Source organism: Oryza brachyantha, chromosome 5 (assembly GCF_000231095.2).
Source record: "Oryza brachyantha chromosome 5, ObraRS2, whole genome shotgun sequence".
Taxonomy (NCBI): Eukaryota; Viridiplantae; Streptophyta; class Magnoliopsida; order Poales; family Poaceae; genus Oryza; species Oryza brachyantha.
In genome coordinates this window covers 8,369,943-8,440,800 of record NC_023167.2, presented here as the reverse complement: position 1 = coordinate 8,440,800, position 70,858 = coordinate 8,369,943, and the positions used below count along the sequence as shown (strand labels likewise).

Sequence of the window (70,858 nt, the reverse complement as noted above, 5' to 3'; positions counted from 1 at the left end):
AACAAAATATAACATAGCAATATTATGCAAAAGTTCATTTTAGACTCATCCAGTAATCGAACTGGACTACGCTTTAATTGACAAGCAAATGCTATCTGCCATTTCATAATAATTTTGTTGGACAATAAAGCTTTCATTAACAACTACTAGCTTCTGAGAAGAATTATATACTGAAGAACTATATATTTACTAACCTTCAGTTTTCGCCTTTCATCTCTTTTAGGTGCTTTTTAGTCTCGCATTCAGTCCGAGTGGATGGTCTTACGTCTTGCGCTGCACTCATGGTTGTTAAGTCACACGATTAATCGCGATTAGTCGGCGATTAATCGTAAAATCGTTCAACCCACACGACCAAAAGCCTACGACTCGAACAAATCAGAAGTCATGCGACTTCTTCGACTTGCCATCGACTTTCAACGAATAATCACGCTCAGATCGATTAAGTCGGGCGACTTTGGCAGTGATGGGCTATTAGCCCATACATTGGGTGGGCACTGGGCCATATATTGGCTGGCCCATTAAGAAAGGGGATACTATAGCAAAGAGAGGAGGAAACCCTAGCCCCATTCCCACAGCCAGCCACCAGGCATTGAGCAGAAAGAGCAGGGGCGCGAGAAAGAATGGATCTGCGCCTCCGGTGGTCCAGCGAACCTCTTCCTTCCCTCTTGCTCTCATCTTCTTCCATTTCATTGGCTTCCTCTTCTCCCAAATCACTTGTTGACTTGTTGTCTTGCTTGGTGCATTAGAAGACATAGTATATACTATATAAAATACTAAAAACAGTATAATAGTAGTACAGATTATATAGTCTATCCCTGATTTTTGGCATAACAAGTCGCAGACTAGTCGTGGACAAGTTGACGACTAGTCGCCGATTAGTCGACCAAGTCGACAAGTCGTTCGAGGCATATCTCGACTCGACTTTACGACTTGACAACCATGGCTGCACTATATGCTACCAGGGTGGGCAAGTTCAGTGGCTGCCAGGGTGGTGCTTTTTGGTTGCTAACATATCATATTGTTTATGAAGGTGATAAGGTAGGCGTAGTTGAGTTTATTAGTTATCCCTAGGATTTCAGCCCCTTTTTTAGTTCATCCATTGTCTGATGATCTTCCTTTTGAAGGATTTTGTTGTTGAAGCACTCAATTGTAGAATTGATGATATATGGAGATTACCATGATCCAACATACTTCGGCTAGGTATAAAATGGGATGGTATCTTAGAGAAATATACCAGTTGATTTATTTTTCTAATTGTTATCTCTTTCAGGTTTTTCATGGAGAAACAAACCATGGCTGAGTTTGCTCGTATTTTGAGAATATCTAAGCTGTCAAGAGTGTCTCTACAGTTACTACAGACAATGAGTATCATGATCCACAATTTGAGGAATCAACATTCGGTTTGTAAGTTACTCAATATGCAATACTGTCGTATGAATCTATACTGTTGCTACACTATTTCATTTTTTAAAGGTTCTAATCTGCAAATGATCATGTTTTCTGCAGACTATTTTCAGCAATGAGCACATCAACTTCTTGATAACTTTTCCATTTGATTTTCAAATTTACGAGATGCTATCATATTACATATCCTTTGTACGATTTGTAAACCTGTCTAAACACCACTGTCATCATTTTTTTTTGGTTATCTATGGCTTACTTGATTTTTTTATTTCATGAAGGGCAATAAGTGGAAAATTGAACAAGAATACAATTTCTTTGGTTGTGAAGACAAAAAATGTACTGACCCAAACTCTTTTAGTGCACTTTTGGGCAGATATAGTGTTTATTTGTTTTCCTTGCTTCCTTTGTTTGCACCTTGGATTGTTCTGCTTTGCATCAGAGGTCAGTGTAAAAACAGGTCGTTCTTTATTGCTATCCTGAAAGACAACTATCGATAGGGTACTTATTGCTGGATGGTCATCATCTTTAATGGCCAGAAGGCTAGGAGAGGGGAGGTGGGGGGTTCGAAGGGGGAGGACAAGCCCGATGCCGGCACCGGCGCCACCGAGGATTGGTGCTACCAGTTCGGGAACAAGGTTTTTTTTTGTGTTTTTTTGCTTCTCCTCTTGATTTTGGGTGGGGTTTTCCAATTTCTTCCAGGGTTCACACTTCAGTTCCATCCTTCCACCTTCACTTTAAGACCACATCCTTTGAGGCTTTTATCTTTGTTGCTTCAATTTGTGTCAGCATTCGCTGCCGCCTTGGTTAAAGTTCATCGTTTTCTTCTCCTTGCGAGAAAAAAATAGCATTTTAAAAATTGCAGTTCTTGGTGACTGCCGCGTGAAGGGAGTAAAGGGCGGCAATAAACTCCTCTGGTTGTTTTAATGCAGGACGTTCTTGATTTGTCGGCCATCTGATCTATAAATTTTAATTTTTTTTTACATCTTCCGTTTCTGTCTCTTATACAGGAACAGTACCGGTTTGTATCTAAACCGTTCTTCACGGCACGTGATTTTCTTCTCTTTGCACTCAAGTTTGCCGATTGCGTTTCTATTGGTGGACATGTTTGGATTTTGTATCTGTTATTTCCCTTCTAATTTGTAGACACATTTTTGGTTTTCTGTGATATCTGCGAATGTAATTTACCATCCATGCCCGCCTGATGTGCAATTATTGTTTTTTTTATCTTTTTTCCCATTGGTCAACTATTTCCTATTTCACTTGTCAATTAATTCGTCCATTTCTTTCATTCCACTAAAGCTTTAGCGATGAGTGGGGATAAATCTAGGGTACAGTTTTGAGTAATACTATTAAGAAAAGGATCACTTTCATTCCACTAAAGCTTTAGCGATGATTGGTAGTTTGGTGCTGCACAGTACACAGAAAAAAGGGAGTTTTTTCATTCTTTGGCTTGCGATCCATTATTGATTTAACAAATATGATGTTCGATGTGTATATGGGCCATTTTCATTCCCTCTTTTCATGGTAACACTTGGGTAGTTCAGTTCATGAAGGACCAGCTAGCTTTCAAAATCTAATTCTTTATGTTTGTTTATCTATGAGGTCCAAAATTGATGCTTCTGAGGTTATATGTAATATGCTTCAATTATAATTATATAAGTCGCCGCACTCTTCAGCCCTTGCTTATATTTTACTTATGTTTTCTTACATATTTTGTTTGCTTGTCCTGTTCGTTTCATCGTGCACAAACAGTGAGAGGACCTTGAGTGCTCTGTGGGTAAAGCTGGCGGTTGACATGTCTATGCACTACCGGGATGTCATACTGGAGGAGCTAAATTGTTCGAACGAGATTATTGATTGAAAGGTTCACTTCAATTACTGATTTGAGACTATCGCTTCCTGATGGGTTCGCTATGTGCTTTGTATAATGTTTTTTCTATGTTCTGACAGAATTTGTCATGATCACTAAATCAACTCCAGAATACGATATGGCTGATGCATTGGACTATTCTTATCTTCTTTAACCATAAAAAGGGCAGGAATGGGATTACTGATCTATTCTTCCAGGACAGGTTTGTTTATTAAATTTCCAACATTATTGTCTTCGCCTGTCTTATGCTGTTACGGTCAATGGAAGTTTGCCTTAATAAAATTTTACGTTAAATGACTTCCTGTTACTGCTAAGTTCGTAAGGTATTAATAAATTATGTCATGGCTTTTCCAGGATAGAAACCACACCGAACCTATCAATCAAAAGAACCTATATATTTTTCATGCATTGGGTTATTACTGTAAAACATGTCTGCTGGTCGACGCAGTACTGTAAGATACATAAATTTGTCAGCTTTTATTTTCTGTGTTAGATAAATTGTAACACAATGGAAAGAACAACAGAGTTACATGGTACATTACAGACCTTTTGTGGCCTGTAAAGCATTTGCATGACTATTTTTCTGTACTATATTCCTTTTGTCTTCCCAGGTATTTCAATGCTATCTAGACAAATGCACCCCGTCTTCTAAGATACTTTGGTACGGCACGTGTTGGCAGCATAAGGAGAAAAGGAACATGTTTAAAGAGTTGATTAAAGTCCTTCAGCATGATCAGCACAGCTGTAAGGATCCTATTACTCGAATCCTGTAATGCTCGTATATTAATTACGATTTTCATGTTGCACAACATAAATTTATACAGTGTGACCAGGTATATTACCATGTGTAAAGTCCATCTCCATTATTACTTTCTTTGTTAACTTAATGCATTATTATTGAAAGACAATTCTTCTTTCTTTGTTGCCAGTAGATCCTTTTATGAATGTTCACCTGCTATATTTCTGTCATATGACGTCTGACGGAAATATAGCTATATGAATGTTCACCTGTTGTATCACTGTGATACGACGTTTCACGGATTTATGATCGGATAGTTAAGGTTTACCTCTCACTCACATTCTTATATATATCTAACATGCACGTGGTCCTGGTCTGTGTGGGTTTCTGGAGTTAAATACTCACTCTTGTTACTATATTCTCTGTTTTTCCCTTAGATAACAATTTCTTCTCTGGCCATACCAGTCATTTCACAGCATCGAATATTGTTCGCCTATTTATATATATATGTGATTGTTTTTTCAATGCTGATTATACTGTTACATAACAGTGTTTTCTTTGTTCTAATTCAGTTATTCTTTCCTTGGAAAGCACATTGAGGAAGGGAATTTCATCGCTGCTCCTTTCAGAGATGAGTTTCTTTAGAATGGTCGTCTGTTCATTCTCGAAGCGTACTGTCCTATTCATCGGTGTATTGATATTGGGTGGGTGTTTCTGTTTGAGCAGTGACTGTTTTTTACATGTCAAACTTGACATACATGAATGACGGGGGATAGTAGTTACAAATTTTTATTTTATTACAGCAGTATGATTGTCTGCTTTTGCTGTTTTCCATTTGTTTTCATCGATCATCTGCTTTTCATGTTTCCTCTTTATGTTTATCAATATAAAAATGTAATTATTACTTTAGGACAATTATTGTTTCATTGTTCTGTTTTGTTATCTCTGTTAATAATAGTTGTATGGTTTACCGTGCCTTCCATATTTAATAATTGAATTATGTACGAATGCAGTCTCTTCTAAATTTAAAATGTTCTTCCAATGCTCTACAGTGAGTCCACCCTTGGAGTTGTATGCTTATGCCATATGCTGTCGATTTTATATTTGTTTCGTTGTTTTTCTAAGTTGGTTAAATAGTGTTCTAACTTTCTGTTGCCTGTGCAGCCAAACAGTTCATCTGCATTCGTACAATGTATTATTCAAATCAGTTCAGTTCTATTGCTTTACAGTTGTACTTTTCTATGTTTGTATGGCCTGAACGCGTTTCGCCGGTTTTCTATGCATATTTTTAATACATAATATTTATAGATACAGCTTTCTAAGATGATATTTTTAAAGTATATCTTTTACTAGATACTTTATCTGTAAATTTTTTGTCTATGTATTAATTTTCTATAGAGTGAATAATATTGGCGGTACGTAGACTTGTCAGGTGGATGTATTTTAGTATGCAAACTCATAAAATGATCATTATGGTGCATCTTAATTTAACTGCTACTTACATGCTGCACTTAACACAAATCGATCACCACGCATAGCCAGGCCGTGCGCTCACGCGCGCCCCAACCTCTAGTTTGTATATATTAAAGGTGGTGGGCTGGGCGGATGGAGGGATGGGCCACGTCACCTCATTTTCTCGGTCATCGGATCCGCCGTGGATGGGTGGGAGGCGCTGCCCGTCGGCACGTGTTGGGTCACTGGCCGCTATGCGCCGTGCCGCGCGCCTCTCTCAACCGGTGCCTCGTTGCCTCCACATCCATCGCCCCCCAAAACCCTTGCTCGCTCCGTCCACTTCCTCAATGGCCTCTGGCGGCGGCTCTCCTGTGGGTATGCAACGCTCCTAACGGCGGCGGGCGGTGTGGTCATCGACAGGCGCGCTAGGCCCCCGCCTGGCATGCCGCCAGGAGCGGCAGCGTCCCGCCCCAATCGAGGCGGATGGTGCAGCCGACGGCGATGGCCCTGTCGACAGCGCCTGCCGGCTGTTGCGGCAGCCGGCGGTCGGTCCGACCGCTTGGGGCAACCAAAGGTGGCCGTGGCTCATAGAGGCGGCAATCGTTCGCTCGGTCGGATCCGCGCCGTCCCTGGCCAGATCCCTTGTTGCTTCGGTCGGATCTGTTCAGCCGAGATGGTGATAGTCGTCGAACATCGTGGTGGGGCCCTACGCCAGGGACTCACGGGTGAAGGAGGCAGACTTCGTCAACAGCAGCGCGCGCGAGGGACTGCCCCAAGGACGACCACCTCGAGTTCGCGGTGCTGGGGTGCTCCAACATCGGCAAGTCCTCGCTCATCTCCAAGAAGAAAAGTATATATTTCACATCCAAGAACCCTGGTGATCTTTATGAATGCCTTTAAGTTTCCTTCAGCTCCTGCATATTTACTTTGTGGTTATGTGGTAGTGAGCTTCTTAGGTTGAAGATGCAATTTCTTGCGTATGGTATATATTTCACATGTTAAATAACCTTTTTGCCTACAACAAAATACTCGGTGGTTGTCGTTACGATGGTTCATCTTGTGTGAAGCGCTGAGTATGTGCTGCCATTTCCTATAGTATTTCGACTGAGGTTTCTGTTATCGCTCCCAGTTAACGGGTCTGAAGTTATGGCCAGTTGAACTCATGCTTAAGTGCTTATTATTTTTTTTGGGTTCTATATGTTTCAACATGAAGTTCATGATTGATTTCCTTGTGATTTTGGCCTTTTTTCACTTACAGTATGAACCAGTGGACAACAAGGGTTGGAGATGGCATCTATCTCGTGGTACGAGTTCGGAAAGAAGGTATTACTTATGGCTGCTTGCTCACTAACATATGTTAGAGGATGATAGACCAAGTAGACGAGGTCTTTTGCATCCAGATTACTGCGTCCTATGCTATCAGCAGGATGAAACACTAAACCACCTCATCATCGGTTGCCTGAAGACTGAAGTCGCACCAATTGTAGGGTCTCATGGGATCCAGAACTTTAGCATTAAATCATCACGTATTTGTGAAAGCAACCCTCTAAACATCTCTTCCGGTTTATTAGATTTTCTTTCAATGGGAAAGTAAGCCACTTGCCCTGTTATGGTTGATGGCGCTATTAGTAAAGCTTAGCTATTTTGATTCAACAGATAGAACAAAATGCAACTTGATTTTCTGAATATATGGATTCCTTACAGAAGTTGAGTAATTTTGTTCATTGCTATATGATTATTGAAACACTGTTCTATCCTTGTGATTATATTCAGGTCATTACATTTGCTGTCTCTTAATGATACTAAGATGCAGCCATCATTTGCCAAAATAATTGTTCATACTCTTCTTGAAACTTCAAGTGCTATACAAACTCTTGAGATATCATAAAACAATGTGGGTTCACAGGAAAACACTCTTTTTTTGTGCCTTTATTGGATTGTATTATGGAAACAATTCATGTCTTGTACATTGCAGGCTGGCTAAAGACAGTGGATAAAAGATATGCATGCTTTTCATCACCAGTGGAATCAACTATTTCTTTGCACTCCTTGACCCTTCTTAACCTCAGGTATTTCTTTATTATTTTGCACCGCCTTATTTTGGAATTTATTGTTCCTTACTGGTCTGATATTCTGATGGTCTGATTGAGTAATTGATCATTAATATTTACCATACCAGGGGTACCAATTTGAACAAGAGTGATATCGAAGATCTATGCAAAATCTTAGTTAAGATGCCTAGCTTAGGAGAGTTAGATATAGGTGACAATCCTATTTCCTGTCTAAATTTTTGGAAGATGCATATATCATAAGCTTAAGCAATGTACATTGTTAGATATGGATGAAGGAATCAGGTATCCAAACAGTGAACCCAGTCCAGGTGTCATCATAAGCTTAAGCAATGTACATTGTAGAAAGCCGAATTATTCTTACTATTTCCTGTCTAAGTTTTTGGAGAGATGCATATATCATGAATTCGTACTATATATTTTACATCTATGATTGAACAAAATTGGTTTTGGAAGAGCCTTGCACATTGACTAAGCATGTTAAAAAAAATGCAGATTCCTTATTTGTTTTATTTCAGAGACTCTTCGGAAGGCAAAATCACTTTCGAGGTTAAGAGCAGAGAGCTGTGACTTGACCAATATTGGTGTAACTGAACTTCTTGAATGCCTTCCATCTGTGAGTGAACCACTTAATCTGCTGTCTATAGCGGATAATCATCTTGGGAGGTGAGTCACTTTTTTCTAATATTTGTATTGGTCACTATTTTTCTGTTAACCTAAGTGATACTACTCATTTTACCAATTGAGAATGCCTTCCATCTGTGAGTATTGGTCACTATTGGTCACTTCTTGAATGCCTTCCATCTGTGAGTGAACCACTTAATCTGCTGTCTATAGCGGATAATCATCTTGGGAGGTGAGTCACTTTTTTCTAATATTTGTATTGGTCACTATTTTTCTGTTAACCTAAGTGATACTACTCATTTTACCAATTGAGAATCTGACTTTGCGTGATTATTCCTACTGTTTGTACGCTGCTGTCCAAGTCTTTACTGTTCCTTCTGCTGCTCTTGGAGGTCTGCATGCTTCCCTGGATGGAAACTCAGATGAGGTAACCAACATTGCCCAATTTTTCCTTTCGATTTTCCTATTCACCATGCAGTTTATTAAAGAGTTATTCATACGACCACCTCTACAAGTACCAAACAAAGTGTACGTACTATATAATTTGTTTTGTTACCAATGCTAAATCAAATCGCTTTCCATATACAAATAATTTGGCTTCGACTAAAAACAAAATTGTGCACCGTTTCTTTCTTTCCCCTATCTTACTCTGTTTATATTATTACAGTTTATTAAAGAGTTATTCATATATGATGAACAGCAAGTATTGGAATTCCCTGACATGCTACTCAGTGCTTTAAGTGTTAAATGAGATTTACGTTCCGTTTTCCTAATCATAGAAGCCTTTAAGTTGATGAAGTTTACCTTTAACGTTTTTAAGTATATTTTCGACTTACTACGAGATTTATTTGTGCTTTACGAACAGAAGGATGTCTGCCTTTCGACACCGTCTATACAACAATTATGGTCTTCGTGTTTAGGCTATCCTAAAGCTATGGAACGATGTATTCTCTACTGTGCGACGGGACTCTCTTATCTAGGTGAGTTATGCACAATTCCATTGGCCAAGTATGGTTGGTTTCTGATAACTCTATGTAACACCCTTGATTCAGTTAGTATAATATTTCATTACTCTTCTGTTCCTGCTATACGATTGTAAGTGACTCTTACCTTACGAACTTAACGCATTCTTTCCGAAGCAGTACAACAAAGGGTTCATTCTTCTCCCAATGAATATTATACAAAAAGTATACTTTGTTTAACACAGTAGGGTCGATATAATAGTTGTCACCAATTTCTTTGTCGATGTCGAAATGTTCAATAGACACTAATAAAAACTTCTCTCAATGACTTGTTCTCCACATTTGAATTTTTTTGATAAATATTATTCTTTTTATGGAAAATTGCAAAACTATAGGCCGTTGTAGCGAAATCGCCAAAATAGCATCCTGTCGACTTCCGTAGGACGATAGGTGGCATATCGAACGTCTAGAGTTCGACTAGATAGGCGATCGAACGGCGATGACACCTGTCGAATAGGGGAGGTTCGATAGGTGCCCTGTCGTTCTTTCAGAGGTCGATAGGTTGGGCACATCAACATATCGAACTCAACAATAAGCTGCTGGGACGGCCCAATCGACCTTGTGACGTTTGACAGGCGCGGTGGTGGTGGCCTATCAGTCTTCTGCAGTTCGACGGGGCTCTCCGAGCCACATATCGACTACCCGATGTTCGACAGGATGCTATTTTGGCGATTTCTCTGGGACGGCCTACAATTTTGTGATTTTCCATAAAAAGAATAATATTTATCAAAAAAAATCCTCCACATTTTATCTAGGAATGAATAGTATCTTCATGTCACGCTTGACATTGACGGAGTACTTCCGATTAGTTTATTTGTAGTTCTGAAAATGTTCATCTTTTTAATCATTCATAATATCGGCTTTGTGTTTCCGTTGTCGTTCTCCACCAAATTTACAAGTGGTTACAAATCGGTCAATGTCCAACATTCTTACCCTTCAGGAGGCGTGCTCAGGCGCGTCCCAATTGCTATTAGTACTCTCCAAACCTGGCGGGCTAGGCCGCCCCTCGCCCTGGTCACATTGCCTGGATTTTGTGGGCCGTCCGATTGGCCGTGGGTAGATGGATGCGGTCGTAGCCTCTGCCCGGCACCACGCGTAGGGTCGCTCTGCGGTGTGCGCCGCGCGCCTCCCTCGACCGCTGATTTGCTTGCTCCGCCTCCCTCGCCGCTTCTGTTGCTCCGCTTTTGTTCGTCTCCTCCAAAACCCTAGTCTGTTCCTTTCACTTCCTCGACGGCCTCTGCCGGCGGTTGTATTGTCGGTGGGCGATGCTCCTAACGGCGGCGGCTGCGGCGTCCCTTCGCCTACTCGACGTCCTTCGCTGGCGCCTATGTTGTCAGTAGGTGAGAGGTACGGAGGGGGAGAGTGAAAGCTTCCTATCATATGATCTGTTGGCTTCGTGCTACTGTTTCGCCGCGGACTCGATTGGTTCATGCCGAGCCATATAAGGGGGACATCCGGGTACATGATTGGATCTCGGGTTTGAGGGATGATCCAATCTGGGAGGTGTGTACATGTTAGGTCTTGCGTGTCATGTGCATGGGATTTTGGTGACCACCGCTTGCATACCTGAACTAATTTTTTTGGAGATGTAAATGTGAGATGAGGGACTGACGCTTCTAACTTTTGTGTGATGCTTCTGCTCACTATAGCTGGATGTTTCAGTTTAAGTTAGGATTAGGGTTTGTGGTGGATTGCAGTGCGTGCCATGCTCTTTTGGGTCATTTCATCTTTCAGGGTTTGCATACTTTTTGTGCAGACCTTGTTTGATACAATGGGTCGTGCATAACTTGTTAACTCACCGTCGCTTGTTAGGAAGTAAAGTTCATATATGTATGAAATATACATACACACACACACACACACACACACACACACACACACATAGATGTATGTATGTGTGTGCGTGCGTGTGTGCGCACGCGCATAGTATGTATCTATATTTTAAAATGCAAACATTGCTTTACCGTGTCATCCTTACCCGAATCAACCAGACTGCTTCAGCTGTTATGTATTCTTTTTGTGTGTTTCCACAGTTTTTTTGCTTGCTCACAAGTTCTCCTGCAATTTCATTTTAAAGTTGTGGGCTTATGTTTTATACTTTGGTATGCTCACGTGTGCACTTTTGCTGTATATTGGTGATTCAAATTTTTACGCGCGTCAGCGCATTCATTATAAAAGAGATCAACATCTTGGCCTGTGTGAGGTAGTTCACATCTGTTGTGTTATTCCATATCGGTTTCTGCCTACTAAAATTGTTGTTAATATCTTCTTCACTGTCTCCTGCTTAACATAGTCACCATCGTTTGGTTTTTTTCAGAAGTGTTACTATTGACCCAACATTGCAAAATGACTTTGTTTTTTCCCCTGTGCGTATGGCGTAATCTTCAACTGCTATATAATATTTTATATTGCTATCTGTTCAACATATACTTATTATATTCACCAACTATTGTAGCTATTTGTGACAACCTGAACACTAGATTTTGCACAAACTTATTTTAGTTTTACTTTCTCACAGGTCATTGACATATCCGAGGCCATCTTAAGAATTAACCAAGAGATTGACGCAGCCCTTCATGAAGAACATCAGATATGGGGTCGCATGAGCCAAATGTGAGTTCTTCTCTATTCCCACTGTCGTTGTAGTTTACCTGCTGAGTGTTACTATTGAGCCAGCATTGCAAAACGAGTTTATATTTATTTCCCTGTTCGCATGGCCTAATCTTCAACTGGCATATAATGTTTATATTGCTCTGTGTTCGAGAAATACTTATTATATTGAGTAAGTATTGTAGCTATTTGAAACAACCTCAATGCTAAATTTTACACATAATGATTTTAATTTTGCTTTCTCACAGATCATTGACATACCCGAGGCCATCCTAAGAATTAAACAACACATTGACACAGACCTTTATGGTGAAAATCAGATCTGGGGTCGCAATGAGCCCAATGTGATCTCTTCTTTATTCCCACTGTCGTTGTAATTCACTTGGTTTTCTTTCTATGTTACTCCAATGTTACTGAGTCCTGCCAATTGGTCTGGTTGAATTATGCAATTCTGTTTCAAATGGTAATCTTTTCTTCTTCAGGTGCAAGTGTAGCCACGGACTTCAATTCCAGCGCACGATCGGTATGGTGAAATAGGTAACCGTGCTTGCCATTCAAAATTGCATTGCTGATCCCTTTAGTTTCTCCTTTTTCAAAATTCACTGCCTTCCATTGGTTTTCTCCTTCATACACATGCATGCATACTTCCCTATTGTGGTCAATGGAAAGCATTACTTTCTCCTTTTTCAAAATTCACTGCCTTCCATTGGTTTTCTCCTTCATACACATGCACACTTACTTCCCTATTGTGGTCAATGGAAAGCATTACTTTTACTTGTGGTGAAAAATAGCATTTCTTTCAAGTTTCCTATCAGCAAGAGCTATTGCCACCGTTTGTATTTTTTAGATCAGTTATGAACCAGCAAACAGTAAAGTCAGAATCAGAGGTGTGAACAAGGTTGTTTCATGTCTACCTATCGAAAGTTCCTGTTACACTGTTTATTGCCCGTCATCCTTGCAGTATATTCATGTTATCAATAAGCCAAAATGGACGATATATCCGCCTGCGATGAATACGTTAGGACTCTCCTGCTGTTGGATTTGATCCTGCTGTATGGTTTCGATCAGTGAGCGATTGGCCTTTCTTCTGGTTCGTTTTGCTGGTAGATTGTTGGTTGCTTTGTGAGTTCAGGTGCTCTTATAAATGTGTTAATGAAGATAAAGATCGATATTATCCATAAAGTTTCAGATGCTATTGTTGTCTTTTAGTCTGTGTTAGTCATTTACAAACTGTTAAAACCATACAGTTTTTTTCTGCTTTTGTGTGTTCAGTACACTTCCCAATTGTTTACCACAAAATGAGCATTACTGAATTGAATTGTCAGCTGATGTAATCTGCTAATTCTAATCATATTTGTATTTGCTGAACTTAGCATCTATATTATTGTCTTCGAAGTTGAAACTTATCATATATAGTGCGTTCTACTGTGTTTTGACTTAAGTTATTCTTCTTTGTACGTTCCTGTTGCCAGGGGTACACTTGGACGCCCTTTCTTCTGGTTCGTTTTGCCGGTAGATTGTCGGCTGCTTTGTGGGCTCGCGGTGGCCTTCTAAATGTGGTAATCAACGTAAAGATCCATATTATCCATGAAGTTTCAGATGTTATTGTTGTATTTTGGTTTCTGTTGGTCATGTACAGACTGTCAAAAGGTTCAAAGCTTTTGTCTGCTTTTCTTTGCTGAGTAGACTTCCCAATTGTTTACCACAAAATAACCATTACTGACTTGGGCTATCACCTGATATAATCCTGCTAATTCTGATTATATTTGTATTTGTTCAAGTTTCTATCTGTCCATGTTCCCCTTTTGTCCTGTGAAAAACAGCAGCCGACGCTCTCTCTACCAGCATCCGTATATATGCATAGACACCCAGGCTACCTCTGAAAACCACTAAATAAATGGGCCTCTGTTTCAGCAGGCCCAGTTACTCTAATAACCATCGTAATGTACCTGATGTTTACATCGCACAATTACCGAACATAAATCATCACGCATGGCCAGGAGGCGCGCACAGGCGCCCCCACTCTCTAGTATACCGTATAAAGCTGCCTGGCCCACCCCTTATTGGAGAAGGGAAGCCTGAAAATCAAAATCGTGCTATGATATTCACCTGTGGAGAAGCTCTACAAACAATTCATATGAACCAGGTAACAAATTGACATTCTTCTCTCTTTTTTCTTTCTGATAAAGACTTTGTGCTCATAAAAGATTTTATCATGCTATTAGGACAACTATCTGGAAGAAGCTTACAATATGAGAAACGTCCTTCAAGAATTCATTAGGCATCCTAGGGGCTCACTGGAAGGTTTGTAATTTTCAACATATTTTTCAAACTTGTTCTATCTTTATATTTGAACCGTATTTTCTGTGTTTGTGTAGTGTTTCTTCACTTGCAGGATTCATGTCATATCAAGAAACAAGCTTTGTTACAATCGGACAAAGATTTCTTGCTGACCCCCTTAGGTGAAAATATCCTCTTTGTTCTCGATCGAAATAGTTTTTGTAGTGATGGCACAAACTATCTTTTTATATTTGAGTTTCTGATTTGTCATATAGTTTATGTTACATGTGTTAGTGAGTTAGATATTTAGTTCCTTCTACATGAGAAGTATTCATACTTCAATAGAACTTCTATATAAGAGGCCTTTTTATCCTTTTTTCAACAATTAGCCAGAACCTCTAGCATTCAATAAAGCAGAGCACCCAAGATGGTCCTAGGATGTGGACACTGGAAATGTGGCTGCATCCGCGGCAGCGGTGGCGGGCGACGCTGCTACAAGCAAGATTCGTCTTCTACTCTTCTTCGGTGACTTGACAAGCAGAGAACATCCATCAGAAAATCAGGTAAAGATTGCTTCCCCATGAGCTAGATTTGGTGCACATTACTTAGTTTTCTGAACATTGAACTGAACTCTATTAGTAGATCAATGGAGTAGTATTCAGTAAATTTGGTGGTCTTTTGATTTGGGTAGCGGCAACTTCTGTCTTTCTGAAACTGTTGTGTCAGACACCTAAGCATTCTGGAATGTATGTGACTAATCTCTCTTGTTCTCTTATTAACTACATTTTTCTATTCATCTAGCAATTCATGAGCAACTTAATTAGTTTTGGAGATGGCTGTAGAAGAAAACAAAGGTACTGGAGAAGTTCAGGAATCTGTCAGGGTTGTCATTGTGTGTTCTGAAGTAGCAGATACAGCCAAGCGGCAACAGGACAAGGTGGAGGAGGGAGATCAGGAAAAGGAGGGAGAGCAGGAGAAGGAAACTAAGAAAAGAAAAGCATACTCATCAAGATCAGATGTTTGGGAGAGCTATGTGAAAATTAAAATTGGAGATGAGTTGAAGAAAGCCAGATGCAAGTTCTGTAAGCGTGAGCTCTTATGTGATACAAAAAGAAATGGCACATCTTCCTTGCTCAGTCATCTGAAAGTTTGCAAGAAAAATCCTAATAGGAATACAGACTCTAGTCAAAGTACTCTACAAGTACAACCAATTAAGAGGGATGACAGTCGTGGTATAATTTCCACTTGGAAGTTTGATCTTGAAGACCTTAAGCATACATTTGCAGAAATGATAATAGAGGATGAGCTTCCTTTTGCCTTTTGTGAGTATCCAGGATTTAGAAGCTTTATGGCCAAAGCTTGCCCACGTTTCATTGTGTCCTCAAGAAGAAGAAGAACTAGGATTGTTGCTGCTCGTTGTGAGGTGCAAAAAGAGAAGTTGAAAGAATTTTTTAAGAACTATGAAAGAGTCAGCCTCACAACTGATACTTGGACCTCCAATACACAGCAAAGCTATATGTGTGTCACGGCACATTTTATTGATGATGATTGGAAGCTGCATAATTAGATCATTGGTTTTTTCCTGGTGAAGGGCCATAAAGGGGAGGACATTGGGAAATCTTTGGAGCAATGCTTACTTCAATGGGGTCTAGATAAAGTTTTCACAATAACAGTTGATAATGCTAGTGCTAATGATGATGCTGTTAATTACATGAGGAAGGTCTTGAATAGCTCAGAGTGTAGCATTGCTGAAGGTAAGCATCTTCATATGAGATGTGCTGCTCATATATAAACTCAATAGTAACTGATGGTTTGAAAGAAGTTGATGTTTCCATTACTCATATTCGTGCTGCTGTTAAGTACATCAAGAATTCCACTTCTAGGCTGGACAAGTTCAAGAAATGTGCAGAACTAGCAAAGGTGGACAGCGAAGCTTTCTTGAGATTAGACGAGTGCACTAGATGGAACTCAAGTTACCTTATGCGACATTCTGCAATAGTTTATGAAGAGGCTTTCCCTAATCCCTAGGTATGACGAGGAGTATCCATACTATGCACTTGAATTAGGTGGTGAGAAAGGTCCTGGAGTTGTTGAACCAAAAGATGGGGTTAGTGCAAAGAAGATGGCTGAGTTCCTAAAACATTTTTATGACATGACACTCCATGTTTCAGCCACACAACATGCTACATCCAACATATTTTTTCATGAGATTGCAGAACTTTTGCTCAATATCCGTGAATGGTGCAGTAGTGATGATAAAATCAAGAAGGATATGGGTAGTAGAATGCTCAAAAAGTACTGCAAGTATTGGGGGAAACCTGAAAACATGACAGCATGTTACATCGAACATATTTTTTCATGAGATTGCAGAACTTTTGCTCAATATCCGTGAATGGTGCAGTAGTGATGATAAAATCAAGAAGGATATGGGTAGTAGAATGCTCAAAAAGTACTGCAAGTGTTGGAGGAAACCTGAAAACATGAACATGCTTATTTTTATTGGTGTTGCTCTTGATCCAAGGTATAAGTTGTCTAACCATGTAAAGGTGGGCATTTTAGTGATGTTTGGTGAAAAATCAGGAAATGAACTTTGGGATTCAGTGCGTACATGCTTTCATGGTCTGTTCCATGACTACAAAAAACGGTATGGTCCCAATGACAAGGCGCCTCAATCAGTTGTTTCTGAACAGCCTAGAGAAAGGGGCAGTTTGTTGATGAAAGCTGTAATTGCTGAGAATATGAAGAGTGCTAATGGTGCAATTGGCACTTCCAAGACTGAAGCTGAAAAGTATCTTGCAGAAGAGAACGAAGAAGATCACATGGGATTTGATATTCTTTAGTGGTGGAAGATCAATTCTGCTAGGTTTTCAATATTTATCTCGCTTAGCCCGTGATGTGTTAGCAATTCCTATATCAACGGTCGCCTTTGCCTTCAGCACTGGTGCTCACGTCGGTGATGACTTCATGAGTTCACTCACACCTTCTATGGTTGAACCCCTAGTTTGCACACAAGATTGGTTGCGAAGTTCGCCTCCTACCAGCATAGAAGAGGATCCTGAAAAGTTGGCCCAAATTGAAGAAGGTAACAAAATAAAGATAAATGTTTTTACTTCTTTCTTAATTTATTGCTGCTCATTGACTAACTATTCTGCTTTCTTTTCTTTGGATGATGCTTCAGAACTTTTTGCAAAAAAAGATGACTGTACTTCCAAGTCCAAGGCTTCTGTGCCCAAGCCTAATCACCCCAAGCCCTAAAGGTCATGTATGTCTTAGGAGATATTGTTTTACTAGGACTAGGAGCTGGAACATGGTCTTTGCTAATCTTGATTAACTTCTATGTTTTTCATATTTGGATGTTAGCTGTGGGCTTTGCCATGCTGAATTTAGTGGGTAGCTGATTGCAATCAACTAATGAAGTCCTTTTTCTGTCCAAGTACTTAATTCAGTTTCATGTAATGTTGCTTACTTGCTGGTCTGCTGCATTTGTATTGCTGTATGATCTATTAATATATTATTTCAGAACTTCAGTATTTCAATATATTATTATCTAGTACGGTAAAGGTCTGTTGGAGTTCGATCTGGGATCAATTATCTAGTTATATAAGCTTTCTGTGCAATTGGTTGTCCATTTTAATTTTTAGCACTTCTTACAGCTTGCTTACTAGTGCATGTATCTAACAAGTGGTCACACCGCCACACCATGTTCGGTTGACCGAAAACTGAATTTACTGAACTGATTTAGTTCGGTTTGATTAGATCTGTTTGCTAATTTATGTAAACATGTTCAGTTGTCATTTTTCAGAAACCGTTTATTTTCAAAACTGAAAAAACCGAGCCTAAAAAACTGTAAACCGAACGCCCACCCCTAGCTACAACAGATGATTTATCCTACTTGAGGTGGCATACTCGTAATGATGCATCATTAAAGTGCTTACTGGGAAATTCTTAACCTGCAAAATACCTCTATTACAATCTTGTTCCGCTTTAGTTGAACCTTTCCTATTTTTCACTTTCACATTGCTGAGCATTTTTTTGGTCAAAAGTTTGTTTCCATTATGGAACTAAGATTGTAATCATTAGATGGATACTGCAAAGAAAAAGGGAGTTTTGCGTACAAGAGATACTAGCAAAATACTGAAGAATGTGTAATTTTATAGGTTGATTTCATGCCTTTGAAAAGGCTCATATGATGGATCCACGTTCTACAGGGAGGGTTGTTTGTCAATTTAAAACTGCACTTCTTCGTAGACTTGAACAGGTACATATACTATGCAGATAAGCCACATGCTTACAGTATAATTCCATCCATTAAGGTCTGTGTGATGCATTTAAGCTTCATTTCGTGTGCAGTTATAATGGTATACAATAACTTAGAGAGTTTCTCTAGTTTTGCAACACAAGTTCACCTTTTTTTGGGTCTCATATATGCATATCTTGTCATTAATCAGTACCATTGTTGATTAAGAATATTCCTCATGTTGGATTTTCTTTTCATACAGGATGAGAAAAGCACATTTACCAAGAGAATGGCAAAAAGTGATTCTCAAGAGATCAGATTATTTTGCAAGAAGTAAGATTCTTCCTCAGGTCATACAAGTCAGAATTGTGTGTAGACTAGTTTCTGCAATATTATCAACTCCTGAACCCAAACCAAAATGTATTGCGCTTCTTGCTGCTGTATATTTTACAGGAAAATACAAGCTAATGAGCTTAATGAACTCATGCCCATCTTGGGAGAAGTTCTAGAAGCTGTTCAGATCGGAACTGGCATTGAGGTAGTGATATATTTAACAAAACAAAATTTAAATATGTACAAAATGCTCAATGTTTAATGCTTTCGTTAAATTGCAGAAACGCATTGCTACAGAAACTTTTGCAGATAAGTCAGCCTTATGCCGATATAATATTCTTCCGTTGTTTACTGGATCGAATAAACAAGCAATTATGCTTCTCCTTGAGGTTTGCCATATTTTTTCCAACTGAAAAATATCAATAAGTGTTTCAGATTTTACTATATGCTAAAGAATAATTCTCATATGACATGCTTATAATGCCAAGTTTGTCTTCATGTTTTGTATGGTTAAAAAAGGCTTTGAAACTTTTCATGACACTGCGATCTGTACTGAGTTGTCTATATGGCATTTGGAAGAAAAATGATCAGACCTCCTTCCAACAGGATATATTTACTCAAATAATAATAGTGGCTAAGTAGCAACATAAAGATCATTTTTCAATAAAATAATGGTTTATGTAATAATGCTTTCTCATAACAAAAGACCATGTGCATTGGAGTATTCCAGTAAATTTATTGTCAGAATGAGGTCCTTTTAACCTGTTTGTTAGAGCGATTGCACCCTGTCTTTCAATTCAAAATGCATGAATTTAACTTGTGTGAAGTTAATTATAATCTATACTCCTACAAAAAGGTAGTGAATCTGCCATTTCACTACTCAACCCTGCAGTATGTTGAAGTTTTTTGCAATTACATAATATCCTACCACATTGTTATATTCTTATTTAGCCTTCTGATATGTGAATTTAACATGGAAATGTTCGAAGATAACTGGAAATGTTTAATATATATATATAGGCAATCTAATTTTATAACAAGAGTATACAATTTTGTAAACCTTGTCAGGATTCACTGTAACAAAAACCTGAACTGTGTGTTCATTGAATCTTTCATTTGTTTAGAAAAATATTAGGACATGTGTAATTCATTTTTATCTACAGAAAATGAATAATGGGAATTTATCCAGTATACTCTTTTACAGATCAAAGTTGCAGTTTCTGCGGTGTTTAATGTTCGCAGTCTTCCTTCTTCTAACACTAAGGATCATAAAAATCAGACAAATATTTTTCTATGGATCAAAAGTTGGTTTGGATTCCAGGTAGACTTGTTATTTTTCTTGGTTTAATTCTCAAATTAGTACCATGTATTGTTCTCTTGCAAGCTTTTTTTTCTTTTGACTATTATATTAAATGGTGGTCAAGATTTTACAATTCATTAATTTGGTTTTGTTTTTTTTTTCCTTCTGGGGGTTAGAAAGGAAATGTTACTAATCAAAGGGAGCATCTCATTCTTTTGCTTGCAAGTATGCATGCATGCCTGAGCCCGAAGTCGTCCTCTGAAGAAATGGTATCCATACTTGAATATTTTGCTTTGCCTATCTTATTTCCTCCGTATAGAATAATATTCTGATATGTCCCTTTTAGCTTGATGACATGGCGGTAGATGAATTATTGGCGAAAACATTTGAAAACCATCTGACTTGGTGCAAATTTTTGGGGAGAAAAAGCAACATATGGTAGACCTGCATAACATTTCATTTCTCAAAATACTTGCAAAATAACTAAAAGTCAGCTGAGGTGGATGTTTAGGAAGTATTCTATTAACAATGCTATGCGTCTTTGTACTGCATCCGCATGTTACCCTCTGTGAAACAGTAGATCCAGCAACATAAACTCCTGTTCATAGCTCTTTATCTTGTTATATGGGGAGAACCGGAGAAGCATCAAATTTACGACTTATGCCAGAATGTTTATGCTACATATTTCATCATGTAAGTCTTTTCCCTTCATATTTTTGTTCCTCTATGTACTAGTGATTCCAAACCATGGTTTGTATTGGTATTTTCTTCCAATCATTTATGTACAACAGGTCTATACTTAAGTTGCCAAGCAAATTTTTAGCTACTAGTTTGAGGTGCTCTCTCTCTCATGTGCGCGCATGCATGCTCGTCAAACTAACTTAGATAAACGACCTCTGACCATTTTATTTTATAATTAAACCTCCAGCCCCCTGACCATTGTTTTCAGAAATTTACTGCTTATTTTATAATTACACAACCTCATGACCATTGTTTATCCAGATTAAGCCTCATGTGGAGCCCACAAGAGAAATTATGAAGGTCAATGTGAATAAGTATGAGTGGCATGAATTCTTTCCTCAATGTGCTTCCTATGCTCTTCATCCATTTGCCCTTAATTCAGTATGTTATTTGTAGCCCAAGCAATCATTCCTCTTTTCTTTTTTGCACCAGTCAAAAGCAACGCTGGAGCTATTCTTGCTGTATGGGCCCCTATAATTCTTGTGGGATTTTTTTAAGGTACCCTTCCGTAACTGTGAGCCGTCCATTACTTTAGATCCAACGGATCTGATTTTCTTATACTACGCTGGTAGTAGTGTAGTAAAAAATTTATACGGGTACAATTAGAACTAAAATATATAACATCACAATAAATTTGTGCATAATATTTCATATGAAAACAAATAAATTGCTAAGTATATCTTATCAAAGTTTCAAATAAAACATTTAATATACTTATGAAAATATATAGTTAGATTTAAATTTTACTACACTACTATGCTTCCTACTTAATGTACTGTAACATTGCCCTTCTTGTGAGGACTCTGTGAACCTGTATAAAATTTGTGTATGGATCAGAAATTATTTAATTGTCTTTATAGTTCCGGTTTTTTTTTGGACACACTAATGTGTATTCTGTATTTTGTACCATCTTTGGTGGTATCCCTATGTGTGGTATTATTCATCATCTTGCTGAGGTGAGATCAGGTGACATAAAAACTGAAATTTATTTCTGGCGTTTATACATTCTTATTTGTAATAGTCATCTAGATTCGTACAATGGAAATGGTGAGAAGTCGATTTTGTATCTTACCAGAAGCATAGAATACCTATCTTGTTCCGCATTCAACGATGACAATGAAAAAGGGAATGTTGCCTAGTTTCTTGAAAAATAAAATATTTACCCTCTTTATTTATTATGTTACATTTCTTCCTTATTGCTCTTTTCTCAGATGATGCTCAATTTCAGAATTTAGGTAAAGCTGAAAGACATGATCTGACAAAGTTTGCTCTTGTTTGGAACCGGATAATAAATAGCTTCCGCTCAGAGGATCTAATAAGTAATAGGTAAGGCCTGATCTACAACTTAAACCTCATACTCTTTGTTAATTGTTTTTGTTGATTCTGCAGAGAGATGGACTTGATGACAACACCCATGTCACTAGAGGATAAGTCTGGTTCTATTCGTTGGCCCATGTTTTTACTCGCAAAAAGGTATGCTAGCATCTGGCATGTTCTATTCGTTGGCCCATGTTCTATTTGTTGTACTAGCAATATACTCACCTTTTTTGAGATGCCACATAAGTTTGTCTTGTTCCAATAAACTATGGGCATGTCACAGAAGTTTTGTGTATTTGATAGTGAATCATAAAAGACATACATCTTCAAATATAATGTAGTTTCGCACACAAGTTGCCAAGACTTTTTTATCCTATATTTTTTGTGTAAATACTTGAAAATTGTATTTCAGCTTAGCAAAAAAACTTAAGGATAATGCAAATATTGGAGTTATTTTATAGTTAGTCACAAGCACTAGCTACTTATTATTTATCACTAATGAGTTAGCACTAGCCACTAATGTATTGTCTCATCAATCACAACCATGTTGGACATAATTATTTTATCATTAGCTTTTATTCAGAAACTATTCAAAGTATTTACTAATTTCTCCCTAGCATATATGTCTTGGACTATTTATTGTAATATGTCTGTGTATCAAATCTACTAAAAGAACATATCATCTTATGCTTGTTTCCAATGGTAGTTTTCAGAAACAGTGGATATGGTAGCCAATTTTACTAGAAAAAGTGTGCAACTCTTTAGGAAAATTAAGAAGGATAATTACATGCTTTGTGCGATCAACGATTTGTATGAATTGACAAAAGGTATTTTGGAATTTTTGGTTATCAGTGAGGTAGAGAAGAGGTAATCATTTTACTTCATCATTGCATGCACTATTACATTTTTCTTGTTTCAAAGTTTTTGCAGTGCATGTCCCTGTGAATGTTATTACGATGTTCTACAGATTTATTCAAATACTAAAATCAAGAAGAGTATTCAGAATGCAAGTCTGTTGGATGATTTTAGGATGGATCGTTTGCCTTCACTGGTTGACAAGTTTGACCGATTGGCATAGCTTCTGGTAACCACTTCACTAGTATTATTTTGATACTTCTCTCCGTTCCTTTTAGCTTGATGACATAGCAGTAGATGAATTATTGGCGAAACAATTTGAAAACTATCTGACATGGTGCAAATTTTTGGGGAGAAAAAGCAACATATGGTAGACCTGCATAATATTTCATTTCTCAAAATACTTGCAAAATAACTAAAAATCAGCTAAGGTGGATGTTTAGGAAGTATTGTATTAACAATGCTATGCCTCTTTGTACTGCATCCGCATGTTACCCTCTGTGAAACAGGAGATCCAGCAACATAAACTTCTATACATAGCTCTTTATCTTCTTATATGGGGAGAAGCATCAAATTTACGACTTATGCCAAAATGTTTATGCTTCATATTTCATCATGTAAGTCTTTGCCCTTCATATTTTTGTTGTGCTCCATGTACTAGTGATTCCAAACCATGGTTTATATTGGTATTTTCTTCCAATCATTTATGTACAACAGATCTATGCTTAAGTTGCCTTTTCTATCCAGCTAACTTGCATTGGTTGGCAATAAATCTACCATGTAATGTAGTTTTTTTTTTTAGTTCTATGTTGTTTTTTGTAGTACTACTTAGCATTGGTGGGCAATAAGAATTTCCTTTAGCAAACTCTTAGCATCTGGTTAGTGCTTTATATGTTTCTAACTAGGGAAACAAAACTACTTCACTTACCTTTGGTTATAAGTAATTTCTGTTTCTAAGTAGTATACCTGGGTTCTCGAGTAAACATGTTTAGCCCAAAAGGTGTTCTCACTCTAAGAGATAAAACTACTTCACTCTGATGATAGAGTTCCTCAGCGCGGGGATGTAGTAGACTCTGGTGAGCAGCCTGTGCTCGCCAGACTTGGTGGTGAAGATGACGGTGCCGGTGCCCTTGATATCCACGCCAGAGGCATCCCCAAACTTGACGAAGCCTCGGACGCTGGGATCAAGCTCAGTGAACTCCCGTCGGTCGGTCATGTGATGGGTGGCCCCGGTGTCGAGGACCCACCCATCAGTCTTGTCGTTGTTGGAGCCGTCGCCAAGAAGGGCGTGTGCCTTTGGCTCTTCTAGGTGGAGGAAAGCCGATGCGGCCGGTGCCGCTGGAGATAGCTCGATGCTTGCGTGTGCCAGGAGCAGGGCCGGTTCTACCTCCACTTGTGCGGCGTTGGCCTAGCCTTGTCGTGGTTGTCGGCAGTCCTTGGCCCAGTGGCCAGACTTGCCACAGTTGCGGCAGGCGTCGTCTAGCGTCGGCCTGCGGTTGCCGGTGGTGCCGCCGTAGACGCCTCCGCGGGCTCCACCCCGGATGCGTCCTCGCAGCCTGACCTGGACGCCTCCGCACCCTTACGTAGATTGCTGCGCTTGCGGCCGCCTACCGAGGAGGACTCCCTCTTTTTCACATCACCCTGGCAGGCCTCGCACTGCTCCCGAGTGAGATGGAGCTTCCCGCCAATGGTGATGGGCCCGGAGAGGGGCTGTGGCTCATCGCCGTCAACGACCTTGAGGCAACCAATCACCTCCTCAATCGTCATCATGGAGGTCCAATAGAGACTCGATGGTGCGGGCGATCTGCTTGTACTTCTCTGGGATGCAGCGGAAGAGCTTCTCGATAGCTCTCTCCTCGTTGCAGGTGTCATCGCCGTACTGCACCATCTTCTGCAACAGTGTTGAGATGGAGGGCAAAACCATCGATGTCCTCACCTGGCTTGAAGGCCAGGTTCTCCCACTCCTTGCGGAGTGCTTGCAGCGTGGCCTTGCGGGCGCGGTCGCTGCCGATGCGTGCCACTGCGATGGCGTCCCAGGCCTCCTTGGCAGTCCGCTTTTGCGAAAGCGAGAACTGCATCTCGAACGGAACTGCAGCGATGAGGGCATCCAGCGCCCGTTGGTCTTCATCGTAGTCGATGTCGCCATACCGAACTGCCTCCCACATGTGCCGCACCAGGAGCCTCACCCTCATCACCGCAGCCCACTCGATGTAGTTGGTCTTGGTGAGGGTAGGCCACCCACCACCGGGACCAAAGTCTCTGACCATCGCTTGGATGCCGTGGTAGCCATGGCGCCGGTCAGGGGAGGGAGAGTCGCGCTGCCTGTGGGGGCCGCGCTCTCCGTAGATCCGGCCGCCACCACCGGGAGGGTAGCCACCGCCGCGTGTGTGCTCTGGGCTGCCGTCGGCACGCCTGGGCCCGTCTGGGCTACCGTTGCTGCGCGCGCCCCCGCCTGGGACGCCGTCGGCGGGTGCGTGGTCCCCTGGACCGCCGCCGCCATGGGGGTGCGTTGCTGCCCATCGTGCTGTCCGCTCCCGCGCCCTTCCTCTTGCCAGCTCCTCAAGGTCCCTGTCGGCGGTGATGTCGCCGACGATGGAGCCGTTGATGCTGCTGCGCAAGGTCTCAACCTCAGCCTCCGCCGCACGTGCTACATCTTCCGCCTCCTCTGCTTCTGCCTCTGCCCTGATCGCCACCAACTCCGCTGCCGCCAGCCTTGCTGCCCTTGCTGCTGCTGCTGTGGTCTGTGCCGCTGCTCGCCTGCGCTCTTGCGCTGCAGCGAGCTCGGCGTCCTGCTGACGCCGTGTGCTCGAGGCGCCTGAACGCCGAGACTGTCCGTCGGACATAGCGCGCCTCCAAGGGGCTGCTGCGTGGAGAAGGGAAAGGGAAAGGGGCAGGAGCAGCCGGTGCTGCTGCTGCTGGTGGTGGTGGCTGAGTGCTCACTCGAGCTTGGGAAGGGGGAGCAAGAGATGTTCAACCTACAGGAAAGTGTGGCTCTGATACCAGATGTTAGTATCTCAATTGTTACTCTCATTGGTGCGAGGATGACACTCAAACTTGGAGCAATTTTCTGTTTACTTATCACCAAATGTCATGCCTTTCGGGGAGGGTTGGATACATATTTATAGCTGCCTACTAGTCTAAAAGATGATGTCCTAGAGCATCTCAACAACCTGTCCTAGAGCACGCTAACCACCTGTCCTAGAACATCCTAACAACCTGTTCTAGATGATGTCCTAGTAACTGAAAGCTGAAAAAACAAGGGTAGGACACCGCAAGACCAAGACCAAACAGCCCAAGACTTATTCCTTCACCCTAGACCGCCCTCGATCTCACCCCCCCCCCCCCCCGCCTCTGGTGCCGCTCGCCAGTGTCGATCTCGTCCGCCGCCCCCAGGGCCCTTGCCTGAGATCCTCTCCGACGGCGCGCCCTGACGGGGCCATTCGCCGCCATGAGGCCGTGCCGTTGTTCGACGTCGGCGAGGTGGTTGAGGTGGGCAGTGGGCGCCCCTCGACCTCCTCCACTGCCCCCCAGGGCCCGCACTTGAGATCCTCTCCGGCGGCGGCTAATGGATCGAGCTCGGCCGGCGAGGGCGACATTGGCGGGCGACGAGCGACTTGCGGCAGCAGCTCCTCGCCCCCTCTCCCGCTACGTCCGACCTCTTCTCCCTTGCGGCGGTGGCTCCGCGTGCCTCTCCAATCTCCGTCGTCTCCCTCCCTGGCGGCGGCAGATCCAACAATAACTTCGACGGATCCAGCGCCTACCTCGGCGGATCCGGCGTGCGCAGCGGCGACGACACATGGAGCACACGCGGTGGCAGCGGGGCAGCCTCGGCGGCGGCGCTGGCTGACCTTGACTTCTAATTTTTGTTTTGTCAATGCTTCTTCTTGTTGTCGAGCTGTCCACAATTATCATGTTATTTCGTACCTTGTGGTATTGTGCATTTTCTCCCGGCCATTCCTTTAATAACAGTTTGAACACTAACTGTTTTTGTAGGCAGATCATCGAATCTCCACAAATATCCAGAGAAGAATATATGGTTACTCCAGTTAGGTTGAGATTCGGCCTTTCAACGAGGACAAAGCATTCCAGGCTGCTTCTGATCTTATTGGGGAGCTCTTTGTTTTCTCCGTATTTACAATCTTTCTTTTAAATTTTTCTTTGTGCAGTTGCTGTAATTTTGGGTTGTCAGCTTTGCTAAAATCCTTCCTGAATTTTCAGGTGAAGATTCTCCCTGTCTCACAAACCTTGAACTTTTATGTCAATAATATGTCATATCCATCTACCAGAATACTTGGTTGTAAAATAAAATATAAATATTCATGTTCTACAGAAACAAAGAAAAGTTTTAATGACCTGCACTATTTAATTTGAGTTTCTGGTCAATGCCTTGGAGTTCACATAACAAAGAAACAAGAGTCTGCATTTCTATTGTAGAGGTGAACAGAACTATAATTTTAATCATTCTGGATTACGACATTGTTCTTTCATTGATAATGGATAAACGATCCAGAGATGAAAGCTTCATCCTTTTGTTTGCCACTGTATAGCTGTACTCATGATCTACATTTACTTCCTTGCATCTCACCTGATCGAAAGCTTCTGATGATTCGTATCTATCATTTGTTTACTTTATACTGATCCAAGCTAACTCAGATGAATTTGAATGGCTGTCCAGTCACTGCTGCTTCTTGGGAAGCCAGCCATATGAGGTCTTGCAACTTTTGTTAGTACTGTATTGCGAAACTACATGTCGTTGTAGTGTTAACCTCTTTTAAACCACCTGGTTGCATCAGGAAAACACCATAAAAAGCATCACTTCCTTTTGTAGGATTGGCTTCTTTGGTGGTGTTCAATTTAAGTCGATTTGGCATATATGTTGAAGGTTGTGAAAACTTTAAAGGTAACTGTAATGTCAATTGCTGACAGGCTGGGATAATTTGGTTTCCAATTTGTAATATATGCAACCATGCATGTTTAACTGACTTCAGGTCAGTAGTAATTATGGGCCATTGAAATGTCAGTAGTAATTATGGGCCATTGAAATCAACCAGGACATACTTTGCATAAAAGGTGGAATAATTGTCCATGGAACTTTATGCCCTCATTATACACTAAGAGATGTAATAACTGATGTCATAAAAACTTCTCTATGGTGTGGAATCTGTCTTCTGGTCGTTGTGTTTCACCATTACTAGGACACAACTGTTCTGTGTGGTCATTTGCTTACAGGTAATCACTGTCTGTTGCTGTGGTAGTAAATAATAGCTTATGTATTGAATACAACACAAGATGAAAAGAGTAAGGTTCATGCGACCTATAAGCAGTTGATTTATTTAGAGAGTAAACATTGTCAAAATTTTCATGTTGTTTTCATTTTTTTTGTTGGTTATTGGTTAGTGCTCCATTACTCTTGGTTGTAACAATAGCTACCATTGCTATCCTGTATTCCAGTTAGACCTTCTGACAATCACAGTTTTTCATAAGAAATCAATTGAAACCAACAATACTATTGCTGTATTATAGGTATATACTCATGAGTTTATTATACTGTTCACCCAATTCAGTTCATCGGTCCGCAAATTAGGGCGGCACATGGCGTCTGGACATGAAGATGGAATCATCATCCTGTCGGATCTGTCATCCAGTCGTTGTGTTTCAGCACTGCTGGGACACAACTGTTCTGTGTGGTAATGTGCTTACAGGTAATCACCGTCTGTTGCTGTGGTAGTAAATGATAGCTTTTGTATTGAATACAGCAAAACATGAGAAGAGTAAGGTTCATGGTAGGCATAAGCAGTTGATTTATTTTAAGAGTACACATTTTCAAAATTTTCATGTTGTTTTCAGTTTCTTTGTTGGTTATTGGTTAATGCTCCATTACTCATGGTTGTAAAAATAGGTAGCGTTGATATCCTGTATTCCAGTTAGACCTTTTGACAGTCACAGTGTTTCATAAGAAATCAATTGAAACCAACAATACTATTTCTATATTTAGTTTACATTAAATACACCGACGGAACTCATGTGGGGGACAAAAAAAGATACTGAGCCAGATCTTTTATAAGAAAAAGAAACAAAACGATAATTTTTACCATCATCAGGATTCTGTTAAGGTTTCTACCATTGTATGTTACAGGAATAGGCATATATATCTGTCAATATCCTGATCTGATCATCTACTACATCAAAATTGGGATCAATTATGGGTACGATTCAATCTAATTATATCCACCTTTTATTTTTCTGGTATATACCATTTTCATTTACGTAAGAACCTCACGTTCAGCTTATTTTCTTTTATTTTTTCACTAATCATGACAGCTTTGGTGCAACTATTTCCTTATATTTATTAGAGATAGAAATAGTTTTTCGTCATTTGCTTCTATTTTTTAAGGATGGTGTATTATTTCCTGTTTGATTTGCCATAATGAACTTTTTTGGATGGATGAGCACATTTATTTATCAATGATGATATAGAAAAAAAATCTTATATGATACTTTATTGGGTTTTACCTATAAATTTATTTTAAGCATGAGGATGAACTGTTGCAATGTAGTGGGATGTGCAGTTATTATAACCCTCAGAGTGTGCTTAGGAACAAACTTTCATTATCCTGAACTATCACGTAAAGTAGTGTTATTTTGTTTATCAGTTATCGCTGACGGGGCAATTTTTCATGTAGGAGGATGTAACCCTTCCTAATTATTTGGTCGATGTAATGGTTGTTTTACCCGACCGTCTAATTGTTGTCTGCTTCCTTGTGATTGTAAATTGATAAATATAGCGTGTTTTAGTGTTGAGAAGCTGTTGGCTCACACCAATTTATGCATGTTGGCTGGTGCATGTTTGTATTTGGGTCAATGATCTGGTCATCGTGTAATCTTCTTTTAGGTTCAGCGAGACATGTGAACTGTGTTATGGGAGTTCGAACATTTTGAAGGTTCACTTATTCTATTGTATTTTTTGTGGCCATTCTTATTGAAATAAGGTTCTGATTTCATGGTATCATATGTTATTGCAGTTATGGAGTTACCAGAACTGCAGCAAAATGGTTTTGCCTGGTGGACTTATCCCCTTATGCAGCCAGGTTATGGATGACTCAATATTTATTGTTATTACAATCCCTATAGGGGGTATGGGATTATTGAATGTCAAGGACCAGTCTAGCCTTTGCTTATTATTTGGCCTTACGCTACCTTCATTTTCATTAGCACTGGAAGAGGGCGGAGCTGGGGTTCAAGGTGTTGGAGCTGGAGGCGGTGGTCGAGAAGGAGAAGCGCCTTACCAGGATCCTCCACCGCTCGCTCTAGGGCCATGTCATCTGCCATTGCTGCCACTCCACGCTCTTTCCCACCAAGGTATCTCTTGATTTTATTAACCTCTCTTCATCTGAATTTTCTGCACATTTATCATGCCGTGTTTCGTCAGTTCTTTACAGTGTCAACTGCTATGCTTGAAAAGTGCTCTTTCGCAGCTTTCGGTGAAATTTTGAGCGGTTTCTGTTTTTGCTTTTTTTTTTTGTCTTTTCCATTGAGAGATTTTACTGTACTTGAGGAGGTATCGGTAAAACAGTGAAAACATGTCATATTTTTCAACGACAATAAAATCACTCTTTCATGTTTTAAGAACTTTGCAGTCCATCTCATTACTGGGACTGTTGAGTCTGAAGAAGTCCAATCCGCACCGGAGAAAACATGATTACAAGTGAAACATTCCACTACAGTCCAAGGAGGACATAAGATTTGGCACCTGATACTGATACTGTCCAGTTCATAAGATTTTGCAGTCCACCAGCATTGACAAAATAACAGCTAAATAGGATGATATCCACTAGCATTTTTTACGTTGGTTATTTCATGCATGTGCAAGTCCTGATATGTTTTTGTGGGGTAATATTAGAACTATTGTTGCTTAGTGAGTAAAGCTAGTCATCTCCCAATATGTTTTCATAGGGCTTGTTTGGGGGAGCTTTAAGATTCTGAGAAGCAGCTGGTGAGAAGTCAGCTTCTCAGAATCTGTAAAAGCTGGGTTTCCCAGCTTCTGAGTTCTAGTTCATTTTTTGAATTCTAACAACTTCAAGTTCTTGGAAGCCGAGTGTTGTTTAGGAGAGCTTCTGACTTTTAGAGATTTTGAAAGAAGCTGCAACTACCATAAGCTCCCCCAAATAGGCCCATAATCTCAAATGCAGAATTTGACTATGGATTTTTAATCATGATATACAATAAAAAAAATAATATGCCATATATGATGGAATACATGAAAAAGTAATTATATAATATTTTTTCTTCATGTATAAAATTGATTGTTTACTTTATTGTATGGTGCACTGCATATTCTAGAGAGAGAGAGAGAGGAGCATTTTTTTATGCAGAATTGATATTAACTCTGCAAGTTCTCAAGCTTACACTATCATAAATTTCCGCGTAGAAATATCTTATCATGAAATGGAAGGTTTTTTCATGTGCATTCACATCTCACATATTCATAGATTGAAGTGTATTTACATGAATATAATACTATGAATGTTCACTAGCTTTTGCTTAATCTTTCTTGGTATTGCATATAGCGTGCTCCAAGTGACACATCTCAACGGAAGTGGCTAGGAAAGACATTTTGTTGAGGTCAGATCATTTTGGCATATCTTTAGAAGCTTTGATAGGATGTGGACACTCCTTGTGCTTGGGCTTCAGCTCTGGTTCTTACATTAATAGTTATGGAGTGGGTTCTTTCATAATTAATCTTATTCTTCTTATTCTGATGGAACTTTTGGGCACATTTTTCTTGTTTGTTTTATTTCAGGTTCTTGGTGTGGCATGGATTAGAAAGTTCTGTTCAGTTAATTGATCCAATAATTTTCAGGAAGTGCTAAGTATTTTCATAACCAATGCAGTACTTCGAGTTATTCAGGGTTAACTTGGCTTTTGTTGTTTCTTATATACTGATCTACTTAGTCCCATAATATAAGGGATTATGTCAAAAATTGAGGAAGTAGCAAACGTACAAGTCATGTCACAGAAGTTGGGGGAATACAAAAGTTGGTAGGTGAGAAATAAAGTAGTACAAAAGTTGTAGGTGGGGAATAAATTAGTAAAAAATTGATAAATTACGAAGAAAGTACTGCCTCGGTATCACAAAATCTCTTATATTTTGGGACGGTGGGAGTAGCTATATTCATTTATTTCTTGTGCTCTATCTTCTCTTAGTAATATACTTATTTTGTGCAGTTGTTCTTGGTATTGCTTTCTCATGGAGAACCAAGCGAACGATGAGATTTAGTTAGAAGTTAAGATTTGTTGTAAAACGTTCAATTGTTGTGGTTCCAATGTTCTTCCCATTTTTTTACGCTAGTTCCCAAAATTACATATCTTGTTCAACTAGATGACCTAAAACTTTTCTAGGGATGTTCTGCTTGTCAAAATATGTGGTAGTTGTTGCATTGTACCTTACAAGCAATGTGATTGGGATGGCATTGTTTCTTGTTCCTGCTGTAAGCAGCTTTTTAGAGACATCTACTTGGAGAATTTGCAATATGTTAAGCCTGGTGGTGCCAGGTATGTCTAGCCCTTCTCAAAGTTGAAATGTGGAACATATGCTTATCGTGTCTTTCATTTGATATTAATTAAGTGGAATACACTGTGATTCATGTCAAGAAACCAGTTCAGTAGAATACATTGCCATGATATTTTACTTTCTAACACACTATCAGTTACTGAAAGTTCAAAAAAGAAACCTTATCCTTTTGCGAGCTTCTAGGTAGTTGTGTGCAATATATCAGTTGCCTTTCAATCTTTCATATATTGTGCATGGTGATATAGCAAAATGAAGTAACAATAATGATATGTGCAGCCTGAGTTATATGTTGGATGAGGAATGCAAGAAGACCAAGTACCTTTACTAAAGTAAAATATGTGTATTATCTTTCCTATACTTCATTTCAATATCTGATAAATGAGTTAAAAATATTCTTTCTATGCCTTACAGATATACAATATTTTGGACAATTCTCTTGTCAAGCAAAACTATAGCTACTACTTTGAGGTGCTCTCTCTCTCTCTCTCATGTGCGCGCATGCATGCCCGTCAAACTAAGTCAGATAGATGACCTCTAACCATTTTGTTTTATAATTAAACCTCCACCCGCTGACCATTGTTTTTGGAAATTTACTTCTTATTTTATAATTATACCACCTCATGACCATTGTTTATCCAGATTAAGCCTCTTGTGGAGCCCACAAGAGAAATTATGAAGGTCAATGTGAATAAATATGAGTGGCATGAATTATTTCCTCAAGGTGCATCCTATTCTCTTCATCCATTTGCCCTTAATTCAGTATGTTATTTGCAGCCCCAGCAATCATTCCTCTTTTTTTTTGCACCAGTCAAAAGCAACGCTGGAGCTATTCTTGCTGTATGGGCCCCTATAATTCTTATGAGGACTCTGTGAACCTGTATAAAATTTGCGTATGGATCAGAAATTATTTAATTATCTTTACAATTCCAACAGGTCTATTTTTATGGACACACAGATGTGGTGTTCTGTACCATCTTTGGTGGTATGTGTGGTATTATTCATCATCTTGGTGAGGTGAGATCAGGTGACATAAAAACTAGAATTTATTTTAGGAGTTTATACATTCTTCATTGTAATACTCATCTAGATTCTTGCAATGGGAATGGTGAGAAGTCGATTTTGTATCTTACCAGAAGTATTCAATACCTAACTTGTTCCGCATTCAACGATGACAAGGAAAAAAGGAATGTTGCCTAGTTTCTTGAAAAATAAAATATTTAAGGTGACAGTTGTCCATACCTTCTTTATTTGTTATGTTACATTTCTTCCTTATTGCTCTTTTCTCAAATGATGCTCAATTTCAAAATTTAGGTAAAGTTGAAAGACATGATCCGACAAATTTTGCTCTTGTTTGGAACCAGATAATAAATAGCTTCCACTCAGAGGATCTAATAAGTAATAGGTAAGGCCTGATCTTTATACTGCAACTTAAACCTCATACTCTTTGTTAATTGTTTTTGTTGATTCTGAGAGAGATGGACTTGATGACAACGCCCATGTCACTAGAGGATAAGTCTGGTTCTATTCGTTGGCCCATGTTTTTACTCGCCAAAAAGGTATGCTGGCATCTAGCATATTCTATTCGTTGGCCCATATTCTATTTGTTGCACTAGCAATATACTCACCTTTTTTGAGATGCCACATAAGTTTGTCTTGTTCCAATACACTATGGGCATGTGGCAGAAGTTTTGTGTATTTGATAGTGAATCATAAAAGACATACATCTTCAAATATAATGTAGTTTCGCACACAAGCTGCTAAGACTTTTTTATCCTATATTTTTTTTGTGTAAATACTTGAAAATTGTATTTCAGCTTAGCAAAAAAACTTAAGGATAATGCAAATATTGGATTTATTTTATAGTTAGTCACAAGCACTAGCTACTTATTATTTATCACTAATGAGTTAGCACTAGCCACTAATGTATTGTATCATCAATCACAACCATGTTGGACATAATTATTTTATCATTAGCTTTTATTCAGAAACTATTCAAAGTATTTACTAATTTCTCCCTAGCATATATGTCCTGGACTATTTATTGTTATATGTCTGTGTATCAAATCTACTAAAAGAACATATCATCTTATGCTTGTTTCCAATGGCAGTTTTAAGAAGCGGTGGATATGGTAACCAATTTTACTAGAAAATGTGTGCAACTCTTTAGGAAAATTAAGAAGGATAATTACATGCTTTGTGCAATAAATGATTTCTATGAATTGACAAAAAGTATTTTGAATTTTTTGGTTATTTGTGAGGTAGAGAAGAGGTAATCATTTTACTTCGTCATCGCATGCACTATTACATTTTTCTTGTTTCAATGTTTTTGCAGTGCATGTCTCGATGAATGTTATTACGATGTTCTACAGATTTATTCAATAAATAGCTACCATCTATACTTAAATCGAGAAGAGTATTCAGAATGCAAGTCTATTGGTTGACAAATTTGACCGATTGGCACAGCTTCTGGTAACCACTTCACTAGTATTATTGTCATACTTCTCTCTTTTCCTTTTTGTAGTTTCGATCACTGTTTAATTACAGTGACCTGTTGATATTCTTATCTATTTTCTGGTTTTCCAAATTTAGAGTATTTTACCATTGCATCTTGTCAAACCTTTAGCTAGGGGTAGGGTTTCAATAGGCACAAACAACAATAAAACCAGACGAGTTCTAGGCTTTTGTCAGTCAGGTCAATCTTCTATAGATTTTCTTGTCGTATCAAAATTTTGGAAACTTATACTTTACAAGTTGAGTTTTGGATGTGAATTAGATGCAAGTTGTTACAACCCATACTGTCTTGGCCCATATTTATGGCTATATATACTACACAGTCTAATGACTGATTACTTCCCTAATCCCAAGGTTAGTAATGTGGTATCAGAGCAGATTTATGGTAAGGGTTAATCCAACCCCTAATCCCGCCTCATTTCTTTCCTCTTTTTTGGCCTACCATCTTCAAGCCAATCTTTGGTCATGACGGCGACCGATCAAGCCTCCATCATAGCCACGATCCAGGCTGCTGTCGCGGCCACGATCCAGGCTACGTCGCAGCGCCGACCACGATCTAGGCCGCGGTTGCAGCCCTTGTTTTGGCCATCTGCAGCTGCTGCCATCGGAGATCCATCTCGTGTTCTCTGTCTTTTGCCCAAGAGCACGTTCCTGTCTTCCTGCACCTGCTGAATTCTGTTGTAGCTGATACACGGTGGTATGTGCTAAATTCTGTTGTAGCTAATACACTGGTATTTTTCCTGTCCTATTCTTGGTCCTGTTGTTACTGATAATTCTTGTTCCTTGCAATTGCAACATGTCACAGTCTAATGCGATTCTAGTCAGTGTCATTCTTGATGGTCAGAACTATAGAGAATGGGCCTTCTGTTTAGAAACTGCATTGAGATGTTATGGTCTTGCTTTTCATCGGACTGATGGTCCACTACGCCCACTGCAAACAAAGTAATTCTGTTGATATTAAAATCAATGATGGGAATGTGATGGCTGCCATTGTCAATAACAACAAGCAATCCATGATTATGAGTCTTTCTTCCCATAAGACAGCTAAAGCCATGTGGTCCTGTTTAAGTGAGCGCTATGTTCAGGACAATGGTTCTCTTCTTCATACTCATGTAGAAAATACACTCAAAAAACAATCCATGATATGACCATTGATGACTGACGAGTATTATTTTGCCTTTGAACGTTTGATAGGACTTTTGCTCTCTATGGTGCCTCAACATACAACAAATGAGTCTCTTATATGGCCTCAAGCAAGCTCACCAAGCATGGTTCGAGCGCTTTGTTTCTATCATCAAGGCTGCTGGTTTTTCACCCACTGATCATGATCCTGCCTTGTTTATTCATGTGTTCTTCACGTGGCCAGTCGTACTTTGCTCCTCTTATATGTTGATGGCATGCTGATTATAGGAGATGATGAAGAGCATATTTCTCTTGTGAAAGAACTTGGTGACCAATTCCAAATGTCAGACTTAGGCCCTCTTAGTTATTTCTTGGGCATTGAGGTTACACATTTGGCAAAGGGTTATTTCTTCTAGTATCATTGATAATCAGAAAGTTGTGATGGATCTCTCTCGATATTACCATATTGTAGGAACTCTTGTCTATCTCACTATCATAAGGCCGGACCTTGCTCATGTCGTTCATATTTTAAGTCATTTTGTCATTGGTCATTAGTTCGTTATGGTCATCTCCTTATGCTGAGGTATTTAAGGGCTGCTGAGGTATTTAAGGGGTATACCTTCTGGAGCCTTGTTTTATGCTCGAAGCAATTCCCTTAAGCTCCATGGTTACTCAGATGTCACTTGGGCAAGTGATCCTACAGAACGGGGCTTTTTTTTTGACTGGAAGTACTACCAAGACTTTGCCTAGTAGTGTATTTTTATTTATTTATATATTGACAAAGTGACAAATTACGGCAAGTTCCTCTCCCTTGTATATGGAAGGCCAAAGAAGCAAATTGCTATATCAAGAACTACTACAAGGGCCGAACTTCGAGCACTTCTCTCTCTGCCACGGCTGAGATTATATGGTTTCGTTGGTTATTGGTTGATTTTAGTATGACTTGTGACTCCCCTACACCTCTCCTCTATGTGATAGTATTGACACTATTCAAATTGTCAATAAACCCGTGAAGCATGGCCTCATGAAGCATATTGGTGTTGATGTTTCGTTTATGCCCTCTTAGTTATTTCTTCGGCATTGAGGTTACACATTCGTCAAACGGTTATCTTTCTCAGTCCAAATATATTGATCTTATTGATCGTTCTGTTATCATTGATAATCGAATAATTGCAACGCCTATGGAACTCCATTTGCAGCTTCCTCCTGATGATGGTACACCTCTTGAGGATCCCTCTCGATATCGCCATATTGTGGGAACTCTTGTTTATCTCATTGTCACAAGGCGTGACCTTGCACATGTCGTTCATATTTCAAGTTAGTTTGGCTTTGGTCCTACCTCAGTTCGTTACGGTCATCTCCTTCATGTGTTGAGGTATTTAAGGGGTACATCTTCTCGAGGGTTGTTTTATGCTCGAAGTAGTTGCCCTAAGCTCCATGCTTACTTTGATGCCACTTGGGCAAGTGATCCTATAGAACGTGGTTGTCATATTTTTTTTACTGGAAGTACTACCATGATTTTGCCCAGTAGTGTATTTTCATTTATTTATATATTGACAAAGTAACAAATTATAGGAGGTTGCTCTCCCTTTACATGGAAGGCTAAGAAGCAAACTGCTATATCAAGATCTACTATAGCAGCCGAACTTCGAGCACTTGTCTCTCTGCCACAACTAAGATTATATGGCTTCGTTGGTTATTGGGTGATTTTGGTATGACTTGTGACTCCCCTACACCTCTTTGATGTGATAGTACTAGCGCTATACAAATTGTCAATAAACATGTGAAGCATGGCCTCATGAAGCATATTGGTGTTGATGTCTCATTTATGTCGTCTTAGTTATTTCTTGGGCATTGAGGTTACACATTCGTCAAAGGGTTATTAGCTTTCTCACTCCAAATATATTAGAGATATTATTAATCGTTCTGGTATCATTGATAATCGAACAATTACAATATCTATGGAACTCCATTTGCAGTTGCATCCTGATGATGGTACACCTCTTGAGGATCCCTCTCGATATGGCCTCCAATGACGTTCATATTTTAAGTCACATTGTCAATGGTCCTACCTCAGTTTGTTACGGTCATCTCCTTCGTGTGTTAAGGTATTTGGTGTACATTTTCTCGAGGATTGTTTTATGCTCGAAGCAGTTCCCGTAAGCTCCATGCTTACTCAGATGCCACTTGGGCAAGTTGCCCTATAGAATTTGGCTATCATATTATTCTTGGTTCCTCTCCCTTTACATGGAAGGCCAAGAAGCAAACTGCTATATCAAGATCTACTACAGGGGTCGAACTTCAACCACCTGTCTCTGTCACAACTAAGATTATATGACTTGATTGGTTATTGGTTGATTTTGGTATGACTTGTGACTCCCCTACACCTCTTCTATGTGATAGTGTTGGTGTTATACAAATTGTCAATAAACCCTCTTAGTTATTTCTTGGGCATTGAGGTTACACATTCGGCAAAAGGTTCTTATCTTTCTTAGTTGAAATATATTTGGGATCTTATTGATCGTTCTGGTATTGTTGACAATCGAACAATTGCAACGCCTATGGAACTCCATTTGTAGCTTTGTCTGATGATGGTACACCTCTTGAGGATCCCTCTAGGTCTTGTCTATCTCATTGCAACAAGGCATGACCATGCACATGTCGTTCATATTTTAAGTCAATTTGTCATTGGTCCTACCTTAGTCTATTACTGTCATCTCCTTTGTGTGCTGAGGACCTGAGGTAGTTAAGGGGTACACCTTCTCAAGTGATCCTAAAGAACGTGGCTATTGTTTTTTTTTTTGACTGGAAGTACTACTAGGACTTTGCCTAGTAGTGTATTTTTATTTATTTATATATTGATAAAGTAATAAATTACATGAGGTTCCTCTCCCTTTACATGGAAGGCCAAAAAGCAAACTTCTATATCAAAATCTACTACAGGGCAGAACTTCAAGCACTTGTCTCTCTGCCACAACTGAGATTATATGGCTTCATTGGTTATTGGCTAATTTTGTTATGACCTGTGACTCCCCTACACCTCTTCTATGTGATAGTACCGTGACTATTCAAATTGTCAATAAACCCGTGAAGCATATCCTCACGAAGCATATTGATGTTGATGTCTCGTTTAGGCCTTAGTTATTTCTTGGGCATTGAGGTTACACATTCGGCACAGGGTTATTATCTTTCTCAGTATAAATATATTCGTTCTGGTATCATTGATAATCGGACAATTGCAATGCCAATGTAACTCCATTTGCAGCTTCGTCCTGATGATTGTACACTTCTTGAGGATCCCTCTTGATATCGCCATATTGTGGGAAGTCTTGTCTATCTCACTGTCACAAGGCCTCACCTTGCTCATGTCGTTCATGTTTTAAGTCAATTTGTCAGTTCATTACGTTCATCTCCTTCGTGTGTTGAGGTATTTAAAGGGTACACCTTCTCGAGGCTTGTTTTATGCTCGAAGGACTTCCCCTAAGCTCCATGCTTACTAACATGCCACTTGGGCAAGTGATCCTACAGAGCGTGGCTATCGTATTATTCTTGGTTCCTCTCCCCTTACATGGAAGACCAAGAACCAAACTGCTATATCAAGATCTAGTACAGAAGCCGAACTTCGAGCACTTGCCTCTCTACGACAGCTGAGATTATATGGCTTCATTGGTTATTGGCTGATTTTGGTATAACGTGTGACTCCCCTACACCTCTTCTATGTGATAGTATCGATGCTATACAAATTGCCAATGAACCCGTGAAGCATGGCCTCACGAAGCATATTGGTGTTGATGTCTCGTTTACCCGCTCTCATTGTCATCAAAAAATAATGGCTCTCCTATATGTGCCATCAAGATCAGAAGTTGCGGATTTCTTCACTTCAGAACTGCCTTAAGTTTGAAGGGGCTGTCACAGTCCAGATTCTCTTGGCCCATATTGGCCCATAATTATGGCTATATGTAGTACACGGTCTAATGACTACTTACTTTCCTAATCCCAAGGTTAGTAACACGTCACATAACAATAAGCATGTTATACAGATGAATGTGGTTTGAAGTGAATCTAGGCCAGGCACCAAAACCCAAACTAGTTGTTTCTTCAGGATTTTTACTATTATTCCTTTTCTTCTTCTTCCTCTTTTCTGAACCTTAACCCCTGAGCAAAGGAAACAATGGCGGTGGCTGGAGCAATAGAATTAATCATCAGGAATGGTGATGTGTATTACTCCCTCTGTATTTTAATAGATAATGTTGTTGACTTTTTGGTACATGTTTGACTATTTAACTTGTTCAAAAATTTTGTAAAAATATGTGAAAACATAAGTGATAGTTAACATACATTTAGTAATAAATCCAATCAACAAATTAATAATAATTACATAGGTTTTTTTGAATGAGATAAATGCTCAAACGTATACCAAAAAGTCAACGACTTCATGTATACTTCCCTGGAGTTCAGGGAACAGATAGTTACTACCCTGGAGTTCAGGGAATACAGAAATATGTAACCATAGTTGTACTATAAAGTGAGAAGGTATAGAGTGCAATGCTATATGATGATATGTCAAATAAGTAAGGAGGGGATGCAACAACTTATAGCAAAAAATAATTTAGACTAGATAATTATCTTACGTTATGATTTAGCAAATAGAAATTTTGTGTTCTTTAGATCTAAGTTTTGTTAAATTTAAATATCTTTTCGACCTTTCTAATTTATTAGTATGACAATACATTTTTTTGATGAGAATACATTTTTTCATTATAATGTGTATTTCCATTGACATTCTTTATTTTGAGAACTTATGAATTAATCTCTCCAAGTTCTTAGACTAGTGTGCTTACTTGAAATTATTTACATAGGAAATATACCGTATAAAGCTACCTGACCCACCCTATATTGGAGAAGTGAAACCTCAAAATCAAAATCATGCTATTATATTCACCCATGGAGAAGCTCTACAAACAATTCATATGAACCAGGTAACAAGTTGACATTTTTCTCTCTTTTTTCTTTCTGATAAAGACTTTGTGCTCATAAAAGATTTTATCACGCTATCAGGACAACTATTTGGAACAAGCTTACAATATGAGAAACATCCTTCAAGAATTTGTTAGGCATCCTAGGGGCAAAGCTCCAACTATCCTTGGGATTAGAGAGCATATCTTCACTAGAAGGTTTGTAATTTTCAACATATTTTTCAAACTTGTTCTATTTTTATATTTGAACTGTATTTTATGTGTTTGTGTAGTGCAGGATTCATGTCATATGAAAAAACAAGCTTTGTTACAATTGGACAAAGATTTCTTGCTGACCCCCTTAGGTGAAAATATCCTCTTTGTTCTCGATCTAAACAGTTTTTGCAGTGATGGCACAAACTAACTTTTTATATTTGAGTTTCTGATTTGTCATACAGCTTATGGTACATGTGTTAGTGAGTTAGATATTTAGTTCCTTCTACAGGAGAAGTATTCATACTTCAATAGAACTTCTACATAAGAGGGCTTTTTATCTTTTTTTCAACAATTAGCCAGAACCTCTAGCATTCAATAAAGCAGAGCACCCAAGATGGTCCTAGGATGTGGGACACTGGAAATGTTAAACTGCCTCCCTATTACAAGCCCATTGGTTCCTACAGGGCATAATTTATACAAGCAATATTTAAAAGGTCACTCCCATGGCTGCATGGTGCGGTTTCACTACGACCATCCAAACATTTTTGATCGGATGTTTCATTTGACAAGAGGTGGCATAAGCAAAGTGTCGAAAACTATTAACTTAAGTGTGGATTTGTTTGCTGGTAAGCTGAACCTTTTCTTCTGTTAAAATTGAAATTTTACCATTAAATTGAAATGCAGTTGCAGCTTTAACCTTTTCTTCTATTCATAACATGGTATCAGAGCAAGTTAGACTTCTCATCTCCTAATTTTTCTCCACGATTTCTCTTTGCATGATCTTCATCAAGGATGATCGTGCTTCTTCATCTTAAAGCCACGATGTTCCTATTGATCTAGCATGATGTTGTCAAGATTCTAATCAATTTCTGGTCGTCGTGAGTTGTTGATTTCAGCAAAGATTGTCATTGGTCGTCGTCGCCCAACCTGGTTTGCGGGCCTCCGGCTGTCAACCGCTGTCACCCCTGGTCATGGGCCGCGGGCCGTCGTTGCACCTGGTCACAAAACGTCGGCCGGCATCACCTCTCGTCGCTAGTAGTTGTCGCCTCCAGTCGTGGGCCACCGTCACCTCTCCTCTCGTGGTCGTGGCTGCTGGCCACCGTCACCTGGGTCGCCATCCTCTCAGGCGTCGCTCGGTGACTTATTTCCCTGATCCAGATCTAGATCGTGAGGTATAAAAAATAAAAAAAGGTAAGAAAAAAATCTTCTCAGCCTCTACTAGTGATGTGCTCTGCTCGCACTCAGTGGCTCTAATTTTTGGGTTGAGGCATTAAAAAAATCTTGCTACCGTACTTGTTCCTCGATTTCAGCTTTATTCGGCACTGTATTTGTTCCTCGTTGCCTAGTTCTTTTTAATGGTGTCAACTACAATCACTGGGCTTAGCACATGCGTGGTCAACGTCTTTCGGATGTTTTATCTGGTGAGCTACCTTGTCCTCCTTGCCCTATTGCTCAAACTATGCCTTCACTTGCAAGTTGGGCTATTGATGACGCCAGAGCAAACGCTCAAGAGCAGTTTGATGAGGACATGGAAAATTATCATAATCAGTTTGCTTTATACAAGGGTTGGTTGGATGAGGATGCTCGAGCTTCTGCTATTCTTGTAGCTAGTATGGAGGTTCATCTTACTGGTGAGGTGGTTACTCTTCACGTCATGTGAACACACCTATGTGCTCGTTATGATCCTATTGGAGATGCCTTTTATCTTGCTATGGTGCATCAGGAGCAATCTATGCAGCATGGGAATAGTATAGTGGATGAGTTATACACAGTTATCCTCTATTTGGCGTTAGCTTGATTCTTTGGGACAAGATATTTGTCATATATGTCGGTGTTGTCAGCGTTAGCGTTCTCACATGGATCTTCGTCAGATCTACGATTTTCTCACATGTCTTTGAACGAAGTATGAGTCCACTCATGCCTAGTTACTTGCTCGGCACCTGCGTGTTACTATCATGGAAGCTCTTATGGAGATTCGTTGAGGAGATTCATTTTCGAGAGGCGGGTTTTCTGCCACTTCCTTCTTTGGTGTTAGTTGGTCGGACTGTGGCTTCTTCAGCTTCTTCCACATCGGTTGTTCGTTCTACAGTTTCTTCCTCTTCTTCATCGGCGCGTCCTACCACCACAGTTGTGCCATCTGCGAGGAGTCACCTTCACTGCACCTATTGTGATAAAAGATGGACATGTGGGGTCATTTTGCTTTAGGAAGGAGGATTTACGCCGTGGTAGTTCTTCGAAGGGTGCGGGTGGTTCTTCTCAGAAGAGTACTGGAGGTTTAAATTCATAGGAAATTCTTATGTTACTTCATCGCCTTACTGCTTCTGCTACGACAAGTTCTGTTGGCTCTACCTTCAGCTGGTTCTGTTGTTCCTGGTTCTCCATCTTTCACTGAGGGATCATCTTCTGCTTCAGGTATTATTCCATGGATTCTAGATTCTTGTGGTTCCTTCCATATAACTCATGATAGATCTAGTCTTTCATCTCTATGTTCTCCTTTAGTTCCTACTACTGTTCATACTACCGATGGCACTCCTTGGAGTTATTGGTCATGGGACTCTTTCTACTTCTTCCTTTAGTGTCCCTGTTGTATCTTACGTTCCCAAATTGACCATGCAACTCATGTCAGCTAGCCAACTTACGGATCATGGTTGTGTAATTCTTGATTCTGACTCTTGTTCCGTCTAGGATCGTTGCACCGGTCTCCTGGTTGGTACTGGCCCTCGCTGTCATGATTCTCAGCGCCTTTGGGATCTTTACTAGCTTTGTCTTCCGCTGCGTCTGCTAGTCTTCTTGCTTGTACTGCTTCATCTACCGTGTCTTTTGCTTAGTGGCATCATCGGTTGCGACATCTTTGTGGTTCTTGTTTGTCACCTTTAGTTCGTCATGGTCTTCTAGGGTCTGTGTTAGGGTGTTAGGTGTGATGTCTCTTTATATCAATGTCAAGGTTGTAAGTTTGGAAAGCAAATACAACTTCCCTATCATTCTAGCGAGTTCGTATCTAAGTGTCCTTTTGATCTTGTTCATTCTGATGTGTGGGGATCAGTTCCTTTTGTTTCCGAAGGAGGCCATCGCTATAATATCATATTTATAGATGGTTTTTCTCGTCATACTTGTATTTACTTCATGACTCGTCGCTCCAAAGTTTTGGCTATTTATAAGTCTTTTTCTCGCATGGTTCGTACTCACTTTGATACTCCCATCCATGTGTTTCTTGTTAATTCTGCCGGTGAGTACCTTTCTAGATAGTTGTGTTGTTTTCTTTCCGAGCAAGGTACTCTTTCTCAATTTTCTTATCTGGGTCCTCATGCTTGGAATAGTGTAGAGGAACATAAGCATCGTTATCTTCTTGAGACTGCTCGTACTCTAATGATTGCTTCTTCTGTTCCTCCCCACTTTTGGGTTGAGGCTATTTCCACTGCAAATTACTTGACCAACATTCAACCTTCTTTTGCTCTACAAGGTGGGATTGCTATTGAGCATCTTTGTGGTCAGCCTCCTAATTATTCTAATCTGCGTCTTTTTGGTTGTGCTTGCTATGTGCTTCTTGCACCACGTGAGCGCACAAAATTGACGGCTCAGTCTGTTGAGTACGTTTTTCTAGGGTTTAGTGCTGAACATAAGAGTTATCATTGTTGGGATCCTATAGGTCGGTGGATGCGGATTTCTCAGGTGTCACTTTTTGATGAGTCTTGTCCTTTCTTTTCGCGTCCCAACTCCACATCCTCTCACAATGACTCTCTTATGTTCCTTACTTTTCATGGTGCTCCTGTTCATGCTAGCATCCCTCTTCCTGTATCATCCTCTTGGCTGGAACCTTCCTCTGAGAATTCTCCACTTTCTTTTGAGAATTCTGCATCTTCTTATGTGCCTCCTCTTACTCAGGTTTATATTCGTAAACCTCGTGTCCAGGAGCCTTCTGTAGCTGCTTCTCCTGTTACTCCTCCTTGATATAATCTTTGTGACCTTTTAGTTACGATTCGTCTAGAGGATCGCTATTGTTATGTTGCTCTAGTTCTTGAAGAGCCTAGTTCTTATCGTGATGTTGTTGTCCATCCGAAATGGCAATATGCAATGGTAGAAGAGCTTGCTGCACTTGAGTGTGCTGGTACTTGGGACCTTGTTCCATTACCTTCTTATGCTCGTCCCATCACTTGTAAGTGGATCTTTAAGGTCAAGACTTGCTCCAATGGAACACTTGAATGCTTAAGGCTCGTCTTGTAGCGCGTGGTTTCCAACAAGATGACTATGATGTGATTTTTGCTCTTGTGGCTCACATGACTACTGTTCGAACACCTCTTGCAATAGCTTCTGCTCGTCATTGGGATATATCACAACTTGATGTCAAGAATGCTTTTCTCAATGGGGAATTGCATGAAGAGGTTTACATGCAGCCACCTCAACGCTATTCAGCTCCTGAGAGTATGGTTTGTCGTCTTCGACGCTCTCTTTATGGTCTCAAGCAGGCTCCTCGTGCTTGGTTTCAACGGTTTTCCTCCGTATTCACGGAAGTTGGTTTCTCAGCTAGTATTCATGATCCTACACTCTTTGTTCATACTTCACCCCGCAGTCGCACAATTCCACCTCTCTATGTGGATGATATGCTAATCACGGGTGAAGATGCTGAGTTTATTACTTTTGTTAAAGCACGCCTCAGTGATATGTCTGATCTTGGTTCTCTTCATTATTTTCTTGGCATTGAGATTTCCTCTACTGCTGAGCGATTCCATCTCTCTCAAGCCAAGTATATTCAGGGCTTCTCTCAGTTATCAACACAGTTGAAACTCCCATGGAGCTTAATCTTCATCTTTCTGCCACTAATGGTGAACCGTTAGCTGATCCCACTCGCTATTGTCATATTGTAGGGAGTCTTGTTTATCTTGGTGTCACTTGTCCTGATATTTCATACTCTGTGCACATTATGAGCCAATTTGTTTCTACCCCCACACAAATTCACTATAGTATCTTCTTCATGTCCTCTGTTATCTTTGTGGGACTATCTCGCGTTGTCTTTTTCTTTCCTCGCTCCACATCTTCACATTATGGCTACGATGGTTACTTGAGGATTTTGGTGTTTCTGTGACTTCACCGACTTCTTTATTGTCGGACAGTACTGGTGCTATTAGTATTGCTCGTGATCCTGTAAAACATGAGCTTACTAAGCATATTGGTGTGGATGCCTCGTATACTCGCACATAGGTACAGGATCAGGTGGTTGCTCTTCAGTGGGTGCGTATCTATATTTGGGCATTTGCCCTCAAATGAATATGAGTTCTATTCATAACAAAATAAGCTATTTTTTTTAGAAAATGGAAGCTTTATTGAACTCAATTAATTATAAACTGAGTGCACCCCTACCATCTGCATAACTATATTGATATTGATAATCATGATCTCAGTCTACTATAACCATTGAGATCACTGAATCTAATTGTTTCCATTGGTCCATGTGTTTGCAGATATCAGTTGTAGGCGTTTATGTTTTCCTCTATGGGCTATTGTATTTGGTTCTTAGCGGCCTGCGGAAGGCTTTGTTAGTTGAAGCTCAGACTCAGAATATGAAGTCCTTAGAAACTGCATTGGTATCTTAGTCTTTTCTCCAGCTAGGTCTGCTTACAGGATTACCTATGGTGGTGGAGATCGGTCTGGAAAAAGGTTTTCGAGTAGCTTTGAGTGATTTTATCCTCATGCAACTGCAGTTGGCTTTAGTTTTCTTCACATTCTCTTGGAACAAAAAGCTCACTATTATGGATGTACTATTCTTCATGGTGGTGCAAAATACCGACCAACTATAAATTACTCAAAACTATTATGTAAATTTGTCGCTTTTCATGCAAGCTTTACTGGAAACTATAAATTATATTCCCGAGGTCATTTTGTCAAAGGATTTGAATTGGTCTTTCTTTTGATAATTTATCATATATTTAGAAGATCGTATGTGAGCACTGTGGTACATGTGATGATCACATACTCAATATGGTTTATGGCAGTGACTTGGCTATTTGCACCTTTTCTTTTTAATCGGTTTTGCTTGGGATTGGGCAGACTAGACTATATGGATGAGAAACCAAGGGGCCATAGGGGTGCAAACAGAAAAGAGCTGGGAATCATAGTGGAATGCAGAGAATGCACATCTCCGTCACTCGGTATTGAGTTCTAGGATTCTTGAAGTGTTGCTCTCCTTATGTTTCTTCATATATATCAATATGGACTTGTCTATCATCTCAAGATATCTCAAGACAACAAAAATTTCCTAGTTTACTTGCTTTCTTGGGTTGTTATTATTGCCATTGTTGGGTTAGTTAAGGTGCATGCTTCATCTCCAAAGTTTTGATGCCTTATTGTATTCGTTCATTCTCGTGCCCATTTACTTAAAAATTCTTATGGTTGTGTAATACTCTATGCAGCTTGTTAACTGGGTAGCTATCGGTTGAGCTCAAAGCACCAACTTGTCTTCAGGCTTATCAAATTGTTAATATTCCTTTCAATGATGACCTCCTTAATTCTTCTCTCTTGCCTCTGCCAACTATCCATCATGTTGCCTCGCTTTCATGCCAACCGGTTGGGGTCTCCGTCTCCTTCTAAGTGTAAACAATATGGTCAATTTACCATTTACCCAAGATTATTTTTTCGTTTTGTCAACATAATAGTTTCTTGCTCGTACAGATCGTTCAAATTTTGAGACCAAAAATAGAATACTATGCGATATGGGAGCCTATTCAGGTTATTGCTCATGTTTTCGACTATGGAATGGGTTCACTGCTCTTTTTTCCAATTGCTGCATTAGCATGGATGCCTGTTATCTCAGCCATCCAAACCAGGGTTCTTTTCATCAGGGCATTTTCCAGGCAATTGCAGGGAAAACTAAACGCAGGTAACTGATGGTTTCGTTTGGATGCGAACTGGAATTGTAATATGATCCATTGGTTGGTCAGGATAGTAATAATTATCTCTTGTGTACATATTATATGGTATAATTACGGTGATCCATCGTTCTTTGTCCTATAGAAAGTTTACAGATCTAACATCTCAGACTTGGTTCTATCTTCACAAACCATTTGTGTTACAAGAGAATTCTGTGCTGTTGCTGTTGAACAGAAGTCATGTTAGATTATGCAGTATCACGGATATTTTCTTTCTAACAACTGTACACCTGTTGTTTGATTGGGAGATTTCAGCATCAATTCCTCGCGTTTCTTGGAGCAGCTTAGTCTATATTATGATTGCTTTTTTTTTTCTTTTTGCTATGTCTGTCGTGGGGGTATGGGCATTATGGGAGTTCACGGGACGGATATTTCTGTAGGATGGTTCTCCGAACTCATTTGTTTTTTTGCCTGCGAGCTATGAAAGGTTTGATTGTTCTACCAGAGCAACAACAATAGTGTAACTTTTCATTTCTTTTTGAGTAAATTTCACAAAACTATAGATTCTTTGACCAAATTATCCCAAAACTGTATATTTAATGTTGTGTATCACAAAACTACATATTAGCAGCAAATTTATCAGAAAATATATCTAAGATCGTGTATCACAAAACTATATAGTACCTTTTCGTTACCTAGATTTGCGCGCATGCTCCCCCAGTTGCTAAACGGAGTGTTTTTTTAAAAAAAATCCATTGAAAAGTTGCTTTAAAAAATTATATTAATCTATTTTATACTTTTTATAACTAATAATTAATTAATCATGTAATCTATTACCTCCTGCCGAACACAATCATAATGCTAATGGCTCCCATGATTTCACGTGCCACGGAAAATTCATTGGATACCTTACCTCCTACCGAACGCATCCATAATACTAATGGCTCCCATGATTTCGCGTGCCACGAAAAATTCATATAAACCTCTCCATTAAGTTGCGGCACCAACAGCCGTCGTTGCTCCTCCTCCGGACGCCCAGAGCGCCAGTGCAACGAGCGGCATCGTCGCAAAACACACCCGCACCCAAGCCTATGATCTTTGTGTTTTGCCCTCTCTCTTTCCCTGTTACTCCCCCGTATATCAATAACTCTATCTACATTTAATCATTTTTCTTATTTTAAAAAATTATAACTACTTATTATTTTATTATAATTTAATTTATTACTATATGAACTTTAAGCATGACTTATAATTTTAATTTTAAGTATTTTGATAAAATAATTACCTGAACGGTCCAAACAGTTAACGGTGTTAAATGAAAAAAAAAGAGAGAGTAATTGTGTTTACTATGTGATACTTCGTTCTTCCGCTGTTTCAGACGTTCAGTCACGGCTGATGTATAAATTTGAACGTCCGATGCGCTTACACTGCCTTGTGCAGGTTCAGGGATTATTGATTCATGATTCATCAGGGTAAAACTGCATTACGGCTTCCTCACATAAACTGTTTCCTTTGACCTTTTGCAAATATATATATTATTATAGAAACGTCTATTCCCCTCTATCTTAAAGCTTGGCACGTATTTTAAGATTTCACTCTTGTATTATATTATTTGACCAGCAGTTCGTATAATCTATAATAAATTTTATTTGATAAAAAATAAAGCTTAATTGTACTTTGCACCAAGTAGATTCTACATTGCTTTACTTTGGATTGGATTTACTTTTATTCTACACCAGGGTATATCAAAATATGTTTCCCTCTGTACTATGTTGTCCTATAATTGAAGAAAAATCTTGTAAAATATGGGTAGAACTAATAAAACCTTTTGAATTTAAACCAAGTTTTACAATAAAATTCGATGGCTCCCATCGTTTTGCTTTTGCCTATAAGCCAAAATTTAAATGTTAAAACTTAATTTGAAGCTAATTTTTCCATCATAGTTTATTTACAACATTTGCTTTTAGATCATAATCAAAACGTATATAAAAGTTTCACCTGAAAATAACTTTGTTTGCTAATTAGCTATTTCGCTTATTCTTTCAATAAGCAAACAATTGGAGCCATGAAATTTTATTAATTTTTTAGGCATGTAAATTGAAATGGTGTATATATTTTACCCATATGAAGTGAAATTTACTCTAAAATTAATATATTTGAAATGACATTTGATTGTACTTTTTCCATAGTTATGATTTGTTGTTATAACACGGCAGTTTTAGAGACTGTCTCAGTTTGACGGGGTCCGAGGGAGTATGAAGGCCTCTTCGACATAATCAGGTGGAAAAATCTAAACAATATTCACCAGGAGAGTCTGATGAAATGTACTATGATTAGGCATCATTATTCAATGACAAAACAATCAAACAAAGTAATCTCTTCCAATATATATTATCTCTAAATGAGGACAGATTCATCGACGTTTATATGGCAAGGAAAGGAAATTCATTCAACACGAAGTTGAAGCAATGGCCATACTTCCGAAAACATTTTCTTCATTGCTTTCCCAATTGGGAGCTACCAATGGTTTGTACATGTAAGCTTTATGTCGGCAAGAAACATCAACTTGTTACATTGGTCACAATAAAGCTGGCTAATCCAGAAACAATTAGATAACACAATAACTTGTTGCATGCCATCAAATTAGAAATGAATTGGGATCATGTAAATCTGAAATAAATATCAAGAAATGCAAATCAATGGTGGCTCTATTTCGATTCTAATGTCTCCCTAGGGAAGCTATCTAGGATGAGTTATCTGAAATTTCTGATCTATGCACGGCACTATGTATCTACATTATTGTCCATCCCATCCTGCGGGGTGGCATCTGCCACTCCTGATGCTATCTGATCCACTAGACTGCTATCGAATGCTTCTTTTCATCGCCATTAGTTCTGGTCCTTCTGGGAGCTTAGCCGTCTTCAGCAACCTACCAAGTGTGACCCCTCGGCACAGGAATTATTAAAGCTACTTGATTGTTCTATTTCCTTCCGGGTAATCTCAATCCCAAGCAGCTTTATAGTGGGGTTAGTGGAGTCATTAACTGCTGTTGCCATCACAGATTCCGAGGGGAGTTCGGTTCCAACAGAAGAAATCCTTGACGACCAATAGTCCAAGCATTGGTGACCAGGATCTAGAGCCTCAATTTCCTGTTGAATGATAAGGGAATTTTGTGTTATATTCAACAAATTAATATTAATGAAGTGACCAAGTTCAACAAAAATATATACTGTACATATCATGAAAAATCTACCTTAATTATAGGGGAAGACAAGAACCCAAACATTTCAAGGCCATTCACAGAATTCATGGATAGCAGGTCAGGAAGGCCAGATTTTCCAACACTTTGTTGTTTTTCTATTTCTTCATTTACTCTGTCTCTTACACTATCCCAACATTGCATTGGTGATGTATGAGTAAACGAAACTTCTGGGAGACCTTCCACAGATACCTGTTATTAATTTAGTAAGAGAGATTGTGAGCACAATGAAGGAAAGAAGACTAACAATGAAGAAAAATCGACTAAGTCTGAAAACAAGATTTATAATAGAAGAGTACCCTAAACAACGGTCCAAGAAGTCCAGCATCAAGAACTTCTGAAATATAGTAGCATGTCCCTGTTGGGTCTAGTACACTGTGAAATGTAACTCGACTCCTAAATCCTGCACAGATGTATTTCTATTAGTGAGATTTCTAAAGGATGTCAATATTACCCACTACCTTGAAGACAAAAAACAACAATTGCACTGTTTGGTGTACATACCTTTGGGGAATATGCCTTGCCGATTGCACCACTTTTTACCAACCATCATTTTCCCATGGTCTAGCAGCTCAACTGAATACTTCGATATGGTGGTCTTAGAGACATCATAAGGTTGGCTTCCTGTTTGAACTCTTGAAGACGGTAACTCAAATGAATGGTTCAAGGAGTGTGGGCAGCTGCAGTCAGAATTTGACCTTGTTGGATTACTAGCTGTGGCAGGAGACTCAAAACTGACAGACATCTTGTTATTGTTATGTACTTCTGAATCAATCTGCGTCCCATTCTCTTGCTGGTATCTTACAGGCTTTGCAGGGTCATCATGATAGCGTTCTTGGTTGACACCTAAGCTGCAGCCATGATTGACGTCAGTTGCTGATTCCAGAAACCTCGTGCTTTCACCCAAGTCTATCTTCTTGTATTGCCCAGAACCAGATGGGCAGACTAAACCTAGATCATTCTGTCCCCACTGGTAAACAGCAGTTGGATCACCCTCTAGAGCTGCAACAAGAGTATCCAACTCCTCTATGTTGTACCGGATTAATGCAAATTTTGTGTCCATTTCACATGAACACAGAAGGCTTGCATGGTTTAAGCAAGCAAAACGGTTTGGTGAGCATTGGCAACTGACAGCTGAAAAATGGAGATCATAAAAGCACGAAAAGCATTCCCGGTCAGTTGAATCATAATCGCTGCCCATTTTCTTATATTGCAGCAACGCATTCACTCTCCGAGCGGCCTCCTCCATTTTAACCCTTGTCTGCAAAATAGTACAACTAAAATATGAACAATAGCCATTTGATGAAAAACATGTCTAATAGTTAATCCTTTAGTCACAGCTGATTAATAATCAGTGAAAAATAACAAGGGACTAAATAGTAAGGAGTACCTTAATTGCATTAGTCAGAATTCCATTCTTTCCGCAGGTATCCTGCCATCTGTATACTCCTTGGCTACTCTTGCAATCACAAAGGTTCATCCAAAGCTGTCTGACAGCTTCATTTGCAGTTGTTAGTAATAATTTGTCATGCGATATGGATGTCTTGCGCCGCTGCTCCCTATAAAGCTCAACGGCACATTGTCCATGAGGCAGCCAATCCACAGGTGCGACATTGACTGCCTCTGCACAGTTGAAGCCACAATTGAATCCAGAATGGTAAGCCCGCGGTAGTGTTAGAACAAACTCGCCTGGATTCTGAACAACACGATAAACAGGAACTCCTTCTGATTTTAGAACAGACGGAGATAATTGTGTAACCTGCACCACGAAAATTCAGAATGAAAATGAATGAAGATGCAGAAACTTATTTGTACACTGCAGTCTGCAGGAATAGAAATTATTCTCTGATGAACCGTTGTGTTGTCAGCTGGAATTTATGACGGCTAGCACGAAATGATACTAAATAAAGTGTTAACATGGAACAGGCAATGATGGTCTCCGATGAATTTGAAAGCATGGATGCTAAGTGGTTTCCAGTTTGCATGAAAGCTTAGTTGCACAATACATCCAACAAGTTTATCATGTTATTAGAATCCCAGGGTATTACTCATTACATAACAAACACACAATGGCAAATGGTTACCAGCTCATGTAGGAGATCAGGCTGTTCTTCAAATAGTCTTGGTAAGTTCTTTCTCATAGCTTCTTCCAGCTTCACTGCATCAGCACCAGGAACACCATACCATACTTTTGGTTCACCAAAATGCATGTAATTCATAGAATATAGGAAATGATCTTCCACGTGCTACAATGTTTAAGAGAGATATATTATGGGCCAAGAATAACAGATATAATAATCAATTAATCATAAATCTACCTACTATTTAAACAATCATCTCAATGATAATCCAATAAGAAGATGAATAGCAATAGGCTGCCAGCATATTCTAACCCTTTAAAGCAGTAATATAGTTGAAATTCTTCAACAAGTAATGAAACTAATTCTACTAGATTACTTTTACCTACAGAAATTAGGGCTAGTATGCTATTACCAACACAATGATAAGATTGAAAAAATGGTCGCTGAAAAACAAAAACTTACCCAACAAAATGATGAGAAGCACATCCCTACATAAAGCCAAGGGACTACAACTCCTGATATATCCTCAGTTTCAAACGAAAGAACAGAGCCAGGAGTTCGTGGAAGATTATTTAAATTCCAACAGGACAGACCATATGAATCTTGTTTATTTGAATCTGAAGACAATTTAGAGAATCCACTACTGAACATTGAAGTGTCCAAATCAGCACCATAATCCACCTAGTTAAAGAGAGTTTTGTTTATCAGCATACATTAATTAATAGCTGAATAGGAAGATGATCTACAGATAGCAAATAAAATACCTCAACTTCATCAGTGGGGCATACGACTATACGCCAATATTCGCCCTCTATTTCGTCGACTGATGGTTGCCAAATCTTTTTCTTCTTTTTAATTTCAGAAAGAGGGATTTCATCACTTCCTTTCATTCCAAAATACTGCTGCTTAAACTCATCCGCATATGTCCTGAACTCCTCTAGTGTGAAATCAGAGCCAGATTGAAAGCCAAACTTCTCTTCCGTGTCTCCGCAGTCAGAGCTTTCTGATGTATTTGTACTGGGACGCCTGTGAGTCATCCCAAATCTCAGTCTCTTTCTCCTCTTCCTTTTCTTCTGAGCTCGAGGCTGTGGTTTTTTCTTTGTGGGTTCCCTGTTTTGAAGCTTGTCAACTTGCTGAACTCGGGTATTGAACTCTGTACATTCCCAGAAGGTTTTCTCCTTCAGAGAACAAGGCGGTCTCCAAGAAGATGGTGGAACAATGCGACAAATTCCATATTTTTCTGCTTGTGGTCGAATCGTTGTAATGTATCCAATTGGATCTTTAAACTCCTGAAGGGAAAGAAAACAATTAGCTGAACCATGTAAAACAGCATGTCTCATGGAATTTGTTTTGCAAGTTAAATGTATGCAAACCTCTTCTGTTGGAGTGAAAACGGGGGCATCATCAATATCAGGTCTGTGTGATTCATCTGGATGCCACTTTCTATCAGTCTGTCCATGAAAGTAAGATAGAATTGAATGAAAAATTAGGCAGCCGATAATGATACAACAGTAGCGGACTGGAAATCATAACATTGAGTTAATCAAATCAAAAAATTTCAAGGACTTACAGTTGTAGCTCCATCACCTTTGTCCTCGCAAGCTCCTGATGGGCAGAGATCCTGAAAAGGAGTAGTCTTTACAAGATTAGCTTCGTAGATGAATGTTTCATTCATCAGGAAAGTAGTATAAACAGATTGGATGTTCTTACAGTAAAATTTATACAACAAACCAATTTAACATTTAACAATGGTAAAATAAATAATACTTCATGATACCATTCATCAAAATTTGTTTACATATTGACATGAATTCATGATTGATTAGTTCCAACATCATTACTTGGGAAACATTGATTTCATTTTTGAGTAGATTTTTTCATAGATTAGCATATCTTTAATCATACAATCATGGATTTGGCAAACCAGACGTGCAAGGGCAATACCCAAATTTCCCCAATAGGCCAAGAACATCAAAATAATTAGAACCTCTCAAATCACTCATAAATTCACATCACTAATTTACAGATCAACATGGTATGGTGGCAAAATATGTTCCTTTAATCGCAAATCGGACTCAAGAGGACCCAGGGAGAGATGCCCCCCCCCCCCCCTTGCAATTTTCAACCTACCAGTTCCCCAGGATACATAATTTCTGTTCAGGGCACATTATTTCTCGATGCCATCCCGATCTCAGCCGCCTCCAGGAACCCCGAATCAAACACATTACATCCAGAAAATTCGCATCAGCCAGATAGCACTCAGACGACACAACAAGAATTCCCCGGTCCCCCGCATGCTCCATACCAAGAAACTAACTAAGATTCACAATCCACACATACACAGCACAATTCCATCTCTCCCATCAATCCCATCAATCACTACGAGCTCCTACGAGACACGATTCCTCGCGTGCAACGGTCGCTTACCAAGAACAGGTTCCTCGAAACATAATAATAAAAAAAACACACACACACACAATCCCATCATGTATGAAATGAAGTCGCGTCCCTGATCTACTACTTTACTAGAGAGGGCCGAGCGGGCAGAGGGAGGGAGCACGTACCTGCGGCGGCGGCGACGGAGAGCAGCCGCGCATTCGCCTCTTCTCGCCGCGGCGCCGGGGGCCGTCGCGGGAGGCGGTGGGGGAAGAAACCATGGGCGAGATTTGGTGGGCGGCCGCAGGCGAAGCCATCCCCTCCTCCTCCCCTCCCCGTAGAAAATACAAGGAAAGGAGAGAAGTCGTGCTTGGTTTCACGAGGGAGGGTAACGACCTCGCACGTGCGCAGAGTGGTGGTCGGGCTGGTGGGCCCGCCCTGTCAGCCTCGGCCCTACCCTCTCCCTCTCCCTCTCTATCTCTATCTCTATCTGTGTTCTACTCGGACCCGTCGGCCGGTTCACAATCCAGCTTCGGCTAGGTTTTGCTGGATGGAGCCTCCTCCGGTGGTGAGGAATTGTGGAGGTGATGGTGGGTGGGTGGGTGGGTGGATGGATGGAGGGGGGAGGGGCTATGGCGGGGTGGTTTTTATAGGCGGCCACGGCGTAGAGGACTGAGCATTAAAATCCTAGTAAACATGTATCGAGAGAGATTTATGTGTGAGGATTCGACGCATTAATACTTGGATTCGACGGCGGAAAACCAGGGTTGCTTAGGTGGTAGTACAGTTGTCGCTTTTAAGTTATGGTGTGGTTGGTGTAAATATAGCATTTAGTAACGTCGTTACAACTTTGGATGCGAAAAGATTTTATTGTTTATTGTTTATCTAGATTTGTTTCGATAAATATTTCACAAGAAGTGCATTAATTGAGCAAGATACGATGTCCATGATGTAACAAATGCTAGATACAATGGGCGCGTTCGCAAGTGCCACCGGAGAGATATTTTTCTCTCTTCTTCCATGCGCATGTTTTTTGAACTGCTAAACTATATGTTGTGTAAAAAAAAGTTATATGAAAGTTGTTTTAAAAAATCAGATTAATCTATTTTTCAAATTTGCGAAAGCTAATGCTCAATTAATCATATGCTAATGAATTTCTCATTTTATGTGCACTGACTAGACCAGTTAGCACTCCTAACTTAGAACACGCTCAATGTTTAGAAAACACAATTGACTTGACATGTTTATAGGTAGCTCGCTGACGGAGCATGAACTCCTCAAGCAGGTGACCGAATAGCCCCCTTTTTAGTTCGGCCTGGGGACTGGGTGAGAAAGAGCAAGAAATTTACACATGTATAAGAGAGACAAAGAGTTTACATAGGTTCGGGCCACAAGATGTGTAATACCCCACTCATGTTTACACATTTTTTTTTTTTGTGATTTTTCTTTTCTTCTTAACTTTTGTCATGCAGAAAATAAAGTGTGTCAAACTATCACATATGTTTAAAGGGAAGACTAACCTCAGTAGTAGCCTGAAAGTGTTGCCTTCATTGTCCAATCCAACCCAGCTCATGCTCCTGCCTTTTTATTTTTTTAATTTGTCAATTGTTTTTGTTTTTAACTTGTTATGTGTATTTTTAATCTTTTTCATATGTTAGTAGTGATGGCCATTTTCATTTTTTTCTACCTCTTCATTTTTTTTTCAGTTTCTAGATTTTGTCCAGTCATGTTTTTTTTTTCGTTGACATCTTCTGTTTTGTTTGTACTAGTGACCATTGAATTCTGCACCAAAAAACCATGCATAAAATGTGGTTCGTTTTTATAAATTTGTGTTGAATATTATGTAATAATGTAAGGAAAAATGTAATTATTTTGTATCACCTGAAATATGAAGTATCTTCTGTACCAGAAACATTTTCATGCTCTCCTCCAGCCATACCATGGTGCATTGGAATTTTTTTTATTTTTTAAACATTTTCAATAAATAATTTTATTACTAAACCTCCAGGGAGAATATCTTCACCGTATAAACTTTTAGGCCACGTCACCAATATTGGCTTGGCGAAATGGTTTGCCACACCATTATCGGTGGTGTGGCAATATCGTCTTGCCACATCACTGACATTGGCGTGACAAAACTGCCACGCAGATCAGGCTGCGTGGCAGCGTTGTCTTGCCACGTCACCAACACTGGCATGGTCAAAAGGTTCAGTTTTGGAAAAATTTTGCCCGGTGGTTTAGTAATAAAATTACTTGCTAAAAAGGTTTATTTAATAAAAAAAATTCTGGTGCATTAGGGTAGTAAATATTCCAGGCAATACCTGCATATAGAAGTCATTATGCAATTTATAAATTTTCCAAGCCATTCAGTTTTGTATTAAGAATATGTAACATATTTTTTTGCTTACAATTGAATCTTGATTGTGTATTAAACCTGATGGATGAGGCCCTTGACAATTCCTGCTTTGAATATGAAAGGATGTGTTATTTTATAGACAAAAATATGTTTACCATTTATTGATGTCTCACTAAGAACAACTCATCAAATTGATTTCCCACATGATTAGGAATTACTGTGCAACCATGTTTATCCAAGTTCTGTCCAAAAACAGAACATAATGTTACCATTTATTTTTTAACTTTTGCTATCAAAAATTAATCATGTATATAAACAAGGATATAATCATGCATGATGTTTTATCACTGATTATGATATTTGAATTTTCTCAGCTAATGATGTTTTATGTCATTATTTTGTTTGCTGTGATGTGAGATTTGTTAGTTTGTACTAAATTGTGCCAGTTTTTTCTGTTATTTTGTAACATCCGTCATCTTAGTTCTGACCATCTAAAAGAAAATTTTGTATCTTTTTTATATTAGCAGTAATTATTTTTGTCAGTTTTGTTTTGTTAGCCACGAAAGGTACTTATAAATTTATAATCATGACAATACATATTTTTAATGAAGTCCATAGTTTGTGGGATACATGGAAAATTTATGAAAATACATACCTAGTTTTGTTAGTTTTGTGAAAATTTTAGCTAGTGGGTATTTGGTTACATATTACAATTTGTTTTTTAGCTAGTTGTTTTTGTAGGTTAGGTACTTAAGTTCTTGTTTTTGTGAAAAAATTAGCTAGAAGGTATTTGGTTAGATACTACATTTTTTTTGTGAAAAGTTTTGTTTTTCAAATTAAAACTAAACATGATATAATAATAGGAATTTGCATACCATGATACATAGGTGAGTCATGGTAAGCACTATGAGTGAAGTATGCACCTGGAGGAGTTGGGTATGTTTCTAGGTCTTTTAATATCAGTTCGACAAGTCTATTTCGAAACATGATCACGATTTTTATGTTTCTAGTAGTAGTTCTGGACATTTCAGTTTTGAACCTCTTGTTGAACCTAGTAATGTTTCTGAAGATTTAGTTCTGAACCTAGTAACATTTCTGAAGACTCATTCTGAAACTAGTCTTGCAAATGGCAAGTCATTTTTTTTCAAGTTGAGATACTAATTCCATCTTAGATCTAAAATTGGCCAAGTGGTAGGACATAGCAGATAATTTTGGCTTTGACTGGTACTTAATTGAAGGAGCTTTTGCATTCTTGGCCGATACATGCAAGGGGAGGTAAATACATACACTTGTAGCCAGCACACAACATACATACTTCCAAGTCGTAGAATCTGGAGAAACACTTAGGGGTCTTCTGGCTAGTTCCATGAAATGGTGGGTTTGTCAGTCTGGGTTCAAAGCCTCACTTCTATCTATCTAATTAATATTAGGTCCTTCCCTAATATCTAGGTTTTTTAAGTTGTACAACCTGAAGCATTTTTTTTCTTTTGTTTTCTCGGTGCTCAAGTTAAATCAATTAACTACATGCAGGGGGTTGGGGCATAACACAAACTTCTACAAGTTGAAGAATCTGAAGCTAAGATCAATTTAACTCCTTGACATGTATCTAATCACTTTCTCTCTTTTTTTTTCCCCGCATGTCAATTTTGTCTGTCAAGTGTTAGACACCACCTAGCTATGAATGTGATCGTGCCACCACCGTCACCATATTCAAGACATAAGAATCTGTATTTATCAAGCTACTATTCTCCCTCACAAATGACAACAATCTCAATCTCAAGAAAACAAGGTGAAGGTGGAAACTTGTCCATTCTTAAACGTAGATTAAAAAGTCAAAAGGATTTCATGGAATTAAACCTAAAAAAACAAAAAAGGAGAGGGGCAAAAGGAGGTGTCTACCATTTTGTCCTTTTATGCTCTCTGGCCCCCTCTTGATTCATATGAAGCCATGAACAATGGACGCCACTCGATTGAGTAGTCCCATGCCCAAATCAATTGACACGTGGAATGAGGCTGAAGTGAAGCCACCGGCTATATTGGTGTCTCTGGATGGCCCACCAAAAAAATCTGAAGCCACTCAGGCTAAGGAAAGCTGCCCACATTGTACATGTAGCCTGAGACAAAGCCATGATCAAGAATAGTCCAATTTACCCTCTCACCTCTTTCTCCAGATATAAGATTAGCAGATCATAACTTCAATACAATTGTATAAAGGGAGAGATGAAAAAGATAGCTAATTGATGCAACCATGATAGCACGTAAAACACAACACTGCATGGAGAGGGAAAAAAAGTAGCATGATAGCTAGCAGTATTCTAGACTAATCACAAGAGTAATAGAGATATGGCATAATGGGCCTGTTTGGGGGAGCTTTAGATTCTGAGAAGCAGCTGCTTGGTAGCCAGCTTCTGAGAATCTAGAAAACCTCCTAAACCCAACTTCTCTAGATTCTGGATTCTTAGCTCATTTTCCAAAATGTAACTACAGATTCTTAGAAACTGTGGACCGTTTGAGGTAGCTTCTGGCAGAAGCAGCTTTTGGAAAAAGCTACAGCTAGAAGAAGCTCCCCAAACAGGCCCAATATCTCGATAGTTCAATAGTTTAGTTCAGTACAGTCATATATATCTGTCATACATCAAATAGCCCATAGTTGGGCTATTTCAGAGTACAGGACTACATGGCAGCATAGGCCTCAAAAATAGTGAGCTCCTCCCAAGTTTGTGCCCTGCCTTGCGCCTGCGTGCACGAACTTCCAACTCGTCGATGACGATCCCTGGACATCAACATACTGAATAAATGACAATTCCTAACACATGTGAGCAAGAGAGAGAAAGATAGAGAGAGATGCTGAAACAAACCTGAAACCTTGTCCTTGAACTTGTGAATAGCACACAATCTTTCAAAAGATGCCATGCCTCCATTCACAAAATTCCAGCAATTCCACCAGGGCAACCTGATCAGTCCATCTGTCATGGATGATCACAAAATATAGGACCCTTTTGCAACCTGAAATTCAAACAAAGACATGGAAAAAGAGAACACATGGATGTACAAACAATAGCATTGTAGTACATATGACAAGCAACACAATATAATTACCTCGGCATGACTCATACGGTACCAGAACCGCTGTCCTTTGTCCTCCAAATCTGATCGGAGAGGAAAGTGACAACCTTGGTGTGAGCTTCCTTCGCCCATGGCTCCATCTTGGAGGTGTCAACTTGCGATAGCTCAGTGAATTTCTCCAAGGATTTGTTCTTATGTTCTATGAGCTTGGCCTCCTTCCTCTCTTGGGCAGCCTTCAGCTGTAGGGTGGCAGCCTCAACCCTCTAATCAAATAGCTTCTTTTGGCGATCCTTCGTCCCTTCGAACTCTTCCTTCTGATTTGCTTGAACATCAACCAAATTCTTCAGTTGTTCCTTCACTTCTAATGCTAACTCACTAGCTGAACCCTTTCCCTTCTTGGCCTTCTTGATACCAATTGGGCGCACCATTGGTTCTAGGTTCCTGTTCAGATCAGGAGTACGCTTCTTAGGCCCTGGACCACCATTTGAGATGTGGCTATTCCACTTTGGAGAGTCAGCAACCGCCTTCCACCAGTGCATAAACAGGAATTGGTGCCCTTGATGAGACCGATACAACTCCAACGCTTGATCCATGAGCTGCATATCACTCCTGCCACTAGCATATGCATCCCGAAGCTGGACGTAACAACCATTGAAAATATCTCTAGTCTTTGGCAAATATGTGACATAGCGAATATGTAACAGTTCTTGTAATTATACTGTGCTGGTTTGTAGGGGAAAAAAACTTGACAATCACATGCTAAACCTATATGTACAGTACACATGTTATGGAGTTCTGTTATGCTCCTACCAATTTTCACATATGTAATATACATATGTTCACATGTTCTGTTATGGTCCTACCTATTTTGCCTACAATCTAACATCTAGCTTTTTAGTGCTATAGGGGAATATATAATTGAAATACTTGCAGCAGAGAATATATAATTTTATAATTGAATATATAATGCAAGCTCAGTACATGTTCTAGTACAGAAGGATGCAATTCTATATGTTGGTTGTTTTTATCTATAAAGGCCATCCAAAGTACACGTATAACAGCGCCCTTAACCCTATAACTGTCCACTGAATCCGTGATCCAATCTCAGACGATGATCTCATCAATATTTCAGTCTCCAATCATGAGGCCATGACTGAATTTAATTTTTTTTTAAACCAACCAACTATGACCTCCTAACGAGTCCATATCCAAAAATTTTAAACCTTTGACATGTTATTAGAATGCTACTCTGAGTTATTTTTAGATGTTTTTGAATATTTTTTTTTGATACAACAGGTACATGAATGTCCATTGTGACCCTGCCCTATTCTAGATAGATCCAGACAAGATCGGGCAGACCAAGCTCTTCTCAAGTACTGTCGTCGCCACCTCACCTTCCCCGGCCGCCGCGGCCTCCACCAATCAGAGCGGTCTTCCCCGCCCCCTTCAACTGCCTCTTCTATTTAAGAAAACAGGGCAGGGGCATTTTAGCCCTTTCCCATGTTATAAAATAATGGAAAATAGCTAAAAACATCATAATAATATTGTATTAAGAATCTTAGATTGGGAGGGTGCGGTCTAGTACGAGAAATTTAACAAAATGCCACTCTATGCAAAATGGCTTTACTAACATGCCATTTTTTACGGAGTACTTGTAAAAATGACACTGTCCATATCAGATTGTTAACAAAATGTCACTATCGGGTATTTGAAGGGTATTTTTCTTTTTCTTTTGCATAAAAAAATACGCAAAAAGTCCAGCTTACCCCTCTCCTATTCGAATAGATCGTGGTGGCATCTCTCTCTGGAACAGATCGAACTCCTCCCCATTCTCCACACCGACGCACGCGAGCCATCGTCGGCGATCTGCCCGGCGTCTCCGGCCACCGCCGGAACCGGACCGGAGAGCCCCAGCCCGGGGAGCCGCAGCGCGACGACGTGGGAGCCGTCGCCGCTGCAGGTGACCCCGGCCCAGTTGCCGCAGACCCGCGGCGACGACGCCCAGTTGATGCGCCCCCGGCCGCCGCCCACCCAGGAGAGGAAGTCGAGCAGCGCCGCCCGGTCCGCGTCCGGCTCAGCCGCGCCCATCATCACCAGCATCAGCAGCAGCAAGAACGCCGCCAGGAACAGCGGCAGCCTCGGCGGCGGCATGGCTACGGCCCAGCCAGCAGAAGAGGAGAGTTTGTTGATTTTGATTTTTGATGGTTATTGTTTTGGAAGATATATTATGTGATGTATTTGTTGGTTGAGATGAAGTTGATGTTTATTACATGATGATGAATGTCTGGGATTTTGTTTTATTGTTTACAAATCAGTTCAATGCATGTTGCTGTCTGAGATTACATTTTTTGCTGGGTGCTGTTGTCCTGGACAGACCGGACAGAGGAGAGGATTTTTTTTTTGCTGGGCGTGGTGGCTCTCGTGGCTGGACAGAGTAGAAATCGGTGCCTGGAAAGGGGCTGCATAGCTTTATATTGAGCAGGGGCATTTCGGTCTTTTTCACAAATCATTTTTGGATGAAAACAAATAAGAATACCCAGTGATATTTTGTTAACAATCTAAGATGGAGAGTGATATTTTTATAAGAACTCGGTAGAGGGTGGCATTTTGTTAAAGCCACTCATATGAAGTGGCATTTTACTAAATTTCTTGGTCTAATACGCACCCGCTCGCTTGCGCTCGACCCCCGGGGTCGGTTCAGACTAGTGTGTGTGTATATATATATAAAAAGCGGTAACGATTTTGTCTAACTTTTTCGTCCGTAGCTGATGCTTTAGGCCACGCTCGGGCGCGCTTTGCGCTGGGTGGCGCCGTAGTGCCGTACCACCTCACCTTGACTCATGGGCCCATCGTCCGATCAATCACGTGCAACCATGATCATTTTTGTCCACGCTGGGCCACACTCGCATGCTTTACACTGGGCCGGTGCCATACCGCCTCACCCCCGCCGTCCGATCAATTGCTGAAACAAGAACATTTTTGCTCGCATACCAAATCACCTACCTATAGATCAATGTATATGTAGTAGTATTACGTATAAATAATAAATCATCTATGATCAAGGCACGGCTGCCCTCTACGTCAAGGTAATGCCGCCGTGAATATGGAAGATAAGGTAACTAATAATTTAGATGTTCGCCAAGAAAAGAACTAATTAAGCAGTTCGACTTTGTTATTTTGTTGGCATATATAGCTCTGTATGTAGTTTAGAGGTCCAATTAATGATAGTTGATTTCTGCTAAAATTTCACAGTTGGGTGATCGGTAAATTATTTATAAAGCTGACCTAGATCTCATAACATCCTAATTATTATAGGTGGATTTGTTTGTTAATCAAATAGGAGTAAGTCATAATTAATATATATTATGGTAGCCGTAATTATGATTGGCGATCTGTAAATTATTTATAAGCTGACCTAGATCACGCAACATCCAAATAGACGTGAGTAGATCGTAATTAATATATAGTAAGGTAGCCATAATTATATTAAGAATTCCTATATCTTCTCTACTATTATAAAAAAAAGAGTAAAAATTCTGCTAGAAATTTTTCTTCGTTCTCTGCGAGCGTCGTCTGTCATCCACGAGCGCAAGACCAGTGAGTGGGCCAGCGCGTAGTCTGTGTCGCCCGAGTGGGCCACGCGTGAGCACAGGGCTAGCCTCGCTTGAGTGGGCTACGCACCTTCGTCCGCGAACGCATGATCAGGTTGATTTTTTCTCATTACACGTTGCTCACAGAACTGAGTCATCTAAACTCCTGTCAAGTTATTAATTCACTCTTACTGATATATATCTCTCTATTATGATGCTAATACCATATTAATCAATCTATTTTAATATGTACACATACATATGGATATATTTCCGATAGTGATTTTGTACATATATCCCATTGTTTCTTTTTATTTGGCGCTATTTACTTTTAGATCTATGTTTGATCATTCATCTTATTAAAAAAGCATGTGATTATTAACTATTTTTATGATTTGATTTATTAATATATAAATTTTAAGCATAACGTATAGTTTTCCATATTTGGGTAAAAAAATTTGAATAAGACGAGCGCTCAAATGCAAATCTAAAATTTAATAGCTTCAAATAGAAGAGAGAGACAGAGAGAGTATATTTGGTGGTTATAACTTTCGTAATTCTTTTGACCGATGTTGAAATATGAATTAATTTTAGCTTTCTCCCGTTGCAACGCACGAGCACTTTTTAATATATATATATATATATATATATATATATATATATATATATATATATATATATATATATATATATATATATATATATATATATATATATATATATATACACCCACTTAGTATAAGCTATTCTACACTCTCCATTTCTTCCAAGGCCTCCCAAGGCACATCTCACCTCACACCCTTCTCCCAAGACCAAAAACCACCTCCATCTTGTTTAAAGGCTGGTCAAAGGGTTAATCCCATGGATCAACCCCTTTATGGGTTTCCCCTCATATCTATCTAAGCTCGTCTCTCGTCTCAGCAATTGTGCAGTAACACGATGATAAAAATACAGTAACGCGACGACTAATTTGTAGTAACAACGTCGAAACATACCCATGAGGTATCTATTTTTTAGAACAATTTTTTTCAAACAATATGGTACAAAAGTGCTTAAAAAATAATATGAGGTGAGAGATAAAGTTGTTTAAAGTTCAAAATCTTAAGAAATATCTACATGTGCAGTGATGATGTGCCTCCTATACAGTAATAGCGTTACGTTGCTATAAAATATATGTATTGTTACTGCACAATTGCAGTAACGTCATGATAGATGTGCAGTAACATCGCGATATACGTGCAGTAACACGTGTGTTGCACAGTTGCAGGAACGTCATGATAGAAATACAGTAACATTGTTGTTATAGTACAACTAATGCATGTGAGGGAGATAAAAAATATTGTATTCCCAATCTTTAGAGAATAATATCTCATGTGTTTTATATTATTTTTCAAAACCGTTTTCACCATATTAGTTAAAAAAATGTGATTTAAAAAACTAGATCCATCATGACTATATTGTAACGTTGTTACTGCATTTTATAAGGCATGTTATTATATTTTTGGCTTCGTGTTACTGCACTTTTCAGATAGACGGGAGTTGGCAAATGTGAGGTGTGGAAAAAGGTCAAATGACGGGTTTGATCGGTGGGAGAGTGCTTTGACCAGGCTAAAAGAGGGATTTTGGGCCTTTGGAAGGGGGTGGGAGAGGGTTTGGGCCTTATGAGAGAGGGGGCATAGAATAGCTTATTGTAAAAGGTGCACATATTAGTTTATATATATATATATATATATATATATATATATATATATATATAATTTTAGGCATATAAACTTTATACATACAAACTTTATACGTATAAAACTTTAGACGTACAAACTTACATGTGCATACACACACATATGTACATATAAATTCTCTATATGAAAAGTCCATCTATTAAAACATTATATATACACAAAATAGTATAGATATAAACTTATATATATTATACATATGAATTTATATATACAAACTTTATACACATAAAATTATATATATATACATACATATAAATTCTCTATATAAAAATCCATATATACAAATATTTATATATACACAAAATAGTATATATAAATATTATAAATATTTTATATATACAAACTTTATAATATAAAATTATTTATATAAATAGAGAGAGGAAGAGAAAGAGAGAGTGATGTTGTGTTGCACAGCAAAAGCGTTCGTGGCTGTATGGCACCAGCTACCGATCGCCAATTAGCCTTTTCGGATTGGGAGTGGCATTTTAATAAGTCTTATGTAAAAGGTGGTATTTTATGAAAAACACATGTATAGAGTGGCATATTATGAATTTTCTCGTGCGACACGGAGGGAGGGGTGGATTGGTGAAAATTTCGGTCGCATGGGGAGTGGTAGAGCCACGACCTATGCAATGTGTGTCCACATCCGAGAAAATTGCATATGCACCGTAACAATTGGTTTCTATGTAATACCTTAATAGCATGTGCTTTAATAAAATACCACTGTTAACTGTCGGTAGCGGTTAGAATACCATTTTACCTTTCTTTTATTTTGCTTAATGTTTTAAGAGGTTTTCAGTTTTTTTCGGACGAATTGGCCCTGGTCAATTTGTAATATTCTTTCGTTTCTCTTCCCTGTCTGTCGTTCTTCTCTGTTTGGGGTGCAGACGCCATCGCCTCGGAACTGGCCGCCGCAGCCTCGGACCCGGCCGGCGTCGCCTCCCCGGTGGCCCAGCGGTACTTCCCCACGCCGCCGGCGCGCGCACAGGAACCCACCGCCCCCGACGGCGCAGCCATGTCGACCTCACGCCAGTTCATGCATGCATACAAGAGCTATTTTACAGTTTCAAAAATATAAAGGACACTTGAACAACACAGACTCTGCACCATTCATGCAGAAAATATGCACCATTCATGCACTAGCTTAGTACTCGTGCTAATGCTACCACGACAGTATTCATATATAGCTTCGAGTTCAAATCTTCATATATCATATGAGTATAAATTTCAGATTAAATATTTGAAGGGCTAAGTACTGCATATATCTGAAAAATAAAAAAATATACAAAAAAATGGTGTATATATTGGGGGCAAATTACATATATTCTCATCGAAAAAGGAGGAAACAACAAATTCACAGCCAAGTTTAAGGATGGCATGAACCAGAGTGGGCGCCGATTTCTTTTGTAGTTCGGTGGATTGGTCGTTAACCAGCACAGAAAACACGTTAATAGATTAGTATATGATTAATTATTATTAACTATTAAAAATTAGAAAATTGGATTAATCTGAATTTTTAAAGCAACTTTCATGTAAAAAAATTTTACAAAAAAAAAAGATGTGTGCACATAAAAAATGAGGAAATTTGTGTTAAGCCTAAGTAGGGTTGGCATGTGGAAGGAGTTAGGGGAGGGATGGCTCATAAGGGCATGTGCAACAGTCTTGTTATCCCACTCTCCAAACTAAAAAGTAGCCAACAAAGCAGAAAAACGAGGTCCAACGACCTCTCTATTTAGATGGCTATCTCACTGGCCAAATCAGTAGTTTTGGCCACCCTAAGCAGTCTTGCCATCTCCTCCCAGCCGTGGGGCCCACCCTGCACCACCTCTCCTCCTCCTAGCCACCTCTCCTCCTAGCCGTTTGCGGTCGTTGTGGTCGCCGTCGTCGCCGGGTCGTGGACGTCGTCGAGGTTGACGACGCGAGCCGCCGGCGCCGGCGCCATCCCGAGCTTTGCCATCGTCGTCATCCCGAGGTCGTCATCGAGCAGAGCGGCGAGGAGATGGAGCACCGCCGCCGCCGCACTGCCGCCACACCGCCTCCCAGCGCCGCTCTGGCGTCGCGGCGCCGTGCGCGCTGCCTCCCCACGCTGCTCCGGCTCACGGCGCCATGCTGCCACCGCTCCGCCTCCTTGCGCCTCTTCCCGCGCCACTCCGGCCGCCTCCTCCAGCCGCGCCGACGCTGTGCCGCCACCCCACGCCGCGCTGCTCCCGCCGCCCCGGTGCCGTGCCGCCACCCCCACGCCGCCTCGGCTCCGGGCGCCCTACCGGTGTCGCGCCGCGCCACTCCGACCGCATCGGCGCCATCCCCGGCCGCGGCCCGCCACCGCCGCACGGCTCCGCGCCCGGCGACGATGCTCAGGCTGGAAGGAAAGAAAGGGGAAAGAAAGAAAGAGAAGGAAGAAGAGAGAGAGAAAGTGGGGGGAGAAAAGGAGCAGAGGCTGACATATGATCCAATTTTATTTTAGGGAGGATTAATAGAGTCTGTTGGACCAAACATCTAGTTTGATTGGCCAAATCAGACGGAGAGTTGACTGTATGGCTATTTGGAGAGTATAATTTGCAGAGACTGTTGGAGATGCTCTCTAAGTCATAGCAGCTAGCAGACCTGCCTCTGTTGAGAGCATGAAACAATATATACAAGGTACGTAAGTAACAAAACTTTCATATGAAAAGGAATTCTTTAAATAACAAAACCTGCTTTTTTTTACATGATTGCTGATTGGGACATGCTTTAGCTTTTGGAAATTGGAATCTGGATAGCAGTATAAATTGGCAGTTTGTTTAAAATAAACAAACAAAATGTAATTTGGATAATTTGCATGAGCCTTCAAAAATAGTTTACTAGAATGGCATCAAGATAAATGAAGTTGATTAAGGCATGTATGTAGCAATGCTTGGAGAAACAGGATTTAATTTTCATGCAAGTTAGATGGACAAAGGTCATGTTCGGCACCTCCAACAATTTATCCAGATTCTCTCGTTTTTCACGTGCACGCTTATCGAACTACTAAACGGAGTGTTTTTTTGCCAAAAAAGAAAGTTATAGCAAAGTTGTTTTTAAAAATCATATTAATCTATTTTACATTTTTATAATTATTAATTAATTAATCATGTGTTAATCTATTACTACGTTGTTCACGCCAAATAACTACCCCTCCATTCCCCCTTCCAAACGTTGCCAAAGACTATGATGTTGTATGGCGTAAAAGAAAAAAAAAAGAAAGAAAGAGAACACATTCTTGATTGGATTGTGGGAGCGGACGACAAATGCCATCATCTCAAACATTGGCACGTCCTAGAGCAGAAGCCTCACCAGCTCAAACCAATTTCTCATTTTTCTTAAAATACATGTAGGATATATAAATCCCCTTGTACCAATTCTTGGCTGCTAAGCATGATGAGTTGGTGACATGGCTTTTGTCTTTTTATATCTCCTGTCCCTTTTGGGCTGGGGAAACAATTTTCTTGTGTTTGTGTTCTTTTAGAAAAAGCATGTTATGTTGCTGGGCTCCCACCTTCAAGGCAATGAGGCTGCCGTTGCTTTTGGACTGTATTATTTTTCTGGTTCTTTTCGTTAAAATTTGGAAAAAGTACACCTAAGATCCCTCATCTTGTCACCGAGTTACAAAATCATTCTCGATCCGAAAAACCATATATGACACATCCTTCAACTTCCAGAACCAGTGCAAACAAGGTCCATTGGTGGTTTTGTCCCTAGTTTTGACTGATGTGGCATCTATATGGCTCCTTTGACTAAGGTGGTGTTTAAATTGAGAAAATTTTTGGGAGAAGTGTCACGTCAAATGTTTGACCGAGTGTTGGAAAGGATTTTCGGACACGAATGAAAAAACGAATTTCACGGCTAGCCTAGAAACCGCGAGACGAATCTTTTGAGCTAATTAATCCGTCATTAGCACATATTGGTTACTGTAGTACTTATGACTAATTATGGACTAGTTAGGCTCAAAAGATTCGTCTCAAGATTTTTTACATAACTGTGCAATTAGTTTTTTGGTTCATCTATATTTAGGTGTTCAAAAATTCGATGTGATGTTTTTTAAAAAAAATTTAGGAACTAAACAAGGCCTAAGTCATCGTCCTATGTGGCGTTGACGTGGCGTGTATGTGAAAATTTGATCCAAAAAAATAAAAAACATGGGCCCACCCACTTGACAGTTACACTAGAAAATAATAAAAAGAATTGATGGCCCCTTGTGGGGCCCTGTCATCCTCTCTATCTCTCCTCTCCTCCTTTCTCCTCGCCACACAGCGTCAGGCGGAGCGGGCAAGCTCGCCGGTCTAGG

At 39.6% G+C, this 70,858-nt stretch overlaps 3 protein-coding genes and 3 long non-coding RNA genes across 35 annotated transcripts in view; 5 read left to right on the top strand and 1 right to left on the bottom strand.

Moving 5' to 3' along the window:
* The window catches only part of LOC102699403, a 7,213-nt gene extending 1,935 nt beyond the window's left edge, over positions 1-5,278 (top strand). For 5 of the 10 annotated variants that reach the window (XR_423520.3, XR_001550408.2, XR_001550411.2 and 2 more), the window contains 9 exons: positions 1-1,200; positions 1,271-1,404; positions 1,507-1,596; positions 1,683-1,845; positions 1,944-2,039; positions 3,157-3,268; positions 3,355-3,476; positions 3,886-4,018; positions 4,586-5,278. The exon at positions 1-1,200 is cut by the window's left edge. This is a non-coding gene — a long non-coding RNA (uncharacterized LOC102699403). Of the gene's footprint in view, positions 1,201-1,270; positions 1,405-1,506; positions 1,597-1,682; positions 1,846-1,940; positions 2,040-3,156; positions 3,269-3,354; positions 3,477-3,885; positions 4,019-4,585 lie in introns of all 10 variants that reach the window. The other 5 variants (XR_001550410.2, XR_001550413.2, XR_423521.3 and 2 more) reach the window with 4 other exon arrangements.
* An 824-nt stretch (positions 5,279-6,102) lies between these two features.
* Positions 6,103-7,733, top strand: LOC102712447. Its single transcript, XR_005811903.1, has 4 exons — positions 6,103-6,315; positions 6,724-6,788; positions 7,441-7,534; positions 7,645-7,733. It is a non-coding gene; the product is annotated as an uncharacterized LOC102712447 (long non-coding RNA).
* Positions 7,734-8,267: 534 nt separating this feature from the next.
* Positions 8,268-13,670, top strand: LOC107304283. 2 transcript variants are annotated; one of them, XR_005811902.1, is made up of 7 exons: positions 8,268-8,390; positions 8,521-8,585; positions 9,027-9,138; positions 11,699-11,793; positions 12,039-12,163; positions 12,273-12,327; positions 13,263-13,670. It is a non-coding gene; the product is annotated as an uncharacterized LOC107304283 (long non-coding RNA). The 2 variants fall into 2 exon arrangements; XR_001550340.2 differs by having other exon boundaries at positions 9,024-9,138.
* A 3,638-nt stretch (positions 13,671-17,308) lies between these two features.
* On the top strand, positions 17,309-27,132 carry LOC107304280 (callose synthase 3-like). Its single transcript, XM_040524627.1, has 13 exons — positions 17,309-17,327; positions 18,228-18,328; positions 18,570-18,640; positions 18,761-18,845; positions 18,922-19,029; positions 19,845-19,961; positions 20,117-20,209; positions 20,943-20,995; positions 21,114-21,179; positions 21,893-22,007; positions 22,071-22,154; positions 22,920-23,082; positions 26,847-27,132. The coding sequence occupies exons 2-10, from the start codon at positions 18,257-18,259 to the stop codon at positions 21,894-21,896; spliced, it is 669 nt and encodes a 222-aa protein (XP_040380561.1). The 5' UTR covers positions 17,309-17,327; positions 18,228-18,256; the 3' UTR covers positions 21,897-22,007; positions 22,071-22,154; positions 22,920-23,082; positions 26,847-27,132.
* Positions 27,133-27,648: 516 nt separating this feature from the next.
* LOC102712171 (putative callose synthase 8) lies at positions 27,649-47,090 on the top strand. 20 transcript variants are annotated; one of them, XR_005811941.1, is made up of 18 exons: positions 27,649-27,753; positions 28,418-28,555; positions 28,990-29,059; positions 29,876-30,212; positions 31,421-31,475; positions 31,654-32,405; positions 32,701-32,753; positions 32,836-32,892; positions 33,064-33,145; positions 33,233-33,448; positions 33,558-33,646; positions 33,736-33,826; positions 33,900-33,980; positions 34,757-34,893; positions 40,917-41,036; positions 41,116-41,231; positions 41,311-41,377; positions 46,685-47,090. XR_005811941.1 is itself a non-coding variant. In XM_040524631.1 (7 exons), exons 2-6 carry the CDS (start codon positions 28,459-28,461, stop codon positions 30,162-30,164), a joined length of 381 nt encoding a protein of 126 aa, XP_040380565.1. In that variant the 5' UTR covers positions 27,649-27,753; positions 28,418-28,458; the 3' UTR covers positions 30,165-30,212; positions 30,283-31,320. The 20 variants fall into 20 exon arrangements, 6 of the variants coding, with proteins under 6 accessions (XP_040380565.1, XP_040380564.1, XP_040380562.1 ...); XR_005811940.1 differs by having other exon boundaries at positions 31,421-32,405; XR_001550332.1 differs by lacking the exons at positions 27,649-27,753; positions 28,418-28,555; positions 28,990-29,059; ... (1 more) ...; positions 31,421-31,475; positions 31,654-32,405 and having other exon boundaries at positions 32,418-32,753; positions 33,233-33,261; positions 33,358-33,438.
* Positions 47,091-50,538: 3,448 nt separating this feature from the next.
* LOC102711888 (lysine-specific demethylase JMJ18-like) lies at positions 50,539-56,143 on the bottom strand. Its single transcript, XM_006655112.3, has 11 exons — positions 55,993-56,143; positions 54,999-55,049; positions 54,802-54,879; positions 54,193-54,717; positions 53,891-54,109; positions 53,432-53,593; positions 52,738-53,106; positions 51,852-52,608; positions 51,647-51,750; positions 51,342-51,539; positions 50,539-51,237 (listed from the first exon to the last, which is right to left on the bottom strand). Exons 1-11 carry the CDS (start codon positions 56,119-56,121, stop codon positions 51,010-51,012), a joined length of 2,820 nt encoding a protein of 939 aa, XP_006655175.3. The 5' UTR covers positions 56,122-56,143; the 3' UTR covers positions 50,539-51,009.
* Positions 56,144-70,858: the final 14,715 nt, after the last annotated feature.

Coding starts and splice junctions, on each gene's coding strand:
- LOC102711888 (XM_006655112.3), bottom strand. CDS start 56,121: ATGGCTTCGCCTGCGGCCGCCCACCAAATCTCGCCCATGGTTTCTTCC. Junction 54,880..54,998: donor AAGGTGATGGAGCTACAACT/GTAAGTCCTTGA, acceptor TTTCATGGACAG/ACTGATAGAAAGTGGCATCC. Junction 51,751..51,851: donor GCAAGGCATATTCCCCAAAG/GTATGTACACCA, acceptor ACATCTGTGCAG/GATTTAGGAGTCGAGTTACA.
- LOC102712171 (XM_040524628.1), top strand. CDS start 28,459: ATGAAGATGGAATCATCATCCTGTCGGATCTGTCATCCAGTCGTTGTG. Junction 29,795..29,875: donor GGAGTTCGAACATTTTGAAG/GTTCACTTATTC, acceptor ATGTTATTGCAG/TTATGGAGTTACCAGAACTG. Junction 30,213..30,490: donor CCACGCTCTTTCCCACCAAG/GTATCTCTTGAT, acceptor AGAACTTTGCAG/TCCATCTCATTACTGGGACT.
- LOC107304280 (XM_040524627.1), top strand. CDS start 18,257: ATGATGGATCCACGTTCTACAGGGAGGGTTGTTTGTCAATTTAAAACT. Junction 18,641..18,760: donor ATCAGATTATTTTGCAAGAA/GTAAGATTCTTC, acceptor TATATTTTACAG/GAAAATACAAGCTAATGAGC. Junction 18,846..18,921: donor AGATCGGAACTGGCATTGAG/GTAGTGATATAT, acceptor GTTAAATTGCAG/AAACGCATTGCTACAGAAAC.